Genomic DNA, 72,089 nt, shown 5'->3' on the forward strand with positions numbered 1-72,089 from the left:
CAGAGTAAGGAAGAAAGACAAAACAAACAAACTTTGATAAGAATCTTGAGGTTATCTTGAGATGATTTCGGAGCTTTAGTGTCCCCGCGGCCCGGTCCTCGCTCAGGCCTCCACCCCCAGGAAGCAGCCCGTGACAGCTGACTAACACCCAGGTACCTATTTTACTGCTAGGTAACAGGGGCATAGGGTGAAAGAAACTCTGCCCAATGTTTCTCGCCGGCGCCTGGGATCGAACCCGGGACCACAGGATCACAAATCCAGTGTGCTGTCCGCACGGCCGACCGGCTTCCTTAAAACTTAAATTCTAAGACATTTAAATTCTAAGACACTTAACTAAGAAACTTAAATTCTTCGAACAAATAACGAAAGATAATTTCCAGGAGCAAGCACTAAGCCATTAAGAATAAAAGAGCTTAGAAGGGATACGAGGCTGAGGACTTGGCATAGCATGGTGGAAAGAAATGGCGCTTAACCAATTTGAACGGCTATCCAGGGATTGAACGCCGACCCTGCAGGAAGCTAAGATGCCGCTCTACCGTCCAGTCCAAGAAGATGGTCTTGTAGCGAATAACACAAGACTTCTAAACACTCGTGAGTGGGACCTGCTGCATGGGTAACAGCTTCTCTCCTCCGTATCAACCTACCCTGGAGAGGCCACTCCAGACCAACAACAAGAGCGTAACACCATAGTCGCCTGAGAGTGATGGCTGCCTACTACTACTACTACTACTACTACAGATGTAAACATTTGGTCAACAACTCAGCAGCTGAGCTATATTAATCATTTCATGTCTCATTGATGGACTATTTGAAGTGAGTGTTGTCTAACATTGAACGTCAGAAGCGTGACCATCTTGCCTAACCAAGCCAAGCTGATGCTCATTAGTCCGATGGAGCTTACAAGCTGTGACATTATTACTGCATTAAGCCATTACAATTTGGACCTTAGAGACCATGACATCTAAAATAACGTACATTTAGCTAGAATTAGGCCATTAGTATCTTAGGTGCCTTATCAGCCTCAACTTAATATCAAGTAAAAAAAACTGATGAGCAAATGGATTTGGATTTAGCTGTTTTAAGCGAGATATTTACGACAATTTATTATAGCCTTTCTGGTGCCACAAAAGTATTTATTTAAAATATAACTATCACTATACACACTGGAATCTCAACCACATGATGAATCTATGAGGGAATCTTTGAAGCATAGATATATCGAGTAATGTTGTTTAATATACACTACACTACACACAGAAATCATAATAGCGTGATGCATCAAATGAATAAATCCACAAGAGCCGTGACGAAGGTTCGAACCTACGTCCGAGAGGAACCGTTGGTAAATCAGATTGATTTCCCCGGTTGCAGTTCTTTTTACCATGTCGTGGCTTAGTCGATTAAGGCAGCATCTGGGATCCTCTCAGACGTAGGTTCGAACCCTCGTCACGGCCCTTGTGGATTTGTTCATTGGATTAATATACTTTAGATTTATATAAATTTTGATTTCTGGTACATACTGCACCAGAGAGTATGTGGGATACATGCCAAAATTGGACTGGGAACCGGCTCGATGTGACCAGCTTCTTACAGGATTGTTCCAGGTTGTGTAACTTTAAGTGCTTAATAACACACTAGTTTCTATAGCACCTATCTTGCCACGGTAGGAGAGTATATATATATATATATATATATATATATATATATATATATATATATATATATATATATATATATATATATATTAAATATGACCGAAAAAGTAAGATTAATAATTCTAACACGAATTTTCTCAATCTTTCGTACATTTCTTTTCACTGTTGGTGGTAATTCAAAAATCAGTTCTCCAAAATTCATTTTTATTTCTAGTCTATAAATAAAAATGAATTTTGGAGAATTGATTTTTGAATTACCACCAACAGTGAAAAGAAATGTACGAAAGATTGAGAAAATTCGTGTTAGAATTATTAATCTTACTTTTTCGGTCATATTTAATAATATATGTCTACAGGAAAGACTGCTACCAAAATATACTAATATATATATATATATAAATATATATATATATATATATATATATATATATATATATATATATATATATATTTATATATATATATATAATGAGTATATTTAGTATACTGAGTATATTTAGGGTGGTCCAGAGGCTACTTTACCATAATATTATTTTATTAACCCAATTATATGTAATTAAAAGAAGCTAAAAAAATGTATGGGTGTATGTGTATGTCGAAGTTGGTAAGAATTTTAAATCACCTTTGTAAAAAGCACATTAATCGCCTTGTGTATGAGTACATATCAACCAACACTTTCTGTAGAGCACACACACACAAGTGTATATGTATCTGTGTGTGTGTGTGTGTTGGCCACGTACAAGCACTTCAGATCAGAATCTGTGGTTGATTGCTCAATAAAATCACTGAACTATGTGCTGTATGGCGACAGATCTATATGGCCATGGAGGGACAGAAGGAAACGTTCAAGTGTGGTTTCCATTGCGTATGTTTTACCTTGACCTGAGGACAGGAAGCCGGCGGCTTGTCGAAGGCCCCCCCCCCCTTCCCATTTTTCCAGACTTATGATAACGTATGTGATGGAAAAGGCTAAATACTAATAACTAATCATAATAATCATAAATTTCCTACCTCCCCATCTCTCCAACATCATCCCCAAAAATACACACATACACCAAAACACTAATGAACCAAACGGGTGTTTAAAGATCCTCATACACCATCATGTATGTTCGTGCGGGTGATTGCACTCATGGACGCGTTCATTAGTATGCATGAACGTGCGCGCGTGTGCACGAGCGTGGTCACGTACGTGTGTGTGTGTGTGTGTGTGTGTGTGTGTGTGTGTGTGTGTGTGTGTGAGAGAGCTTGTTCACAATACATGGGCTTCTTCGTGTGAAACGCCTTGTTTGCACGCATCAGCGAATTCGTGTGCACAAGTCTTTTTTTTTGTCAGGAACGTGAACGCGTTCGTGCGAACGCCTTCATGCCTCGCATACACACACACACACATTCGTATCCACGCACGTGTTCGCATGGATACAAACCCATTCGCCTACTCGACCGCCCTATTCGTGAGAGTTCGAACGCTTACCCGAGTTTCTTTCTGGGCCGTTTCGCGTTCGTGAGCATCATCTAAAAAAAAAAAATCGCGATCGACCTCGAAGGTGTTGTTTGACGATCGTGAGCATGCATGATAGTATGAGTTCCCCCCTTCCCCCCTCCCTCCCCCCCCCCCCACAGCAATATGGCGTGCTTGCCGTCGTGAGAAAACGACAATCGGCGTGCGTGCTTGTGCATGTTTGTTGGACCTAAGGAAGTCGTCTGTCCTGTGTTTTATGCGAGCTTGTAAATGCTACCAGCATCGTCCTGTGTGTGTGGCCGCTTGTGGGAGATTTAGCTCCCTTCTCTTGGCGCGTTTGTGGAGGCTTCTTCTGTTTGTGTGCTTGCTAGGGGGAAGGCGTTGAATAATAATGTTTTCTTTAAATGTGTTTTTTTTTAATTCTATATATAAGTATTTAGTGATTGAGTTGTTGTTAGCGAGTGCATGATGCCGCGAGAAAAGCACTCGTTGTAATTGAGTGCTTTCAAGACGGATCATTCTTGAGTGCTTTCAAGACGGATCATTCTTGAGTGCTTTCAAGACGGATCATTCTTGAGTGCTTTCAAGACGGATCATTTTTGAGTGCATGGAAGTGCGTTTGACTGTGCTCGTCCTCACTTGCCTTCTTCAGTCACGCCAGCAGGCAGCGTCTCTTTCCTTTCCGAAAACATTTCAACATTTTCCTACTCTTGTACGACACAGAGGCTTGCCCTCCGTGTCAAAAACTCGACAAGTATACGTTCCTTGGCTTTCTAAAACCCCATTATAGCTTCCAGTTTTTTTTTTTTAACGTGCACTAAAGTTTCCTGTATTCTCTAGGTAAACGTTGAAACGTTCCCTGACTCTTTCAAAGACTATAAAGACGCGAACACATTGCGTATGCAAGTACGCAATGTGTTCACCTAGTTGTGCTTGCGGGGGTTGAGCTCTGCTCTTTCGGCCCGTCTCTCAACTGTCAATCAACTGTCTTTTTTTTCCTTTTTTTCCCCATCCCCCCTCCCACACACACGCGCGCGCACACCAGGAATCAGCCCGTGACAGCTGACTAACTCCCAGGTACCTATTTACTGCTAGGTAACAGCGGCATAGGGTGAAAGAAACTCTGCCCATCGTTTCTCGCCGGCGCCCGGGACCACAGGATCACGTGTCCAGCGTGCTGTCCGCTCGACCACCGGCTCCCGTGTGTGTGTGTGTGTGTGTGTGTGTGTGTGTGTGTGTGTGTGTGTGTGTGTGTATATATATATATATATATATATATAATATATATAATATATATGTATAATATATATATATATATATATATATATATATATATATATATATATATATATATATATATAAAACGACATATAGTGAAGTTAACGACATCATCAAGAGGAGCCTCACCACAGCTGGATGCCCAGCTGAAAGAGCGCCCCGTTACCTAACGCCCCGTAACTCTGATGCTCTTATTGGTCGCCCGGATGGTATCACAGTGAACCCCTGGAAGAATGGCAAGCAGTTGGTATGGGACTACACGTGCGTATCAACCCTGGCTAACACCTACATTAACCTCAGTGTTGCACAACCAGATGGCGCTGCCACCCATAGGGAAGCAGCCAAATCCCGTAAGTATAGAGAACTGGATCACCACTACAATTTTGTCCCCATTGCTTCCGAGACACTCGGCGCCTGGGGTAAAAGTGCTACCAGTTTTTTTAAGGAACTGGGTTCTAGGCTCATTGAAACAACAAGGGACCCTAGAGCTGCCAGCTTTCTTTTCCAGCGCCTCAGCGTGGCGATACAGAGGGGAAATGCGCACTGCATCCAGGGTTCCTGCCCGCCATCTGAGGAGCTGGAGGAACTCGACAACCTATGATAACCATCTTTGTAACCTATATGTAACTCCTTTTTTGTAACAAAGTTCAAATAAAGCAAATATATATGTGTACATACAAAAGAATGGGGGTGGTAGAAGATAATATTAGTGTTCAGTGAGAAACCACAAGGTCTCCTCTGAATACTTTTTATTTTCTTCTCCGAGGCTATGGGTCCCCACATTGGCACCAGAGGTGGTACCCTCACAAATTTTTATATATTATATAATATATATCTAATATATATATATATATAATCACACACATACAGTTTGTCATTTTGGAATACATGCACGTACGCACGCACGCACTCTAACATATATATACACTAGTTGATTGACAGTTGAGAGACGGGACCAAAGAGCCAGAGCTCAACCCCCGCAAACACAACTAGGTGAGTATATATAGAGAGAAACATCTCCAACACATACACGACGATGCTATCCCAAACCTCACGCAAACATGCTTGCTGTATTCAGCTATATATTTCCACCCGCACGTTGCTCGACGACTCGTCTCTGGGCTAATTTGAGTCTCTCGTCTTTGTAGACCATTGCAGTAAACAAGGAATTATGGGCTTCAGAGGCGGTGCTTTCGTCGGTAATTAATGCGTATTACCCGAAACGGCGAGGAACGTCAGCTAATTTATGATCTGCGTTAATTGATAACGCGCCTCGGTTAAGTCCTGAGGCGGAAAGTTAGGTGTTATTGCGTAGGAGACGAGGAAGAAAACACACACACACACACACACACACACACACACACACACACACACACACACATACACACACACACACACACACACACACGACAGAAGAGTTAGGGGGGACATAATCACCACATTCAAGATTCTGAAGGGAATTGATAGGGTAGATAAAGACAGTCTATTTAACACAAGGGGCACACGCACTAGGGGACACAGGTGGAAACTGAGTGCCCAAATGAGCCACAGAGATATTAGAAAGAACTTTTTTAGTGTCAGAGTGGTTGACAAGTGGAATGCATTAGGAAGTGATGTGGTGGAGGCTGACTCCATACACAGTTTCAAGTGTAGATATGATAGAGCCCGATAGGCTCAGGAATCTGTACACTTGTTGATTGACGGTTGAGAGGCGGGACCAAAGAGCCAGAGCTCAACCCCCCGCAAACAGAACTAGGCGAGTACAACTAGGTGAGTACACGATAGTGTTTACAAACGAGACCATGAAGGAGGAAATTCTAGCAAGGAGAAGTCAACCAGTAAATGTGAGAGGATGCAAAAACGTATTCCTCCAGAGGGACATGACGAGAGAAGAGAGCCATGGCAGCAGAGGCAAGGAAGAAGTGCAGGGGGAGAGGAGAGAACCAGGCAACCACAACCCCCAACACAACAGTTCCAGAGGGGAGTGGGGAACTCCCAACCAGCACCCCAGGGTGAAGGGCAACACCCCCACCTTCCTCCCCATAGGAACCCTCCATATCCCTGAACACTCCCTGTCCCTACTCAAATGCTCATTCATCCTTTCCTCTCCCCATCACCCCATTCCCTCCCTATCCCCCTCATACCCACCTCATCCCATCCACTCCGTGTCCCACATACCCTTCCTGTCCCCCATCCCTCACCCAAGAATCCTGAGACCCTGTTAACCATCTCACAAATCTCTACACCTATGGAACAACTTCCTGCATCAGCAAAAAGACCATCAAAAAGAGGAAACGAGAATGGACAGAAGAAACTGAGCTTCAAGGCAATGTACACAAACCTAGATGAGATTACAAATTAAACAAGTAAACTTGGAGAATAGGCACAAGAAGAAAACCCAGACATAATGACACAGAAACAAAGCTAACGAAAACCACAGCAAATGCAGTGTTTCCGCAGGAATGCAATGTAGTGAGGAAAGAGAGAGAAGGAAGAGGGGGAGGTGGAGTAGCTCTGCTGATAAGAAAAACTTGGAGTTTTTAAGAGATGATTATTCAGGGCTGTGATGGTTTCAGTTACTACATAACAGGTACCATAGCAATTGGAGGACAAAAACTTTAGAGTAGAAGTCATAAACAGCCCGTCACCAAATGACAGAAGACCCAGACAGGAATATGATAGAAACAACATGGTTATCATTAATATAACAGAGAGCCTATTCTGTCGCTAGCAGGAACGTATCCAGACTGTTAATCATGGAGAGACTTCAACCATGGGAAGATAGATTAGGAGAACAGAGACCCACATGGAGGACCAGACACATGGAGAGCTAAGCTGCTGGACGTGGCAACAAGAAACTTTCTAAGCCAACAGGTCAAGGGACTGACAAGAATGAGAGATGATGATGAACTACCCATGCTTGATCAGATATTTTCCCTGAATGAATCGGACATTAGGAGAAGTTAAGTTGGAAGCACCCTTGGGAATGAGTGATCACAGTGTACTGATATTTGAGTACCTGGTAGAGCTAGGAGTAATCTCCCCCCCCCCCAAAAAAAAAGCATTAGAAAACAAGGGAAATTGTTTAAATTGTAAACAAAATAAATTGTAAAACATTTTTAAATTTTAAAAACATTTAGCAAAAAAAATAAATATAAATTGTAAAAACAAGGGAAAGGCGTACCGAAAGGGAAATTATGAGGCAATGAGAAAATTCCTAAGAAAAATACCATTGCGCACACAACTCTTAACTGAGTCCGTACAAGACATGATGGACTATTTCATCCAAAAGTGTCGGTCGGCATTAAACAAGTATATCCCAGCCCAAAGGAAAAATATGAGAAGCAAAAGAAGAATCTGTGGTTTAATAGGGCATGTATGGAGCCAAAGAAACTGAACAAATGAGCGTAGAAGAACTTCCGAAATAACAGAACATCAAAAAGCAGAGAGATATCAGAAAGCCATGAATGAGTATGTTAGTGTGAGAAGAGAAGCAGGAACTACCTAACTTGTATCATGTTATCTAATTTGTCTATTGTTATCTTGTTATGATAATTTCTTGGATCAATCATTGTAAATGACATAATGCCAAGAACGAACCAAAACTGCTCCACAGTCAGAGGAAAACAACAGTGAAAGAACAGGTGATGAAACTTAGAACGGGTGAGGACAGGTACACAGAGAATGCCAAAAAAGTGTGTGAATTCAATAAAAGATTCCAGGAGGTCTTCTCAACAGATCGAGGTGAAGTCCCTGAGCTAGGAGAAGTGGTAGTAAACCAGCTGGCCTTGGGAGGGTGCGAAATTACCAGAGATGAGGTTAAGAGGCATCTGTTTGATTTGGACATGAGAATAACTGGTGGTCTGGACAGAATCTCACCATGGGTATTGAAAGAATGTGCAGATACACGGTACCATTTGGGAAATTAAATTCTTCAAGAAACTGACTGGGAAGAAGACCTGGATGGTTGATTCACTATATCTTTCACTACGCCCTGGCGATTCAGGATGGTGTTACCACAACACCATCCTAAAATGCCAAGACATAGTGAAAGATACGACAGTAATCACACGCATCAACGATCGTAAGAAGCTTCGTATGCTTGAGGCTGTGTTTATTCTGGAGCTGACACCAGATATCAACATCCAGATGAATTGAGCATCGCGCATACAACTGTTCGATGGTCCTCCATTGACCCAGAGGGAAGATGTAAGACCTGGTAGACAACTAGAGGCCGGAGTCGGCCAACACTCACTTCACCCTTCCCTACGCCCTACGATTAAGAAAGTTAGGTGAATAGTAAAGTGAGGTGTACCTACACTTATATATGATAACTTCTTGGTAATGAATTCCATCAAGATAATGTTATTAGAACAAGACGACTAAAACCAGTGCACTAAAACAGAAGCGAAAAAGAAACAGGGAACAAGGAGGAAACCCTACCTCCATTTAAAACTTGGACTCAAATATCAGAGTAACAAGGTTATCGCGAATAACTGAACCCAATTACGGGTTCACCATAGCTCGTGCTACATTTCGTTCTGAGTAGCTAAATCTAAAACAACAACAACGTCGTTGATGACCGAAAGGGTAAGATTAATGATTCTAACACGATTTTTCTCTATTTCTAACATGCAATATTTGTAACAGGTCTTGAAGGAAGCCGGCCTCGGGTGAAAGGGGGCTGTGACGATCTCTGTCTGGACCTCTTAGCTGCGAGGCTCGGAAATCCACCTTCAGGGGGTTCGTGTGACCCAAGCTCTGCTTCAGGAGGCTGGGGTAGTCCTTGCCCTTGCTGGGGTGGTGGTTCCCCGACCACGGCGGTCTCCGGGTTTGGAGTCCCTGTGCCTTCTTTTACCAACTTCGAGGTTAACTCCGGAGCTGGCGCCCCCTGGGGCAGTTCGTTGGTGCCTTCAACGTCGACAGTTCCTGCGACGGCGCTGGAACCAGTCTTGTTGGCGTTTGCCCTTCCATTGGAGACTTTCGGCTCCGTGGAGATGAGGGGGGGGGGGGGGGAACTGCTGCATGGGTGACAGTTTCTCCTTCATATCAACCTACCTTGGCTTTGCGCCTTGGAGAGGCCATACTCCAGACCGACAACCAGAGCGCAACTCCATAGTCTCCTATGATTAATGGGATCTACTCCTATGATCTACTACTATTTATAACATGCAGTAACATAACTTTTATAATACATGCAATATTTGCATGCAATAGTCTATTAATATCCATTGTGTTTCATCCACTTCATCTCAATCACGTCCTGTACCACCTCACCCCAAGAGAATAGAAACCTTTGCAAACGCATGGTAAATTTGTCTTTGAAAGTGTAAGGAGTACCTTGCGAAACGCATGTGAAAATGAACTTAGGAGAGTTAATTTTACGTTAAACACGCCACACCCACAAGTGTGGATGTGGAGTTTACAGTTATATATCCAATAACGAGGTTAACTCGTTATATATGATACATATACACGGTATATGTATCATATATTTTAAATAAGAATATCTAATCAATTTCACTACCCACATTTGCATAGCAGTATGAAGTCATAACTGAATATCATGATTTTCAATCCTTGAGCAAAATATTAACGTTCAGTTCCTGGAACTTCGTTATTACGGCATCCGAAATACCGGTATTTTTACCAGGATATCGAAAACATTGGGATTTGTACCAGGATATCGAAAACATTGGGATTTATACCAAGATATTTACGGGCTCACCATAGCCCGTGCTACTTGGAACTTTTTGTTCCAGGTAGCAAATCTTAAGCAACCACCACCACCAAGATATCTGAAACATTGGCATTTATACCAGGATATCGGAAACATGGGGATTCATACAAGGATATCGGAAACATCAGGATTTATACCAGGATATCGGAAACATTGGTATTTATACCATGATATCGGAAACATCAGGATTTATACCAGGATATCGGAAACATCAGGATTTATACCAGGATATCGGAAACATCAGGATTTATACCAGGATATCGGAAACATTGGTATTTATACCATGATGTCGGAAACATCAGGATTTATACCAGGATATCGGAAACATCAGGATTTATACCAGGATATCGGAAACATCAGGATTTATACCAGGATATCGGAAACATCAGGATTTATACCAGGATATCAGGAACATTGGGATTTATACCATGATATCGGAAACAATTGGATTTATACCAGTATATCGGAAACATTGGGATTTATACCAGGATATCCGGAACATTGGGATTTATACCATGATATCGGAAACAATTGGATTTATACCAATATATCGGAAACATCGGGATTGCAGGCGATGAGTCACAATAACGTGGCTGAAGTATGTTGACCAGACCACACACTAGAAATTGAAGGGACGACGTTTCGGTCCGTCCTAGACCATTCTCAAGTCGATTGAGAATGGTCCAGGACGGACCGAAACGTCGTCGTCCCTTCAATTTCTAGTGTGTGGTCTGGTCAACATCGGGATTCATCAGGTTGTTGAGTTGTGACCTGCGAGTGGATTAAGAAATTAAGTTCCGGATTTCCCACGTGTATATATGTTAGTGCTGTACTGAGAGGGAAGCTGGGTGAAGAAGAGCCAGCTGTAGTGAAGCTGGATGAAGAAGAGCCAGCTGTAGTGAAGCTGGATGAAGAAGAGCCAGCTGTAGTGAAGCTGGGTGAAGAAGAGCCAGCTGTAGTGAAGCTGGGTGAAGAAGAGCCAGCTGTGGTGAAGCTGGATGAAGAAGAGCCAGCTGTAGTGAAGCTGGGTGAAGAAGAGCCAGCTGTAGTGAAGCTGGATGAAGAAGAGCCAGCTGTAGTGAAGCTGGGTGAAGAAGAGCCAGCTGTAGTGAAGCTGGGTGAAGAAGAGCCAGCTGTAGTGAAGCTGGGTGAAGAAGAGCCAGCTGTAGTGAAGCTGGGTGAAGAAGAGCCAGCTGTAGTGAAGCTGGGTGAAGAAGAGCCAGCTGTAGTGAAGCTGGGTGAAGAAGAGCCAGCTGTAGTGAAGCTGGGTGAAGAAGAGCCAGCTGTAGTGAAGCTGGGTGAAGAAGAGCCAGCTGTAGTGAAGCTGGGTGAAGAAGAGCCAGCTGTAGGGAAGCTGGGTGAAGAAGAGCCAGCTGTAGTGAAGCTGGATGAAGAAGAGCCAGCTGTAGTGAAGCTGGGTGAAGAAGAGCCAGCTGTAGTGAAGCTGGGTGAAGAAGAGCCAGCTGTAGGGAAGCTGGGTGAAGAAGAGCCAGCTGTAGGGAAGCTGGGTGAAGAAGAGCCAGCTGTAGTGAAGCTGGGTGAAGAAGAGCCAGCTGTAGTGAAGCTGGGTGAAGAAGAGCCAGCTGTAGTGAAGCTGGGTGAAGAAGAGCCAGCTGTAGGGAAGCTGGGTGAAGAAGAGCCAGCTGTAGTGAAGCTGGATGAAGAAGAGCCAGCTGTAGTGAAGCTGGATGAAGAAGAGCCAGCTGTAGTGAAGCTACCTTGAGGCTACCTTGAGGTGCTTCCGGGGCTTAGTGTCCCCGCGGCCCGGTCGTCGACCAGGCCTCCTGGTTGCTGGACTGATCAACCAGGCTGTTAGACGCGGCTGCTCGCAGCCTGACGTATGAGTCACAGCCTGGTTGATCAGGTATCCTTTGGAGGTGCTTATCCAGTTCTCTCTTGAACACTGTGAGGGGTTTGCCAGTTATGCCCCTTATGTGTAGTGGAAGCGTGTTGAACAGTCTCGGGCCTCTGATGTTGATAGAGTTCTCTCTCAGAGTACCTGTTGCACCTCTGCTTTTCAACGGGGGTATTCTGCACATCCTGCCATGTCTTCTGGTCTCATGTGGTGTTATTTCTGTGTGCAGGTTTGGGACCAGCCCCTCAATTATTTTCCACGTGTAAATTATTATGTATCTCTCCCGCCTGCGCTCAAGGGAGTACAGATTTAGGCTCTTTAGTCGGTCCCAGTAATTTAGATGTTTTACTGAGTGGATTCTAGCAGTAAAGGATCTCTGCACGCTCTCTAGGTCAGCAATTTCTCCAGCTTTGAAAGGGGCTGTCATTGTGCAGCAGTACTCCACTCTAGATAGCACAAGCGTTTTGAAAAGTATCATCATCGGTATAGCATCTCTAGTGTGAAAAGTTCTTGTTATCCAACCTGTCATTTTTCTTGCAGTTGTGACGGCTACTTTATTGTGTTCTTTAAAGGTAAGGTCTTCCGACATGAGTACACCCAGGTCCTTTACATTGCCTTTTCGTTCTATGTTATGATTTGCCTGCGTTTTGTACGTGGTTCCTGTTTTTATGTTTTCAATTTTTCCGTAGCGCATGAGCTGAAACTTATCCTCGTTGAATACCATATTATTTTCTGTAGCCCATAGAAAGACCTGATCTACATCTGATTGGAGGTTTGCCGTGTCCTCTATGTTGCCAACTCTCATGAAAATCCTAGTGTCATCTGCAAAGGATGATACAGTGCTATAGGTTGTGTTCTGGTCAATGTCCGATATGAGGATGAGAAAAAGTACTGGAGCAAGCACAGTACCCTGGGGGACTGAGCTCTTCACGGTTGATGGGCTGGATTTTATTTTGTTGACTATTACACATTGGGTTCTGTCAGTCAGGAAATTGTAGATCCATCTGCCTATTTTCCCGGTAATTCCTTTTGAACGCATTTTATGTGCAATAACACCATGGTCACATTTATCAAAAGCTTTTGCGAAATCTGTGTAAATTACATCAGCATTTTGTTTGTCTTCCATAGCATCTAATGCCATATCATAGTGGTCCAGCAACTGCGACAGGCAAGAGCGCCCTGTTCTGAAACCATGTTGTCCGGGGTTATGGAGATGCTGTGATTCCATGTATTTTGTGATCTTACTTCTTAGCACTCTCTCAAAAATTTTTATGATGTGCGATGTTAGTGCTATCGGTCTGTAATTTTTTGCCTCTGCCTTATTTCCTCCTTTATGGAGTGGTGCTATCTCTGCTGTTTTTAGTATGTCAGGGATAACGCCAGTATCTAGGCTTTGTCTCCACAGAATGTGAAGGGCCTGCGATAGTGGTTTTTTACAGTTCTTGATGAATATGGAGTTCCAAGAATCCGGGCCTGGTGCAGAGTGCATAGGCATACTGTTTATGGCTTCTTCAAAATCTAGTGGGGATAGGGCGACGTCTGATATGTGATTTGATGTTGGTATCATATCCATGAAAAATTCATTTGGGTTATCAATCTTTAGTGCATTTAATGGCTCACTGAAAACAGAGTCGTACTGCTTCCTCAGTAACTCGCTCATTTCTTTGTTGTCATCTGTGAAAGTTCCATCTCCCTTTCGCAGGGGCCCGATACTAGATGTGGTTTTTGATCTTGATTTTGCATAGGAGAAAAAATATTTCGGATTTCTCTCTATTTCACTGATGGCCTTTTGCTCTTTTTGCCTCTCCTGGGTTTTGTATAATTCTTGTAGCTTGAGTTCAATTGTTTCTATTTCTCTACCTAACCTTCTTCGCCGTTCTTGAGATAGGGTGCGACTCTCAAGTTGTTCCGCGATTCGTTTTCTTCGCCTATATAAGGAACGACGTTCCCGTTCCAATCTGCATCTCTTTCTCTTTTTTCTTAGCTGGATGAAGAAGACCCAGCTGTAGTGAAGCTGGATGAAGAAGAGCCAACTGTAGTGAAGATGGAAACTGCGGATACCAGGAGCTGGAGCTCGCACTCGTGCGCGCGCGCGCGCGCGCACACACACACACACACACACACACACACACACACACACACACACACACACACACACACACACACACACACACACACACACCAGAGAGAAAGGACAGAGAGAAAGATCTAGGAGTTGATATCACACCAAACCTGTCTCCTGAAGCCCACATAATGAGAATAACGTCTGCGGCATATGCGAGGCTGGCTAACATCAGAACGGCGTTCAGGAACCTGTGTAAGGAATCATTCAGAATCTTGTACACCACATGTGTAAGACCAATTCTGGAGTATGTGGCCCCAGCATGGAGCCCGTACCTTGTCAAGCACAAGACGAAGCTGGAAAAGGTCCGAAGGTATGCTACTAGACTAGTTCCAGAACTAAGAGGCATGAGTTATGAGGAAAGGCTGCGGGAAATGCACCTTACGACACTGGAAGACAGAAGAGTAAGGGGGACATGATTACAACCTACAAATCCTCAGGGGAATCGACCGGGTAAACAAGGATGAACTATTCAACACTGGAGGGACGCGAACAAGGGGACACAGATGGAAACTGAGTACCCACATGAGCCACAGGGACATTAGAAAGAACTTTTTCAGTGTCAGAGTAGTTAGTAAATGGAATGCACTAGGAAGTGATGTGGTGGAGGCTGACTCCATACACAGTTTCAAAAGTAGATATGATAGAGCCCAGTAGGCTTAGGAATCTGTACACCAGTTGATTGACGGTTGAGAGGCGGGACCAAAGAGCCAAAGCTCAACCCCCGCAAGCACAAATAGGTTAGTACAAATAGGCGAGTACAAATAGGTGAGTACACGCGCGCACGCGCACACACGCACGCACGCGCACACACACACACACACACACACGCACGCACACACACACACACACACACACACACACACACACGCACGCACACGCTGTTATGATCTCAGCCTGCAGGAGAAACGAGTCTCCCTTCTTGAGAGTTATTCAGCAAGCCTGACCTAACTAGAAGGTCTAGCAAGTATTGAGGTGATAACGCATATGTAAAATAGTTGGTTGGATATGTTTAACAGTTTGAGATTATGGGCAATGCAGAAGAAAATAGATAAATGACGGGCTAGGAGATGTGGACATTTTGCTGGAGGCGTGAGGCTCGCTTCCGGAGGACCTTGACCTCACTTGAGTGCCAGACATCGCAGGGGGAAGCCGCGCTCCGTTTGAGCTCCCGCCAGAAGGGAACCCCTAGTGATATATCTCGAAGAGAAGAGAAGTGTGCGGACGTACCAGCTGTGGAATCGAGCTGGGAACGTTGTGGTCTCAAGTCCTGGTCGACGAGCAGATATTAAATCGCCCAGAAGCATTATTGTGGGCTGTGTGGAGCGCCCTGACCAGACGCCGTCAGAGGAAAAGCGCCCTCGATCAGTTAATCTGTGGTTTGTTCTTTGGGGAAGAAGTTGCTGAGAACTTCGAAGCCAGCAGAGGAAGTAGCTGATGAGACTCCAAGGTAGTGGAGCAGAGGACCTCGAGCTGTGAGGAGAAGCAGCAGTGAAGAGGAGTGTCACGTGCTTCTGCAGAGGTGGAGAAGTACCACAGTTGCTCGGGGAAACTTCATGGTGTAGCAGCCAAGAGAGCTGTGGAGGAATCTAGCAGAAGGGTGAAGCACCGTAGGTACTCAAGGAAACTTCATGATAGCAGCCTGGAGGAGCTGCAGAGGATCCTGGTAGTGAAGCCCGGAAGAACCTAAGGATATTAGGGTTGTGAACTTCCAGAGGTGGAAGGGGAAGTTCTGGTGGATTACTTATAGGGAGTTGATAGTGTTTGGTTGTCAGTAGCGTGCAAGACGCAGTGAGAGGTGAGTGACTGTTGGCATCCTTATGTCAAGGAGTTTTTTATATTGAAGTATCAATGAACATTTATACTGGTATATGTTATTGCATTCAAATGCTGGTTTTCTATATATATATGTTATCTTGCTGATGGTGCAACAGTGTGTAGGCTTGACCAACTTGAGGAGGTTAATAGTATCAGGTGGTGAACCAGGAGATAGGATACCACTTGATAAGCTGATAATAGAGTTCTGATGGTATTGGAGTGCAACCTGATTGTGATATTATAGAGTATAGGATTCATTATTATTATATGTGTGTATGTATCGTGTATGTGCTTTGTTCAGTAAATGTGTCACAATTTGCTGGTGTTTGCCCTTGTCCTAGTGAGGCTTCCCAGGAGGTAGTAAAGAAGGAGAGAGAGAGAGGAAGAACCATGAACCACTGCTGTGGACAGGGTAGGAGGTAATACTAGTAAGTCATAGGGGGATTGAGGAGATCATATCTCATAAGGAGAGAGTGGGGAGTCACAGCGGCTCGAGTGGGTGTGTGCACGTGACAACGAGGCTAAGTGTTGGAGCCGCATCCCCTGAACGTGTGACGTTGAGCCCCTCTCCAAGAGCCAGAAGCGCCAAGGGTGATCTCCTAGTATAAGCACTCTGCCGAGTTGTGGGTTGGGTTGTCCATAGAGAAGGATCAACGACGACAACACCAACCAACCCACAGTCTATAAAAGAAATTGGGGGCCTGTCCGGGATAGTGAACTGACACACCCACACCCTGTCCAAGAGTGGATTTGTACACCCTTGCTGAAATAAACTGTGTGACCGCAGGTGTATATTCTCTCTCTTGGGAAGACTCACAGGACAAAGATGGATAAGGTGCAAACGTTTGTGGAGTCAGGCAAGCCCGAGGACTTGGAAGGTTGCACGAGGGATCAATTGAAACAGATAGCAGAAAAATGTGGCATTAGGTTGAAAGCATCTAAAGTAGCTGGGATGAAGGATGAGATCCTGAGGCAGTTGAGAGCCAGAAGTGAAGCGGCAGAACAAGGAGCCCAGGAAGGAGCTGAAAGTAGAAAGGAGGATGATGGGCAGGATGACGTGAGATCCCAGGGATCGAGTAGGAGCAGCAAGAGTAGCCGCAGTAGTAGGAGTAGCCGGAATAGGAGCTTGGAGAGATTCCAGTTAGAGCTCCAGATGCAGCGTGAGGACAAGGAGAGACAGTTCCAGCTGGAAAAGATGAAATTAGAACTCCAGATGAAAAATGAAGCCGAGAAGGAAAAAGAGAAAACCAGGCTGGAAGTAGAAAAAGAGAAAACCAGGCTGGAAGTAGAAAAAGAGAAAACCAGGTTGGAAGTAGAAAAAGAGAAAACCAGAGTAAGAGAACTGGAGTTGGAACAGGAGAAAGAAAAAGAGAAAGCAAGACTAGAGGTGGAGAAAGAAAAAGAGAAAACCAGAGTAAGGGAACTGGAGTTGGAACAAGAAAAAGAAAAAGCCCAGGTCGAAAAAGAAAAAGCCCAGGTCGAAAAAGAAAAAGAGAGAACAAAACAAATGCAGATAGAAGCGAATAGAACCTTGGCTGAGCAAAGGATTGAACATGGGTTGCCAGAGAGCACCACCCAGGTATCACACCCACCAGATGTTAGGGTTAGGGAGAAGGACATTCCCTTGTTTGTTCCCGAAGAGGCAGAGAGTTTTTTCGAGCACTTTGAAAAAGTAGCCAGCATCAAGGAGTGGCCACAGGAGGAATGGGCCCAGCTGGTCCAGTTAAGATTGACCGGTGCAGCCAGGGAGGCATACACCCAATTGTCACTGGAAGAGTGCCAGGATTACGCCACAGTAAAGAGCAGCATATTGCGCTCGTTTCAGTTAACCCCAGAAGCTTATAGAAAGCGCTTCAGAGAGATGATCAAAGTTGGAGCATGTACGTTTGCTGAGACAGCAAGAGATCTGGAAAGACGATTCCAGAAGTGGATTGAGGCTGCTGGAGTTGGATCTTATGCTGACCTGAAGCAACTGATGGTCATGGAGAAGTTCTTGGAGATGATGCATCCCGAAACAAAGTTCAAGATCCAAGAAGCAGGGATAAAGGAGGTGAAAGATGCCGCAGATAGGGCGGATATGATTACTGAAGCGTACAAGAGCTTAAGGGAGAACAGAGTGAGAAGCGAGGCGAGACGCAGCAATAGCAGACCCAGTGGAGTCTGGGGAGGAAGAAGCTTTGGGGGGCAGACAAGCAGACCAGCTAGTTTTAAGCCCCAGGAAGGAAAGTTGCCGAGTCCGCCTGCTGGAGGTAAGCAGGAAAATAAAAGTGTGCAGAGGAGACAAGAGTCCAATGAAGCTCCACAGAGTATGAGTAGTACATCTGGCCCGAGGAACTCCAATACGAGTGGGCAGAGTCAGAGCTACTCGGGGGCGTATAGGAGAGATTTCTCCCAAATGAGATGCTACAAGTGCAACAGATCAGGTCACATGATGCGAGATTGTCGGCAGGGCAAGAGAGTCGTGACCCTGACGACATGTGATCCCCGGAAGAAGTACATTGATGTACAACAAGACAAACCACAGAAGGTAGATTTGATGAACGAGCGGTATAGGCCGTTCATTAGTAAAGGTTGGGTCGGCATAGAAGGTCAACCCGAGGTGGAGGTTAGTATCCTCAGGGATACTGGAGCCAATCAGAGCTTGATTCTGAGAGGCCTAATAAGAAATGATCGACTGTTAGCTGGCAGTAGGAGGATAAAGGTTCATGGGTTATTGTCTAAGAGTGACATGCCCGTATGTGCTGTCCAGTTGAAGTCAGATTATTTGTCGGCGGAGGTGATGTTGGGAGTGTGCCCCAACATACCTGTTCCAGGAGTCCAAGTGATCCTGGGGAACGACTTGTGTGGGTCCAAGGTGCTGCCAGAGCTGATAGTAAAAGCTGTGCCGGAGGTGAACCAGAAGGACCGCGGTACAAGTGGAACGCCGGACAAGACAGATCTAGCCAGCATCCTTGAAGATGAGGCAGAGGACAGTCAAGTCATCGTATACCCGGCCTGTGTAGTGACAGAGTCGGACGTAGCCGCCGAGGAAGACATTGGAGATGATATGGCAGTGTCGACTCCACCAAGGGAGGAGGTCAACATGGACATGTCTGGGCTGTTCGACGAAGATCGAGCTCAGAAGAATGAGGATTCGAGGAGACAGGAAGTGAAAATGACCCTACCTGAAAAGTTCAGCGTGAACCGAGCGGACCTGATTAGGGCTCAGAAAGAGGAGTTTATAGATCTAATCAGGGAGGCAAAAGGGGGAAATTCATGTCCGGAGTCCCCCGTGTATTACTACTTGGACGATGATGTACTAATGAGGAAATGGCGACCGGACAAAGCCGGCGCAGATAAGGTATGGTTGGAGAAGCACCAAGTGTTAGTGCCGAAGGAGTTTAGGGCGGCTGTGTTAGAACTAGCCCACTCCGTAGATATGGCAGGGCACTTGGGGGTGAAGAAGACCTTAAATAAGGTGCAGGAGCACTTCTACTGGCCGAACGTATGGAAGGAGGTAAAGAAATATTGTAGGACATGTTTGGCGTGCCAACGTGCAGGTAAGCCGGCTCCGGCTATACCAAAGGCACCCTTAAAGCCCATACCGGCATTTGGCGAGCCTTTTGAGAGAGTCTTGATAGACTGTGTAGGTCCGTTGCCGAGGACCAGAAAAGGCCACGAGTACTTACTGACCATAATGTGCACGGCCACCCGTTTCCCTGAAGCAATCCCTCTGAGAAGAGTGACGTCGAGAGCCGTTCTGGATAGACTACAGAACTACATTGCGTGGGTAGGAATGCCCAAGGTTATCCAGACGGACCAGGGGAGTGTCTTCCAGTCGAAGTTGTTTAGGGAAACTGTGAAAGGATGGAGAGTAGAGCAAGTGCGCTCGTCACCGTATCACCCTCAGTCGCAGGGAGCATTGGAGCATTTCCATGGAACGCTAAAGAGCTTGTTGAGGATATACTGCGCTGAGGAAGGGAGTAGTTGGGACGAGGCATTACCATCCGTGTTGTTCGCCATCAGGGATGCGGTAGTAGAATCACTCGGATTCACCCCATTTCAACTGGTGTACGGACACTCCGTGAGGAGCCCAGTGGGCGCGCTGAAGGAGCAGCTCACCGTGGATAGGCCTAAGGTGGATGTGGGAAAATATGTGAAGACCTTTAGAGAGCGACTCTCTAGGGCCAGAGATTTGGCCAAGGAAAATTTGAGGACATCCCAGGCAGAGATGGTAAGGTACCACGACAGGAAGGCGAAGGGCAGGAAATTTCAAGAAGGAGATCAGGTGTTAGTCTTGCTACCGGTAAAAGGAAGTATATACGAGTCGAGATTTTGTGGACCATATACCATCCAGAAGGCATTAGGGGATGTGAATTATGTAATCCACATGCCAGATCGTCCGAGGAAGTCACAGGTTTGCCACGTGAACATGATAAAGAGGTACTATGACAGAGATAAGCCTCTAGGCGATGAAGAACCGATGGAAACCCCATTGCAGGCGACGGTGCTGTGTGGAGGAGACGGCAAAGGAATAGAAGAGGAGAACTGTAAGTTAGAGAGGGCCGATGGCGCGAAGATATCAAATACAGAAAGCCTGGCCAAGATAGGTGAGCGTCTGGGTCATTTGGAGGATGACCAACGCCAGGAGCTAGTGGAGATCCTACGGAGGAATAAGTCGTTATTCACGGACGTGCCTAGAAGACACCGCGGAACGGTGCACGAAGTGAATGTGGGGAGTGCTGAGCCCATCAAGCAGCACCCTTACAGAGTTAACCCGGAGAAAGCAGCGGCAATGAGAGCAGAAGTAAAGTATCTGCTAGATAACGACTTGGCAGAGGTTAGCGACAGTGACTGGAGTTCGCCGTGCCTCCTCGTGAAGAAGAGTGACGGCACGTACCGGTTCTGTACCGATTATAGGAAAGTGAATGCACTCACGGTCGCTGACTCGTTTCCGATACCGCGCATTGACGATTGCATAGATCGGATTGGGAGTGCACGGTATGTCTCGAAGATAGACCTGTTGAAGGGATACTACCAGATTCCCCTGTCTGAGGAGGCCAAGAGGATCTCAGCGTTCGTGACTCCCGACGGCTTGTACCAATATAAAGTGGTGCCGTTCGGAATGAAGAATAGTGGTAGTTGTTTTCAACGAGTAATGAATCAGGTATTACAAGGCGCGACCGGATGTGCAGTGTACATCGATGATATTGTGGTGTTCGCTGATTCCTGGAAGGATCACGTGGATCGACTTTTAGATTTGTTCGATCGTTTGGAGAAGGCCAACATGACGATCAACTTGGCAAAAAGCGAGTTCGGGAGAGCCCGCCTGGAGTACCTTGGATATATAGTAGGGCAAGGCGAGGTTGCTCCGGTAAGAACAAAGGTGGAGGCCATTGACAACTTCCCGGTGCCCAGGAGTAAGAAAGAATTGTTGAGATACCTCGGTATGATTGGATATTACCGGAAGTTCTGTGAAAATTTCTCCACCATAGCCGCTCCTATGACGAGTTTGCTATCAAAGAGCAAGAAGTGGGAGTGGAATGGAACAGCACAAGAAGCGTTTGAGAAGACCAAAAGACTGTTGACTGGGGCACCTGTACTAGTGTCGCCAGATTTTGAAGCGCCATTTACGTTATTTGTAGATGCCAGTGATATAGGGGCCGGAGCTGTACTGACGCAGCAGAATGATGGAATTTACCGCCCCGTGTCCTTCTTCTCGAAGAAGTTCGTTAAGCACCAGAGGTCGTACAGTACAGTCGAGAAAGAGACTTTGGCCCTGGTGATGGCATTGAAACATTTTGAAGTGTATGTGAGTGGGGGAGGACACCCAGTAACGGTGTATACAGACCATAATCCCCTAGTTTTCCTGAAGAAAATGAAGCATGCAAACCAGAGATTAACCAGATGGTTTTTATCGCTCCAAGAGTATGACCTGGTGATAACGCACATAAGAGGGCGAGACAATGTAGTGGCTGATGCGTTATCTCGAGCCTAGCCACTAGAATAACTCTCAAAAATAAGGGGAGGGGAGTGTTATGATCTCAGCCTGCAGGAGAAACGAGTCTCCCTTCTTGAGAGTTATTCAGCAAGCCTGACCTAACTAGAAGGTCTAGCAAGTATTGAGGTGATAACGCATATGTAAAATAGTTGGTTGGATATGTTTAACAGTTTGAGATTATGGGCAATGCAGAAGAAAATAGATAAATGACGGGCTAGGAGATGTGGACATTTTGCTGGAGGCGTGAGGCTCGCTTCCGGAGGACCTTGACCTCACTTGAGTGCCAGACATCGCAGGGGGAAGCCGCGCTCCGTTTGAGCTCCCGCCAGAAGGGAACCCCTAGTGATATATCTCGAAGAGAAGAGAAGTGTGCGGACGTACCAGCTGTGGAATCGAGCTGGGAACGTTGTGGTCTCAAGTCCTGGTCGACGAGCAGATATTAAATCGCCCAGAAGCATTATTGTGGGCTGTGTGGAGCGCCCTGACCAGACGCCGTCAGAGGAAAAGCGCCCTCGATCAGTTAATCTGTGGTTTGTTCTTTGGGGAAGAAGTTGCTGAGAACTTCGAAGCCAGCAGAGGAAGTAGCTGATGAGACTCCAAGGTAGTGGAGCAGAGGACCTCGAGCTGTGAGGAGAAGCAGCAGTGAAGAGGAGTGTCACGTGCTTCTGCAGAGGTGGAGAAGTACCACAGTTGCTCGGGGAAACTTCATGGTGTAGCAGCCAAGAGAGCTGTGGAGGAATCTAGCAGAAGGGTGAAGCACCGTAGGTACTCAAGGAAACTTCATGATAGCAGCCTGGAGGAGCTGCAGAGGATCCTGGTAGTGAAGCCCGGAAGAACCTAAGGATATTAGGGTTGTGAACTTCCAGAGGTGGAAGGGGAAGTTCTGGTGGATTACTTATAGGGAGTTGATAGTGTTTGGTTGTCAGTAGCGTGCAAGACGCAGTGAGAGGTGAGTGACTGTTGGCATCCTTATGTCAAGGAGTTTTTTATATTGAAGTATCAATGAACATTTATACTGGTATATGTTATTGCATTCAAATGCTGGTTTTCTATATATATATGTTATCTTGCTGATGGTGCAACAGTGTGTAGGCTTGACCAACTTGAGGAGGTTAATAGTATCAGGTGGTGAACCAGGAGATAGGATACCACTTGATAAGCTGATAATAGAGTTCTGATGGTATTGGAATGCAACCTGATTGTGATATTATAGAGTATAGGATTCATTATTATTATATGTGTGTATGTATCGTGTATGTGCTTTGTTCAGTAAATGTGTCACAATTTGCTGGTGTTTGCCCTTGTCCTAGTGAGGCTTCCCAGGAGGTAGTAAAGAAGGAGAGAGAGAGAGGAAGAACCATGAACCACTGCTGTGGACAGGGTAGGAGGTAATACTAGTAAGTCATAGGGGGATTGAGGAGATCATATCTCATAAGGAGAGAGTGGGGAGTCACAGCGGCTCGAGTGGGTGTGTGCACGTGACAACGAGGCTAAGTGTTGGAGCCGCATCCCCTGAACGTGTGACGTTGAGCCCCTCTCCAAGAGCCAGAAGCGCCAAGGGTGATCTAGTATAAGCACTCTGCCGAGTTGTGGGTTGGGTTGTCCATAGAGAAGGATCAACGACGACAACACCAACCAACCCACAGTCTATAAAAACGCACACGCACACACGCACGCGCACACACACACACACCCGTGTGAAGGAAGCACGGTTAGGTAAGGACTCGCTAGACCCGACACACACAAATCCCCGCGCACTAAATTTGCCTTCCTCTGAAGCGTAATTTACCGGGATGAAAAGTTTAGGTTCAGAGGAGGTCCAGATAACACTTTTTATCAGTTGCATCGTTTTTTTGTTTCGTTAGGCGAGCATTGGTGCGTCTGTGTGACGTCCAGGGCGTCTGTGTGACGTCCAGGGCGTCTGTGTGACGTCCAGGGCGTCTGTGTGACGTCCAGGGCGTCTGTGTGACGTCCAGGGCGTCTGTGTGACGTCCAGGGCGTCTGTGTGACGTCCAGGGCGCCTGTGTGACGTCCAGGGCGCCTGTGTGACGTCCAGGGCGCCTGTGTTGACGTCCAGGGCGCCTGTGTTGACGTCCAGGGCGCCTGTGTTGACGTCCAGGGCGCCTGTGTTGACGTCCAGGGCGCCTGTGTTGACGTCCAGGGCGCCTGTGTTGACGTCCAGGGCGCCTGTGTTGACGTCCAGGGCGCCTGTGTTGACGTCCAGGGCGCCTGTGTTGACGTCCAGGGCGCCTGTGTTGACGTCCAGGGCGCCTGTGTTGACGTCCAGGGCGCCTGTGTTGACGTCCAGGGCGCCTGTGTTGACGTCCAGGGCGCCTGTGTTGACGTCCAGGGCGCCTGTGTTGACGTCCAGGGCGCCTGTGTTGACGTCCAGGGCGCCTGTGTTGACGTCCAGGGCGCCTGTGTTGACGTCCAGGGCGCCTGTGTTGACGTCCAGGGCGCCTGTGTTGACGTCCAGGGCGCCTGTGTTGACGTCCAGGGCGCCTGTGTTGACGTCCAGGGCGCCTGTGTTGACGTCCAGGGCGCCTGTGTTGACGTCCAGGGCGCCTGTGTTGACGTCCAGGGCGCCTGTGTGACGTCCAGGGCGCCTGTGTGACGTCCAGGGCGCCTGTGTGACGTCTCTCTCTCTCTCTCTCTCTCTCTCTCTCTCTCTCTCTCTCTCTCTCTCTCTCTCTCTCTCTCTCTCTCTCTCTCTCTCTCTCTCTCTCTTTTCCTGTTTAATCTGGCTATTAGTTTCCTTTGGGACAAGTTGATGGTGACAATTGTATTTAATTTTTGTCAATAAAGATGTTAATAATAATAATAAGGCTGAACTTTGGGTTGAATATTGTATAAGATTCCTTGAAGTCGAGCCATTGGACGTCACACCCGTGAAAGTAACGTTAAGTCGAAATGTTTCTCCTTTACCGTGTGGACACAGCAGACATAGAGCCTTTCACAGCAGACACAGAGCCTTTCACAGCAGACACAGAGCCTGATACAGCAGACACAGAGCCTGACACAACAGACACAGAGCCTGACACAGCAGACACAGAGCCTGACACAGCAGACACAGAGCCTGACACAGCAGACACAGAGCCTTTCACAGCAGACACAGAGCCTTTCACAGCAGACACAGAGCCTGACACAGCAGACACAGAGCCTGACACAGCAGACACAGAGCCTGACACAGCAGACACAGAGCCTGACACAGCAGACACAGAGCCTGACACAGCAGACACAGAGCCTGACACAGCAGACACAGAGCCTGACACAGCAGACACAGAGCCTGACACAGCAGACACAGAGCCTGACACAGCAGACACAGAGCCTGACACAGCAGACACAGAGCCTGACACAGCAGACACAGAGCCTGACACAGCAGACACAGAGCCTGACACAGCAGACACAGAGCCTGACACAGCAGACACAGAGCCTGACACAGCAGACACAGAGCCTGACACAGCAGACACAGAGCCTGACACAGCAGACACAGAGCCTGACACAGCAGACACAGAGCCTGACACAGCAGACACAGAGCCTGACACAGCAGACACAGAGCCTGACACAGCAGACACAGAGCCTGACACAGCAGACACAGAGCCTGACACAGCAGACACAGAGCCTGACACAGCAGACACAGAGCCTGACACAGCAGACACAGAGCCTGACACAGCAGACACAGAGCCTGACACAGCAGACACAGAGCCTGACACAGCAGACACAGAGCCTGACACAGCAGACACAGAGCCTGACACAGCAGACACAGAGCCTGACACAGCAGACACAGAGCCTGACACAGCAGACACAGAGCCTGACACAGCAGACACAGAGCCTGACACAGCAGACACAGAGCCTGACACAGCAGACACAGAGCCTGACACAGCAGACACAGAGCCTGACACAGCAGACACAGAGCCTCACACAGCAGACACAGAGCCTGACACAGCAGACACAGAGCCTGACACAGCAGACACAGAGCCTGACACAGCAGACACAGAGCCTGACAGAGCCTGACACAGAGCCTGACAGAGCCTGACACAGAGCCTGACAGAGCCTGACACAGAGCCTGACAGAGCCTGACACAGAGCCTGACAGAGCCTGACACAGAGCCTGACAGAGCCTGACACAGAGCCTGACAGAGCCTGACACAGAGCCTGACAGAGCCTGACACAGAGCCTGACAGAGCCTGACACAGAGCCTGACAGAGCCTGACACAGAGCCTGACAGAGCCTGACACAGAGCCTGACAGAGCCTGACACTGAGCCTGACACAGCTGACACAGAGCCTGACACAGCTGACACAGAGCCTGACAGCAGACACAGAGCCTGACACAGCTGACACAGCAGACACAGAGCCTGACACAGAGCCTGACACAGAGCCTGACACAGAGCCTGACACAGAGCCTGACACAGAGCCTGACACAGAGCCTGACACAGAGCCTGACACAGAGCCTGACACAGCAGACACAGAGCCTGACACAGAGCCTGACACAGAGCCTGACACAGAGCCTGACACAGAGCCTGACACAGAGCCTGACACAGAGCCTGACACAGAGCCTGGCAGAGCCTGACACAGCAGACACAGAGGCCGCGGGCCTGTGTCTGGTTTGTGGCGCCTTGAAGTTCCCAAAATTAAGATTGTCATTTTAACTGCAATGCAAATTATAACACATTTTTCCCTACTATCGTCCCAGTCTCTCTACTCCTAATGCAAGCAGATGCACTGAACTCATTGTTTAACGAAACTCTCGTTTTTCGAGCTGGAACCGTGTTCAATGAATGTTGCTGAACATCGAGTAGAACGACAGATTCAAGTGTTGTGTATCACCTCTGTTCCTCCTGTAGATCACGGAATGAGACGGATCGTGACTCAAACAGAAAACGGAACAGTACGTCACTTTTGTGAGTCGATTTCATTTCAAATTACGTCCAAATTTTACCATAGCGGCGCATACCAGCGAAAAGGGACGTTATTTTTAAGAGGACGGGTTGGATCAACAGTCTTCCATACTGCGTTTGTTCGTCCTCTGTATCACAGCGAGAAAACACTCCAAATTAGCGAGACATCTGTGATTAATTCATCTTCGCGAATTCGATTCGTGGCTCTTTTCAGACTGGATACAAATTCGAGGAGAACGCACTTGAAACATTTCGTTAAAATTGGTATTTGTCATGGCGGTGTAAATAAACATTGATGATTCGTGCATCAGCTGTAAATTCAGTTCTTCCTGGAATTACATACCAGGTATTTGTAAGGTAAAATATATATATTTTTCAAGTTATTTTCCCAACGCTAACCTCTGCCATTGAAGTTCTGTTGGAATTTTACTTTGTAATTTTTTTTTTGTAATAACAGCTAGCGGCATTGAGCTTCATATTGCAAAACTCTGAACCAGTTTAATTTAAATAAATCAAATTGTTTTGACATGAATTTATAGTCTGTAAAGAGATTTTTTACCAGTGGGGCGATAAGCTTAATAATTTCCTGTGAATATGCAATGCAAGAGCATTAGGTAAACATTTTCCCCATGGCTTGCTGGACCCACGAGTCCTGGGTTACCTCAGTGGACCCACGAGTCTTGGGTTACCTCAGTGGACCCACGAGTCTTGGGTTGCCTCAGTGGACCCATGAGTCTTGGGTTACCTCAGTGGACCCACGAGTCTTGGGTTACCTCTATGGACCCACGAGTCCTGGGTTACCTCTGTGGACCCACGAGTCTTTGGATCTCCTAAGCTCTCAGGGGTCTATTGAATCTCCAACCCACCTGGGATTGATAGGGTATCCTAGGTACCCGGAAGACTCAGGGGTACCCTGTGGGCCCTGGAATCTGGGGGTACACTGGGTACCAGGGAGAGACAAGATACAGGGGGCAACAGAGATTCTGGGGGTGTAACTATATATATAGTTACAACGGTGTTACAACTAATACAATAACTAGCTGTATTACTACTGTTGTTGTTCACCTGCTCAGGATCATTCACACTCTGAGACATGGTCTTAGTGTTTACAAACTCTCGCCATATACCAGAACTAGGAAGCGAAGGTGTGGCCTGCCAGAGTAGCTATAAGACAAGAGAGTTGTGTTAGATAAAAAAAAGCTAAATGTTAGAAAAGCTAAAAGCTAGAAGAGTTATTCCTCACCATACAGATTATATATATATATATATATATATATATATATATATATATATATATATATATATATATATATATATATATATATATATATATATATATATATATAATGTATATGTATGTATGTCGTACCTAGTAGCCAGAACGCACTTCTCGGCCTACTATGCAAGGCCCGATTTGCCTAATAAGCCAAGTTTTCCTGAATTCATATATTTTCTCTAATTTTTTTCTTATGAAATGATAAAGCTACCCATTTCATTATGTATGAGGTCAATTTTTTTTATTGGAGTTAAAATTAACGTAGATATATGACCGAACCTAACCAACCCTACCTAACCTAACCTAACCTATCTTTATAGGTTAGGTTAGGTAGCCGAAAAAGTTAGGTTAGGTAGGTTTGGTAGTCGAAAAACAATTAATTCAGGAAAACTTGGCTTATTAGGCAAATCGGGCCTTGCATAGTAGGCTGAGAAGTGAGTTCTGGCTACTAGGTACGACATATATATATATATATATATATATATATATATATATATATATATATATATATATATATATATATATATATAATATATGTCTTGAGAACTCCTCAGTCTAACCAATTCCAATAACATCAGATTTCTTCAAAAGCGGACCCCCGAATGTTTTTAAAATCAGTCAGATGGAAAACTTTATTCACAATACTTATACATTTACAACCGAGTTTACTCAAAACATCAATACTTTATTACCATGTTTGTTTTATTACGTTAAGTTCAACTGTATTAAATATCCAGCACGTTTGTCAGTTTGCTACTCCGTAAAGTATTCAACTGTTCTGCCTATGAAACGTACGAACCCAAGCAACCCACCGAACCTATTCAGGGCCGATGCATATAAAAAAAGTAAATGTTACGATGCTTTATTTCGTTAATAACACGTCAAATTTTTAAGGAATTGGTAAATTTCGTATAAAAAAATAATAAAGCAATGTATTTAGTGAGAAGTCGCGTTGACTACTCGATTTGTATGGGGGGGGGGGGGGTGTAATATCAGCTCTCTTAATGGAGCTTAATGGAGACAGGGGCCCAGAATTCCTCAATAGGAAGCCCGTGTAGTCCATTAGTGTTTTAAATGGACATGTCAGCACCCTATAATTTCCTGAATGGAAGAATGGATACCCCTTCAATAGCTTCCAAGTGAGAATTTCAACACCCTTCAATCCACTGTCATTGTCGGATCGACACCCTTTTTGATAAAGCAAATAGAATAGCCAACACCCTGCAATCTCACCTATTAAAAAGATCGACACCCTTTTTCAACTCGTCTATAGAAGACTCGGAACCCCCCCCCCCACCTTCGTGACGTAAATAGATTTCTCAAACCTTTTTGACCGGAGGTTCGATGCGGGGAACGTCTCCCCTTCTTCACAATTGCTCATTAAGGATAACGATCCCTGCGGGAGGAAGAGCAAGTGGCCACCTTCTGCCTCTCCTCCGGGGCGTTATTGGACAGCGCGATAAATATATGGCGAGGGGACAATGTAAGGAAGTCGGCTCCCTAATGCTCATTACCAAGCTTTTCTCGGCAAGCCAGCAAGGGGGTCCAGCAATCAATGACCTCTCAATGGACGGGTGGTTGTTCCTGGCGAAGCGTAAATGAGAGTTAGTGTCAGGGGGGAAGCCAAGAGCTGAGAGGGATGATAGTGTGGGGGAGGAATGAGGGGGGGTATATTAATGGGATATGGGGTGGAGATGGGTATGGTGGGATTATAGAAATGGGTCTGGGGATATACTGAGGAGTAGTGGTGTTGATGGTGTGCTTTTAGAAATGGTATTTCTTGGACGGGGCACATCAGAGGGGAAGGGGGGGAATAAAGTTGATGGAACTTGTCAGTGGGGAGGTGGGGATTATGTGAGGCATTGAGCGATAGATATTGGGTGGGGGAAAGAGGGGGTTAGATTGGGGTAGAACCTACCTATAGCTATGTGGTGGGTTAGGAGGATGACACGGATTGAGGCAGTGGTAGGTGATAGAGATGGTTTGTATGGATGGGATGAGAGAGGAAATGTTATATAATTTGCCTGATAACTTAAAAACTTGGTTGATCAAAACACAACCTCTGCGATCTCTCCCAGCATCACATTGAAAAACTTTCGAATTGCGTTCTACAGGTTTCCTAATAAATGGTTGTACAAGGTTGTTCTTTAACTATGCCCTTACACAAGGGAAAGGAGCCTTGTTAAACGTTCAGCAAAAGCTCACCCGGGCTCAAATACGTTCTCCCGCGCTCTAATAGTTACAGGAGTTCTCTCAAGTTCTCACAAACTCAGACATGGAAAGGCAGACAGACTTTCTGGTTGGCAATAAGATGCTTATCTTAACAAACTAAGAAGGTTAGGTTTGATCGGTGTTTTCTATTCAGCATTTCAAGGTAAACTCAGATATTCACAATAAATTAGTATGTCACATATGCACTGATTAATAAGCCAATATGGACTATAAGCAAGTGGGAGAACTTGGTGCGTCGTACGCTCTCAGACTTGGTTATAGGAGAGGTGGTCTATATGACAGCAACGTTCCTCCTGTCACCATATTTTTCTCGTTTTAGAAGTCTCTGTCTATTTCTGCGTCTATCTTTTATTTTCTCTAGCTCCCTTCTGTTTCCCCCCCTTCTCCTACTTCCTTGATCGCATCTCTTCCTGTTTTCTTTTCTCCTCTTCCACTCGCCTTCATTCCCTCTACCATTACTTTTGTCGTTTGTTCCTCCCCAATTCGTATTTCCACTTCGTCCCTTATTCCTATCTCGTTGCTTTAGATTTAGCTACTTGGAACTAAAAGTGGCATGTAGCACTGGCTATGGTGAACCCGGAAACCACCTTCCTATCCCCCTATCCCCTTGTATCTCGGGCCCCCTTCCTCCGACACCCACTCCTCTCTCTCCCTCCCTCTTTTACACACACACTCCCCTCCCCCCAACTCCTTTGGAAATCGGGCTGCACCGTCACAGCATTCCGATTCACTCCTCTATCCACTGGTAATGCCCCAATCCCCACCCCAATCCCCATCCAACATCCAGAAGCTCCTATCCTCTTCTTCCTTACAACTCCCCGGTCCTTCTTTCAACTAGAGCCCTTGAACTTGAACTCTTTCAATTTAACCCTTTCAACTTGAACCCATCACATAAAACCCTTCAATTTGAAACCTTGAGCGTGAAATATTCAAATATATCCCTTTAACCTGAACCCTTCAAATACAATCCTTCAACTTGAACCCCTCAACTAGTGCCCTTCAACTGGAAAATTTGAACTTGAACCCTTGAACTAGATCCCTTCAACCCCAAATCTTAAATTTGAACCCTTCAACCACAGATAGATCCCCTCAACTACAATAGAACCCTTCAATTAGAACTGTTTAATCACAGCTCTTCAATGAGAATCACAGCTCTTCAATGAGACCACCTTATCTAGAGTTATCTAACTAGAACACGCTTCCATTTCGAGAAAGTAGAGAGCACAGTGAAATTATATCGATGTGACTGTGTACACACTTTGTGAGATTATTAATTTAACATTTCAATTCATCATTACTTAGTTCTTTTTAATCACTGCGAAGTGCAGTACATGTTCAATACACATCACAGTAGCCTATAGATATATATTTGGTATTTCTGGAATAATGGATATTATTATGGATATTTGGCGTTCTGATGTTAGGGGCCTGACGGCTGAGTGGACAGTGCTCGGGATTCGTAGTCCTAAAGTTCGGGTTCGATCCCCGGCGGAGGCGGAGTTTTATTTCGCCCTGATGCGTCTGTTCACCTAGCAGTAAATAGGAACCTGGGAGTTAGACAGTTGCTACAGACTGCTTCCTGGGGATGTGTAACAAAAAGGAGGCCTGTTCGAGGACCGGGCCGCGGGGACGCTAAGTCCCGAAATCATCCCTAGATAACCTCAAGATAGGCCATTGGATTCAGGCACATCACCAGTTCACGCCATTGGTCATGAATACTTGTTGAATCGAGACATTTCCCTACGGGCTCACCATAGCCCGTGCTGCTTGGAACTTTTTGTTCCAAGTAGAAAATCTTAAACTACGAGACATTTCCCTCCCAGTTATCACAAACTCCCCCTCCCCTTCCCCCAAGCTGTTCACACCATCAATCCCAACAATCATAGCCCCTTGAACTATGTTTAACACTTCTCTAACCCTGTCCATGGAGGACAGAAGAAAATGTATATATGCTGGTTAGCATTGTAAATGTGTGGCCACGTCTGTGGTAGAAAATAATAATAATAAAAAAAAAAAAAATCGTAGCCGCACTAGCCATTTCCCCACACAACCCCACCCTCCTTGTGCTCACAACCCGACCATTTCCCCACACAACCCCACCCTCCTTGTGCTCACAACCCGACCATTTCCCCACACAACCCCACCCTCCTTGTGCTCACGACCCGACCATTTCCCCACACAACCCCACCCTCCTTGTGCTCACAACCCGACCATTTCCCCACACAACCCCACCCTCCTTGTGCTCACAACCCGACCATTTCCCCACACAACCCCACCCTCCTTGTGCTCACGACCCGACCATTTCCCCACACAACCCCACCCTCCTTGTGCTCACGACCCGACCATTTCCCCACACAACCCCACCCTCCTTGTGCTCACAACCCGACCATTTCCCCACACAACCCCACCCTCCTTGTGCTCACGACCTGACCATCCAGCATCTCTCTCACTTGGAGACTCTTAAATCTTTTCGAGAAACCGCTGCCTTTCCGAGACTTTTGATGCAGAAGACTGAGGAGTTTATTGTCCTTGCTGCGTGCTAATTTTGAGAGGGAGAGTGCGAACGTGAGAGAGGAGGAAAATTGGGGTAAATACTGGAGAAAGGGAAATGCAGGAAAGAAGGTAATGGATTTAAATGATAATAGGTCGAGAAAAAATGTACAGGAAAGGAAAATGAGAGAGAGAGAGAGAGAGAGAGAGAGAGAGAGAGAGAGAGAGAGAGAGAGAGAGAGAGAGAGAGAGAGAGAGAGAGAGAGAGAGAGAGAGAATCATAGAAGGTACACAAATATTATAAAAATATTACATGACTCCCAATTACATCCCCTCCCAACCCTCCCACCTACCTCCCACCACCTCGCTCCAAAGCCCTGTATAACACCCTCGCGTCTAGAATAATGGAAAACACTATTAACCGTGGCGTAATGGACTGAATATATTTTTTTTGCTCTGATGTTATTTTTTTTAAGCTGCCTGGTGCTCTCGCGGTAAAATTTTAACAAATATTACTCTAAACGGCGGTCTCTTGTTTACTTCTGTAATTCTATTATCTCTTGTTGACGACAATCCGTGTATACTCACAGGTCTCTGTAAAAGAATTAACACGGCGACCGTGTGTGTGTGTGTGTGTGTGTATAATCAGCTATTTGTACTCACCTATTTGTGCTTGCGGGGGTTGAGCTTTGGCTCTTTGGTCCCGCTTCTCAACCGTCAATCAACAGGTGTACAGATTCCTGAGCCTACTGGGCTCTATCATATCTACATTTAAAACTGTGTATGGAGTCAGCCTCCACCACATCACTGCCTAATGCATTCCATCCGTTAACTACTCTGACACTGAAAAAGTTCCTTCTAACGTCTCTGTGGCTCATGTGGGTACTCAGATTCCACCTGTGTCCCCTTGATCGCGTCCCACCAGTGTTTAATAGTTCATCCTTGTTTACCCGGTCGATTCCTCTGAGGATTTTGTAGGTTGTGATCATGTCTCCCCTTACTCTTCTGTCTTCCAGTGTCGTAAGGTGCATATCCCGCAGCCTTTCCTCGTAACTCATGCCTCTTAGTTCTGGGACTAGTCTAGTGGCATACCTTTGGACTTTTTCCAGCTTCGTCTTGTGCTTGACAAGGTACGGGCTCCATGCTGGGGCCACATACTCCAGGATTGGTCTTACAAATGTGGTGTACAAGATTCTGAATGATTCCTTACACAGGTTCCTGAACGCTGTTCTGATGTTAGCCAGCCTTGCATATGCCGCAGACGTTATTCTTTTTATGTGGGCTTCAGGAGACAGGTTTGGTGTGATATCAACTCCTAGATCTTTCTCTCTGTTCGTTTCATTAAGTATTTCACCTCCTATTCTGTATCCTGTGTCTGGCCTCCTATTTCCACTGCCTAGTTTCATTACTTTGCATTTACTCGGGTTGAACTTCAACAGCTATTTGTTGGACCATTCACTCTGTCTAGGTCATCTTGTAGCCTCCTACTATCGTCCTCAGTTTCAATCCTCATAATTTTTGCATCATCGGCAAACTTTGAGAGAAACTATTCTATACCCTCTGGGAGGTGTGTGTGTGTGTGTGTGTGTGTGTGTGTGTGTGTGTGTGTGTGTGTACTCACCTAGTTGTACTCACCTAGTTGTGCTTGCGGGGGTTGAGCTCTGGCTCTTTGGTCCCGCCTCTCAACCGTCAATCAACAGATGTACAGGTTCCTGAGCCTATTGAGCTCTATCATATCTACACTTGAAACTGTGTATGGAGTCAGCCTCCACCACATTGCTTCCTAATGCATTCCATTTGTCAACCACTCTCACACTAAAAAAGTTCTTTCTAACATCTCTGTGGCTCATTTGGGCACTCAGTTTCCACCTGTGTCCCCTAGTGCGTGTGCCCCTAGTGTTAAATAGCCTGTCTTTATCAACCCTGTCGATTCCCTTGAGAATCTTGAATGTGGTGATCATGTCCCCCCTAACTCTTCTGTCTTCCAACGAAGTGAGGTTCAATTCCCGTAGTTTCTCCTCGTAGCTCATACCTCTCAGCTCGGGAACTAGTCTGGTGGCAAACCTTTGAACCTTTTCCAGTTTAGTCTTATGCTTGACTTGTTATGGACTCCATGCTGGAGCCGCATACTCCAGGATTGGTCTGACCTGTCCCCCATTATATTATGTGGTATATAATGTTCTGAAAGATTCCTTACACAAGTTTCTAAAGGCCGTTCTTATGTTAGCCAACCTGGCATATGCTGCTGATGTTATCCTCTTGATATGAGCTTCAGGGGACAGGTCTGGCATGATATCAACCCCCAGGTCTTTCTCTCTCTCTGACTCTTGAAGTATTTCATCTCTCAAGTGATACCTTGTATCTGGTCTCCTGCTTCCTACCCCTATCTTCATTACATTACATTTGCTTGGGTTAAACTCTAACATCCATTTGTTCGACCATTCCTGCAGCTTCTCCAGGTCTTCTTGAAGCCTCAAGCTGTCCTCCTCTGTCTTAATCTTTCTCATAATTTTGGCGTCGTCAGCAAACATTGAGAGGAATGAGTCTATACCCTCTGGGAGATCATTTACGTATATCAGAAACAGGATAGGTCCAAGCACAGAGCCCTGTGGGACTCCACTGGTGACTTCACGCCATTCTGAGGTCTCACCCCTCACTATAACTCTCTGCTTTCTATTGCTTCGGTACTCCCTTATCCACTGGAGCAACCTACCAGTTACTCCTGCCTGTTTTTCCAGCTTATGCATCAACCTTGTATGGGGTACTTTGTCAAAGGCTTTCCGACAGTCCAAAAAAATGCAGTCCGCCCATCCTTCTCTTTCTTGCTTAATCTTTGTCACCTGATCATAGAATTCTATCAAGCCTGTAAGGCAAGATTTACCCTCCCTGAACCCATGTTGATGATGGGTTCACGAAGTCTCTTCTCTCCAGATGTGTTACTAGGTTTTTTCTCACAATCTTCTCCATCACCTTGCATGGTATACAAGTTAAGGGCACTGGCCTGTAGTTCAGTGCCTCCTGTCTGTCACCCTTTTTAAATATTGGTACTACATTAGCAGTCTTCCATACTTCTGGTAGGTCTCCCGTTTCCAGTGACCTACTATACACTATGGAGAGTGGCAAGCAAAGTGCTCCTGCACACTCTTTCAATACCCATGGTGAGATTCCATCCGGTCCAACAGCTTTTCTCACATCCAGCTCCAATAGGTGCTTCTTGACCTCATCTCTTGTAATTTCGAACCTTTCCAAGGTCACCTGGTTTGCTGCCACCTCTCCTAGCGCCGTGACTTCCCCCTGTTCTATTGTAAAGACCTCCTGGAACCTTTTGTTGAGTTCTTCACACACCTCTTTGTCATTCTCTGTGTACCTGTCCTCGCCAACCCTAAGTTTCATCACCTGTTCCTTCACTGTTGTCTTCCTCCTGATGTGACTGTGTAGTAGCTTTGGTTCAGTCTTGGCTTTATTAGCTATATCATTTTCATACCTTTTCTCAGCTGCTCTTCTCACATTAACATACTCGTTCCTGGTTCTCTGGTATCTGTGTGTGTGTGTGTGTGTGTGTGTTTACTAGTTGTGTTTTTACGGGGGTTGAGCTCTGCTCTTTCGGCCCGCCTCTCAACTGTTTACTAACAACTATTTATTTATTTATTTATTTTTTTTCCCCACACCACACCCCCCAGGAAGCAGCCCGTGACAGCTGACTAACTCCCAGGTACCTATTTACTGCTAGGTAACAGGGGCATTCAGGGTGAGAGAAACTTTGCCCATTTGTTTCTGCCTCGTGCGGGAATCGAACCCGCGCCACAGAATTACGAATCCTGCGCGCTATCCACCAGGCTACGAGGCCCCACTGTGTGTGTGTGTGTGTGTTTGTGTGTGTAATCACCTATTGGTACTCGCCTATTTGTGCTTGCGGGGGGTTGATCTCTGGCTCTTTGGTCCTGCCTCTGAACTGTCAATCAACTGGTGTACAGGTTCCTGAGCTTATTGGACTCTTGTCATATATATACACTTGAAACTGTGTATGGAGTCAGCCCCCACCTCATCACTGTCTAGTGCATTCCATTTGTCAACCACTCTGACAATTAAAAAAATTCTTTCTAATATCTCTGTGGCTCATTTGGGCACTCAGTTTCCACCTGTGTCCCCTAGTGTGTGTGCCTTTATGTACCCTGTCAATTCCTCTCAGAAGAATTGACAGGTGTGTGTGTGTGTGTGTGTGTGTGTGTGTGTGTGTGTGTGTGTGTGTATATATATATATATATATATATATATATATATATATATATATATATATATATATATATATATATATATATATATATATATATATATATATATATATCTCCTGTCCCCGACAACGGAAATTATTACTGAATTTAAAGACGAATCGAGAATTATTCTTACACGGGTTACCCCCTGTAAAACCGAGCATCGGTACTCCATTTTCTAGCTAGGAAATCGAAACAGAAAACGATTTCCAATGAGAACCTAGAACTCTAGTATATCAGGTTCGGGAGAATAATATATATGTGTTTATATACATATATACTGTGTGTGTACATTATATATATATATATATATATATATATATATATATATATATATATATATATATATATATATATATATATATATATTTATTATATATATATATATATAATATATATATATTTTAACCTTGCATGGAGATAACCCGTAGTCGAACTACCTACCTACCTTAGGACGTAACCCAAGAAACCTATCAGGTGCTAGATTAACTAGGCATTTCTAGTAATATATTAACACCCTATATTATTTGCTGACGATACTACCCTCATCTACTCAGACCCCCAACCCACACACATTAAATAATGTTGTAAATAATGAATTAAAAAAGTTCATTTATGGATGTCAACCAACAAAATCACACTAAACATAGAAAAGACCGAGTACATCTTATTTGGAAACGAATGCAATTCAGCTTCATATAGACAATGTTAATATCAGCTATAAAAATGATGGAAAGTTCCTTGGCCTATACTTAGACAAGAGACTCAACTTCAGCATCCACATACAACACATAACCAAGAAAGTCTAAAAAAAAAAAAAAAAAAAAAAGTTGGTATACTCTTTAAAGTCAGATATTTATAAGTTCCAAACTTTGCTCTCCTCTCATTATACTTGGCGCTAATCTATCCCTGTCTTACATATGGCATATGTACATGGGTACATGTACACTACCACTGTACACTGATCACTGCCTCAAGCCCATCATCACCCAGCCAAAATCTGCTATCAGAACAATAACAAACTCTGCTTTCAGACAACACTCAGCCACCCCCCCCCCCTCATTTTTTAAATCCAAAAACATGCTAAACATAAACTCTCTCCACACATTTTCTTGTGTCTTTTACAAAAAAAATATTTTACCTTTACAAAACCCTGTTCTTAAATGCTAACCCTGTTCAGAAACTCTTTCTGTACAAATATAATAGAACCTATAATCGTCACACCAGAAAGAAAGATATCTGGGGATGTCTTTGATATCACCAGATATCAAAGAGTTGTGGGGTTGCATCCTGGGGAAGGCCAGTTGTTGGTCTTTGTAGCAACCGATTAACGTTTAAGGACTTTGAGGTTATATGTTGCATGTGTAATGTCTAAAAAACTGTTGGCGACTCTCTGAAACACAAAAATCATAATTTCCGAACTTTTAGAAGTCGCTGAGCGTTGCAATTAGAGCCGAATCCTTTTAAAATGGCGATTGGTGCTGATCCAGACCTGCCTGTTACAGTCCCCATCCATCCATGTGTCATCATGAAAAGTTGAGGTACCTTGGACATACATATTCTCCCGTTATAGATATACTGCTGTAGATGCGGTACCCAGCTACGTGCCTGGGTCCCTCTCTTCCCTTCCTCTCCTTCTATCTTCTCTCCCATAATCTGTCCCCTCTCTAACCTCACTGACTTCTCTTCACTTTTTGTTTCTCCCTCCTCCCAACCTCTACTCCTTCCTCATCTCTTCCCCCGTCTCCTCTTTTTGTCCATCTCTTAATCACAGGGGGCTACTATAGAAGCCGATAATATTTTATTTGTGTGGCTACTGGGCTGATCTGGACTGGCCTACAACACTCCCATACCACGTATGTGTCATTTTGAAAATTGTGTGAGCTGACAATAAACATACTCTAATAAATAAATAAATTATATATATATATACATATATATATATATATATATAAATATATATAAATAAATATATATATATATATATATAAATATATATATATATATATATATATATATATATATATATATATATATATATAAATATATATATATATATATATATATATATATATATATATATATATGTCGTACCTAGTAGCCAGAACGCACTTTTTGGCCTACTATGCAAGGCCTGATTTGCCTAATAAGCCAAGTTTTCCTGAATTAATATATTTTCTCTAATTTTTTTCTTATGAAATGATAAAGCTACCCATTTCATTATGTATGAGGTCAATTTTTTTTATTGGAGTTAAAATTAACGTAGATATATGACCAAACCTAACCAACCCTACCTAACCTAACCTAACCTATCTTTATAGGTTAGGTTAGGTTAGGTAGCCGAAAAAGTTAGGTTGGGTTAGGTTAGGTAGGTTAGGTAGACGAAAAACAATTAATTCATGAAAACTTGGCTTATTAGGCAAATCGGGCCTTGCATAGTAGGCTGAGAAGTGCGTTCTGGCTACTAGGTACGACATATATATATATATATATATATATATATATATATATATATATATATATATATATATATATATATATATATATATAATAAAATGCCCATCGTCTGTCATCTTGTGAGAACATCAACTAGCAAATCAGTTTATCATGTAGTCAACAAGTTTTAAGTGAAACTCGAGAAAACCGCCTCATTTCGTAAGCCAAAAACTTTCCTTATTGTAAATTTAAATTCTTTTTATTGAGATTTGTTTTGTGCGAAAGTTTGGAAGAGATGTTTTTCTTTGATGGAGAAGCGCTAATGAAGTAATCTGGTTAGGTTTCTTTTTGGGGTGTTGAGTAGAGGAGCTCGAGATCCCAGAAGAGAGGGCGAGACCGTGTACTCAAGAGTCATGTGCTTGCTGTAGTACTCTGTGGCGAGTGCGTGTTTGGCATTAGTAATGGTTTCAAACGTAGGTTAAACATGTATATAGATGAAACTGTTTATGTAATAATCGAAGATGAGGTCTGATAAAGACCTTTTGTGCCCTCTGTAATGCTTTTTGCGCTACCGCTCACAGGATGGGTATGGGGTGCACAATAAACTAGCCGCCTCCGGCGGCAACAATAAAAAAATGGATGACTGTGGGAGGGGGGGGGGGGGTATTAATAAGCGCTGTCTCACATGTACCAGTGTATAGGTCTCCTGTAGCTGTTTCCTGTAGTCTGGTCTTCTTATATTAATGTTTAAAAGGAAAGTTATGTAGCATTTCGACTGCGATCGGACCTAAGTACATGCATCATAACTGTCATTTAACTACATCTCCGAATATCTTATATTGCGTGATCCTGTCTCCCCTGGTACCTATCGTTCTCCATGTTCTGCGAGGCTGAATTATTCACATTAAGTTGAAGTCCGATGTCTAAATTATGTTTAAATTTACAAAATGGAACGAGGCAACATGAACTAAGACATAATCGACTACTTGAATAAGATCTGTGGCAACTCGCCCGATGCACGCCACTTATCTAGCGAGATCTATCAGTGAACTTCGCAGAGAACTTCTCGCTAGAGACTGTCTCTTGCGGGAAGTTCTCTGCGTTTTGAAAGCGTTCCTGGCCTTTTTATTCTTAATCTATTGAACCAGTTCTCCGAACAGAACGATGCAGAGTTCCTGTTCATTATATCAGCGTCTTGCGGTCTCGCCGGAGTGTCCAGGATGTGACAGAACACCGTTCGAAGCACAGTTCTCGAGAGATGGGGCACAAGAGTTCGAGCTGCCAGCGTTAGTTCACGATGTTTCCAAATGCTCACGTGGTAGTCCTCTTCCATCCGGACTCCTGCGGCGTCATTCTAGTTATACGAGTCGCCCACTCCAGGAGTCCTCCCTCAGTTCATCGATCTACTCCGTTGACTGTGTGGCCAAACAGAATGGAATTGGGTTGAGAGTGGTTTACTGAGACTCCTGTTGCGAAGCACATCATCATCAATAACACAAAGTGGTTTTTGAAGTTTTGATTTGTTCATGTGCATGCAATCCTTGAACGCATAACAATCGTGCAGCATACGATTATAACTAACCATTTACCTATGCTGCATACAGTTTAAATGAATTTATTTGTGTGGATCCACTGTAGGAGCTAAACCATCACACATGCAGGCGAATAAAACCGGCCTCATGTTCACGTTGTGTTCTTCACGTAGGCACAAGGCTTCTGTGAAAAGTTCTAATTTGTTCTCTAAATTTGATTGAATAATTACGATTTCATAATTATTTTTAATACCTCGAGAATTTAAGCATATGTTGTATTGAGCTCAACATTTCCCACTGATAACAGAGCTCACGTGCTTACGGCAAGAGACTTGTGGCTGGGGAAAATATTTTGATGGGTGGGATGTGGAAGTACTCGCGCTCGCTCGTTACAGGTGCTGCCCTCTTTTAGTACAGGAACTCTCGCAAGAGGCGGGCAGGGTCGAGAACTGGGTTGTGGCTCCATTGTGACAAAACATGTGACTGACTCAGGTGTGCAGTGATCCAATTAAGGTGGGGGTTCCATTTGGTGACACACTGTCTCCTTCAGGCAGCTCTTGCAAGCGGTGCGTATTGCTTTGAATTAGACGCGGGTTCCACTCAGGTGCAGCATACTCTCGTACCGGTCTTCCCAGAGGAAGGCGTTCAGTGCCCCGAATGATTATATATAAGATGTGTGTTTTAATATTTGCTAGGCTAGCATATGCCAAGCTTCCGTGATAGACAGTGTGGGTGTATGTTATCCCCTCCAAGATCCTTTTCCCATTCCATTCACTCTCAAAGTGTGCTAGTCGCTTGCTCTTTCCCACTACTATCCTTATTTCCTTGTAGTTATCGAGGCTGAATTACTGCAGGTATGTATTAAACCAATAATCAAACTTTCTATGTTCCTTCTCCAGCCGTTTGAAATCACCCTTAAGTGATTAGATGAAGTTGGTAATTTATGTAAGTTATGGACGGTGTCACATCGAACCTCGGTGTTTTGTTTTCAATCTGTTAGATATTCCCTCACGAAGATATTCTTCTGTTCAGGTCATTTCCAGCTGCCTTTTTCTGTTGGAATATTATATCCCAGAAGGAGACAGTGTCAAAGGCTTCCTGATACACTTGTAGTATGAAGTTACCTCCGTCATCATTCTCCTGTTTGATCTTAGTCATTCTGTCATACAACTCTAGTATATTAGTTAGAGACATTTGCCATCCCTGAACCCGCTCCGGTTCTTCGCTACCAAGTGCTTGCAAGTACCTTGTGATAAGGTAAACAAATTGTAATTTAGTGGTAATGAGTTTACAGTTTGTTAATCTTTGCCTCATTATAAGTTTTATTGTTTATCCAGCAACTTACTCACACCAACTTATTCAACCCCTCCTCCACAAAGTTCATTCCCGTCCCTAACCATCCACTCCAGTCCCCAGCCATCCACTCCAGTCCCCAACCAGCCACTCCATCACCAACCTCATCATACCCTCCACCCTCCCCACCTCTTCCCCCACCCCACACACACTCCGCTGTCGACACACTGGACACCACGACTCGTGAAGCCTTGAAAGATCTAGTTAATTAAGTCTAGCTGGATTGGTATAGTCTGTCATTGTTCTCTCGTGTCCAGACTCCACCAACTGGTGTCCCCACACACCTTCACATGTACCTTTCTCGCGCACAGGTGCATTATCCACCTGGCCTGCAAGCTGTCATATCCACCTGGCCTGCAAGCTGTCATATCCACCTGGCCTGCAAGCTGTCATATCCACCTGGCCTGCAAGCTGTCATATCCACCTGGCCTGCAAGCTGTCATATCCACCTGGCCTGCAAGCTGCCATATCCACCTGGCCTGCAAGCCGTCATATCCACCTCCTTCACCGACCTATATCCTAACGCCGCTAACATTTGTGTTCCGTGGTACACATCCAGGTCATCACCACCACCAATATCCACATTATCACCAGCAATATCCACATTATCACCACCAATATCCACATTATCACCAGCAATATCCACATTATCACCACCAATATCCACATAATCACCACCAATATCCACATAATCACCACCAATATCCACATAATCACCACCAATATCCACATTATCACCACCAATATCCACATTATCACCACCAATATCCACATTATCACCACCAATATCCACATTATCACCAGCAATATCCACATTATCACCACCAATATCCACATTATCACCACCAATATCCACATTATCACCACCAATATCCACATTATCACCACCAATATCCACATTATCACCACCAATATCCACATAAACACAACCCATGCCTGGAACCCATAGGTCATAGGAACATAGGTCAACTTGGTCACTCAAATGTCACCAAAACTTATAATGAGCACATTTTATTTTTGTCCTTTTCACCAAATCGAGTGCTGGAATTGTCTAGTTTATTTACCCCACAGCTGGATAAACCGCGATTAACCAAGAAATCCAATGATATTTTCCTCGTGGTTAAACAAACAGTTTATTGAGAGAATGTTTATTTCCCTTAAAGATCGTATACAAAAACCTGTTTCGTGTCAATGGCGATTAATAGAAAGCTAGTTTTAAGGATGACAAGGATAAGGACAAGGTTAATCATGGACGAGTGGAGAAGGTAGGAGTGAAAAGGCACAGTCAACAAGCTTACAAGAAAAGACACAGATATATTCCTCAAGGTCTTTCATGTTCTCAGTCAGAGAAACCTTGTAACTGGTTTCCACCAGCGCTGATTGTTATTACTGTGTCGAGAACGGCCGATGAGTGCGGCTCCCCAGAGTGCACCTGGTGGTGGGTGGCTCCACAGAGTGCACCTGGTGGTGGGTGGCCTCCACAGAGTGCACCTGGTGGTGGGTGGCTCCACAGAGTGCACCTGGTGGTGGGTGGCTCCACAGAGTGCACCTGGTGGTGGGTGGCCTCCACAGAGTGCACCTGGTGGTGGGTGGCCTCCACAGAGTGCACCTGGTGGTGGGTGCCCCCCCCCCGAGTGCATCTAATGGTGGGTGGCTCCCCCATAGTGCACCAGATGCAGTGCCTCGCAGAGTACACCTATCGGAGTGGGAGCCACTCCGTCTCCGGCGGAGATAATGTAACAATATTGCAGCTGGCCAATAAGCCACGTCCATTGTCAACAGCTGACGACTTCATCAGAGGTCTCCAGCTGATCTCTGACAATAATTATCAATCTGGCTGGCAGCCTCCCACAGTCTTCTCCACTCTCCTCTTGATCCCGTGATGGAGATGCTGATAACCGTATTTTTTTTGTTCAAACTCAGGCTTAAGAGTCTGTTTAAGTGGCCAGGGTTACCATTTATTTCAATGAATTAAACTCTAAACTTTAGATCTAATAGGCGTTAGAGTCTAAAACCTATTAGGTGTTGTGAACGCTGCGTTGTGAAATATGCTGACAAGCGATCTTTGAGATTGATTGAACTGAAGGACCAATACACGAATGAAGACATTTCTTTCTAATGTGTTTACAGCGCTTCAGTTTGTCTCGTGTTGGTGTATGGCCTGACTGTATGTGTGTAGGGGTGTAGGTGCTGTGTGTGTGTAGGGGTGTAGGTGCTGTGTGTGGGGGGGGGCGTAGGTGCTGTACTCACCTAGTTGTGTTTGCGGGGGTTGATCTCTGGCTCTTTGGTCCCGCCTCCCACAGTATCATCAGTGGGTGATACTGTGATGATACACTGTGATGATATACAGTATCCCACTGATGATACTGTGTCCAACGTTGGGGGGGGGGGGAACAAACGTGTGCCGGGCACCGGGGAGGAGGGGAAATAATGTGTTGACCGTAGGAGGACGAGCCGTGTCGAACCGATGTAGAGGAAACGCCCGAGTCCTTGTGTCAAAGGAAGGGGCAACGGGCTGTATCAGCCATGGAGGTAACGAGCTAAGTGACACTAGCTGCACTAACGCTATAATCAGGGGTCCGTGGGTCGTTTCTTTGAGTGGACCATACGCGATACATCTGTCGCTGAAGGGAACTATTCACTGTGTGGTGGTCGGTTACTCCTGCATTATTATGGTATCGTTCAGGGGACCAGTGATGATACTGTTGGTCGAGTCTCATCTGCCAGCTCTTCCCAGGAGATAAATGGGTCGATAGTTACTTGCCTGGTATTTGTTTTCTGGGGGATTTTGAAATGTGGATCATCTTTTCAGCTCAACAGAAGTCAAGTATGTACCCTCACGCCAGGTTCCACTGATCATGTATACTTGCACCCCGTTCTCGCAAATTTAATAAGTCAGTATTGACTTATTAACTACGTGCATAGGTGATATACTAAACATAATAGATACCCTTAAAAAGATTCATAGAAAACACCGACCTTACCTAACCTTGTTAGTATCTTAAGATAAGCATCTTATTGCTTCGTAATTACAATTATTACCTAACCTATAATAGGTATAGGTTAAGTAATAATTGTAATTACGAAGCAATAAGATGCTTATCTTAAGATACAAACAAGGTTAGGTTAGGTCGGTGTTTTCTATGAATCTCTTTAGGGGTATCTATTATGTTTAGTATATCACCTATGCACGTAGTTAATAAGTCAATACTGACTTTACGAATTTGCGAGAACGGGTTGTATACTTAGGGGAGAGAGATTGTAATTCTCTGGTTGAAGATGAACTTGCTTGGTGAGAATACCTGAGGGTCCAGGCGGCCATATTTTTAGCACCCCGTGACATTTCTAGACGGGATATATTGGTCTCGTTATCGAGTGGTCCTCAGCGAGGTTTGCTGGATCAAAGGTCGAGGACTTTGTGGGAGCGAATAGTTATTGGCTCTCCACTAGTCGACCAGCTCGTCCTCCTAAGGTTTCATAACGTCAAGAAAACGGTCAATTGAAAGTGTTCTCGCCTAATCTATCTGAGGACCTAAAACAGAAAACGGGACGGTACGTCACTCTCACGAGCCGCCTCCATTTTCTAGTACGACAATTTTGAGCCTTAGTAACGCATACGAGCGAAAAGCGACGTTCTTTGTAAGAGGACAGGTTGGGCCGAGACCGTCAGACTCTTCAATGCTACGTAATTCGATGCTTTCAGTATCGTTTGGAAAACTGTGTTCATGAGGTCTGTCCGCTGCTGTGGGTCTACGTTAATAAACTGTTCTTATGGGTCCTCTATGTCAACAGACTGTTCATGGGGATACTCTGTTCTTCACAGTCTACATGAGTGACCGTATGCACAAGGGGGGAGGGGAAGAGGGGGCTCTGCTGAGTCCTGGTGTTCCATGTTCCTCCAGAAGGCCCCTGGGGCTCCCTTCTGTGGGCCCCTGGGGCTCCCTTCTGTGATGGTTTGCTTAAACATTCTTCTCCCTCATCAGCGGCCGTCAGCTGGCAGATGGTCAACATAATTACCGATCTTGCCTCGCAGCGCGATGGGGGAGTGAGGTAAGAGAGAGAAATGAGATGAGAGAGAAAGGGGGAGGCGAGGAAGATATTGGGTTGCGAGTAAGAAATACAGAGGGATCTTTCCTGGCATCTATGTGACTTATTTGCGTGCGTATGTGTGCGTTCGTGCGTGCATGCATACACATTACTTCCTACTAAGTGTATTTTCAGTCATAAAAGGCAGAGGAACCACAATGTAAGTTTTACCCTTGAAGGAAAATTACCTCTCCGTACTCGAGCTCTGCCTTGGTGTTTAATGCCACTTGTTCACATATTAAAATTATACATAATAACGTTTGTATTTCATACTCCCTCTCGTGTTGCTTCTGTCTCAAAGCAGAGGAAGACACTCGAGTAGTCTTGGTCTTCGCGAGGTTTCTGTCCTTCCTCAGAGATGGTCTTGAGACGCCTATGATATCAAATAACAGATACACCGACTCAGTCAATCTCCCCACTGGATAAGGTCCTCGGATACAAGTCAAGATTGCAAAATGTTCAGATAAGATTTTGAGACTTCATTGGTGGTAAAATTTTACATATCGCTGCATCTCTATTTGTTGTTGTTTAAGATTTGCTACTTGGAACAAAAAGTTCCAAATAGCACGGGCTATGGTGAGCCCGTCTTACATCTTCTCTAGCTGGCCTGAGCTGAAGTGTGTTCGTAAATAGTAAAGATTTTATGACATAAACGTACCAGAACATAACACAACATTTGCCTGAGGACATTTGTATAACTAAATATGAAATAAATTGTAGTAATTTGATATTCTGGTTAACCTTAGTACAGGTTTTAAAGAGGCCGAGAAACCCAGGAACTGAAACACACTTTTGTCATGCTGAAGAAAGCAAATACCAGTAGATAAACACACACCTTTTTCCACCACCAACACAACCCCTCGCTCAAAACACTAACACCCCTCAGACCCTTGGCACTCCCCTCTGATACACACACTCTTGTTTGACACACTCTCCCCTCTGATACACACAGTCCCCTCTGCTTGTGATGTAGTGCCAATAGTCTATCAACCTCCATGATCTCAACCGTTTTTTTGACCATACGGTTCCATAACACTCGCCTGTTTTCATTAACCCCGCCTCTGCTCTTTGGGAAGGGACCGGGATTTCTGTCTGTGTCGACAGTGTTCATTTATGTGAATGTGTGAATTGTTATATGTATCTGTTTGCATGTATGCTAGTATATGTAATTTCGTAAATGTGTTTGTGGGAAATGTGCTCCAGCTTCAACCACTATTTGACCCAGGTGGAATAAAAACACATTAGGGGCATGTTTATTTCATAACCCTTTCCTGATATGCCTATGTGCATTCTAATCTTAGGACTATAACAGGGGTTTTCATCTATTGCGCTTTTCAGCAGTTTGCCCAACCCATCTACGCGTCAACTTTAAAAATGTACTCTTGACTGTATTCATTCTAAATCTAAAGGTAAAGAATTTACCTATTGTTGAGTATGAGTTTGATCCTATATTTACAAACAAAATATCCAGTTAATTGCTCTTTTGTGCTACCAGCTAGCAACAGGGAGGAATTGCAGGGAAAATCCAAAGACAGAAATGCTCTCATTAACTTCATGATAAAACAAGCAACATGATGAATGTGATGTTACATATTCAGATGGAACTCAACTGAATTCACTCCACTCTACACTTAAGTAAGAGTGGGAATACCAATACCACAGGCCAGAGTGAGGTCAGGTCGACGGTAAAACCCAGGTTGGGTTCTGGTTTTGGGCCTCCAGCAACCCTCGGTGAATTCAGTAGAGTTCCGGGCTGGTCGTCTTTTGTACCATCGTGGCCAAGTCGGATAGGGCAGGTGTCTGAGACTCGGCAGAACGCGAGTTCGAGTGAGTTCATTGGCTCAAAATGATTTTCATTGATGTATGACGCCAGTGTAATTTCTTTGTGATTTTATATATATATATATATAATAAATATATATATATATATATATATATATATATATATATATATATATATATATATATATATATATATATATATAATATTATTGGTAGCAGTCTTTGTAATGGCAGAGTATGGAGAATTTGTCTTTGAAGATGCAAGGAGTGCCTTGCGAAACGCTTCTCTAGGCGTCAGACCATATATATAGTGTGAAAATGAACTTTGGAGAGCTAATTTTTCAACTTCTCTCGACAGTGAAGAAAAACAAGAAATATTGAGAAAGATTCGAGTTACAATAATTAATCTTACCCTCTCGGTCATTTTCAACAATATCAATATATATATATATATATATATATATATATATATATATATATATATATAATATATATATATATATATATATATATATATATATATATATATATATATATATATATAATAAATTTGTGAGGGTACCACCTCTGGTGCCAATGTGGGGACCCATAGCCTCGGAGAAGAAAATAAAAAGTATTCAGAGGAGACCTTGTGGTTTCTCACTGAACACTAATATTTTCTTCTCCTACCACCCCCATTCTTTTGTATGTACACATATATATTTGCTTTATTTGAACTTTGTTACAAAAAAGGAGTTACATATAGGTTACAAAGATGGTTTATATATTATATATATATATATATATATATATATATATATATATATATATATATATATATATATATATATATATATAATATATATATAATATAATATAAATAAAAGGACAGAGCCCCGAAGCACGAACCCACAAACACACACTGAGACTGCAACACTCCCAACTCTAACACAAACTCGATTTCTGGAAATATAATTCACTCAGGGGAAGAGGTTCCCAATACGTCAGCCACACCGCCCGCCCTCTTATCCCTCGCATGTTGCTCTCAATACAACTTCACTTTCCGAGGTTTACTTCTGGTATTTCTCCAGGATGATTGATCTGGGCCATGTTACTTTGAAGTTGGAGTCACTCTACAGTTTGAGCAACCTCTTGACTTCTTTCAAGCCTCGAGCCTCTCAAATACACACACACACGCTTTGTTTTCGATAGTTTATTGTGTTCAGTCTTTGTTTATATTTTCCCATTTCAGTATCTGCTTGATTTTTAGGGAAATGCTTATACGTGTGCAGGCGATGAGTCACAATAACGTGGCTGAAGTATGTTGACCAGACCACACACTAGAAGTTGAAGGGACGATATATGCTGAAGGGACGTATTTGGTTATAAGTAAAAGTGAAAGTTGCAAATATAGTTGTTGAGAGTCGGTGAAGCGAGTGTGTAGGCCAACTTGAGCTTGGCCAACGAGTCACACATGTGTACTCGGTACTTCTCTTGAGGTTATCTTGAGATGATTTCGGGGCTTTTTAGTGTCCCCGCGGCCCGGTCCTCGACCAGGCCTCCACCCCCAGGAAGCAGCCCGTGACAGCTGGCTAACACCCAGGTACCTATTTTACTGCTAGGTAACAGGGGCATAGGGTGAAAGAATCTCTGCCCATTGTTTCTCGCCGGCGCCTGGGATTGAACCCAGGACCACAGGAGCACAAGTCCAGTGTGCTGTCCGCTCGGCCGACCGGCTCCCGGTCGGCCGAGCTATATATTACTACTTAGTTACTACTACAAAACTTACTACTACAAAACTTACTACTACAAAACTACTTAGTTTTGATGGGGGGGGGAGACAACCCGTCCTGTTATAAATACCGTCGCCTTTCGCTCGTAGTTATAACGACTGAAGGGTTTTGCGGTTTCCTCTTCGTCGTCTAACTTCCACTTTCGTCTGCCCGCTGTGTAGCCGTGATGACCGAGTGCGTTCTGCTGATAGTTTGTTTTTCGTCTCCTTTTGCCAGTCTAACGTGTGATGATTAAGGTTCAATTAGAACATATGAGGTACATCATGGCAAGTACACTGGGCTTTATATGGTGAGAAAGATATTGACCTCATGTAAGCTTTATATATATATATATATTGGCAAGAATGTATACCCTCTCAGGACTGTGTGTGTGTGTGTGTGTGTATGTGTATATATATATATATATATATATATATATATATATATATATATATATATATATATATATATATATATATATAAATGCCAACCCTGGAGCAATCTCATCTTCTCTATTTCCTCTTTGTATAACTCTTATTGCTTCTCACCCTATTCTTCCCCCGTCTCCTTGCCTCAGTTCTTCTCCTTCCCTCTCCTGCCTTACTCTTCCCCTGTTCCCTCCGCCCTCTCATTTTTCATAAAATATTATTAAGGGTCATAAATCTTGTGAGGTTGTCCAATACGTCAAAAAATGTCTTCCAATAACAACAGCAGTTTGTGCCCTCAGTTTATGGCCAATAACTGTATCTTGGACGGCTTGTGGTGGGTGTGTTGAGGGAGGGGGGTAAGGAGGGAGGGGGAGGGTAGGGAGGGAGGTAAGGAGGGGGGGGGGAATTGAAGAAGGGAGGAATTGAAGAAGGGAGGGAGGGAGGAATTGAAGGGAGTGAGGGTTGGATGAAGGGAGGGTGATAGGTGGTAGGAAGGGCTTGAATAATAGGCTCTGAGGGAGATTGGAGGGGAAGGAGAGGGTATGTGTAGTCGGGAGGAAGGAACGAAGGTAGGTTCTGAAAGAAGGGGGGAGAGAGGGGAAGAGAGAGAGAGAGAGAGAGAGAGAGAGAGAGAGAGAGAGAGAGAGAGAGAGAGAGAGAGAGAGAGAGAGAGAGAGGAGAGAGAGAGAGAGAGAGAGAGAGAGAGAGAGAGAGAGAGAGAGAGAGAGAGAGATTGAAGGAGAGGGAGGAGTAGAGAGGGGCATTGTAAGATTGGGAGGCAGTGAGGTGCGTGAGAAGAACTTTACCAGCTGGATTTTGGGGCCTGAGTTCGAGGCTCTGGACCCCTCCTCCATGGATGTTGGTTATCTGGTGCTTGATTCTCAGCCCTCTTGCGCCTCCTCGTCCCTACCTCAGGTGTCGGTGTGTAGCGTCTGTAACCAGTTACAGGGAGGAGTTCAGAGAAAAGTCTGTTTACAGTGCCACTCGCGCCTTTGTAATATGTCGTTTGTCCACCTTTTCTCCTCTGTCTTCTAAATCTTACACATACCTCGTGTTTTTGTGTACATTTTGTTTAGTTTCTTCCGTTCTGTTCACTTTTTCGAGGTGTTCTTCCTTATGACTTTCAGATACTAAGTATCGAACGATTTACGTGTGTTTAGGTTTTAACAACTGAAGCTGTTTTAAAATAAGTAATTGTATGGGAGGCAGTGGGATACGCCTTTGTACAAAAGTTAGTCAAGTTGTAGTTTGACCTGACCCAAGCACAAGGTCATCTCTCCTGAGATTAGCGGTTAAAATACAAAATGGCCGCCACCTTTGTCCTAAAGCAACGTATAATGATTTATTTTACAGAATTCAGTAATTTAGAGAAATTCAAGTCTTCATTCAAATTGTATTCAATAGTAGTCCTGTTTAAAGTATCAAGAGTATCCTCAATTGTCGGAATACTTTAGTAAGTCACCATCAGTGACGTCACTAGCCGGGACTAGCCTCGGTCGCGGAGCGATTTGCGCCACCCTAGGTCATCGGGGTCACCAAAGCCTTCCATATTTTAGTAATTCTCAAAGGTCAAATAGCCATTTTGTAATCGGAGATAGCTCTTCCCTAAGATGCCTGTGCAATTACCTTCAGTTTAGAAAGAGTTCAACCATCTGGGTCGTTCAATGCAACAGAGATTAGTTGTTCAACTTAAACCCTGTTAGGAAACTTAGTGAACCTGACGTAGGAATACCCCCCTCCCTCCAACCTTGTGGTGAGGAGAGGGAGGAGAATTCAGTGTGGTTGTGGTCAGCAACTGGAGAAGGTCGTCCACCTGCCTCGCCCAAGAAATCAGCCTCCATCAGTTGGTCGTGTAAAGAGGTATAGTTGCTATAGTTTGGTATAGGAAATTAGTTCATCTCATGCCTTAAGTCAGGGAGTGTTAATTATAGGGAGTGCTTTGATTTAGATTTTGTTTTAGATTTCAAATAAATTATTTAGTTAGTAGTTTGCATTTTTATTATTTCCATTTCATGTTTTCATATTGTTCATTGTCCTTGGCACGTGGTCCCCACGAGTCTGAGTCTAGTTGAGCCTCCAGCCCAACAACGATTAAGAGTTCAGCTATCCCTTGTGTTTGTTATAATTTACCACATTTAAACGTAGATTCTTCCCTCCTATTCCAAATAATTGGGGATCAAGCCCCAAGGTTCTTTGAGGGCATAATCGATCCAGACCTCGGTTATTGCTCCCAGTGTTAATGGTCTGGTGGTGGCGGCGTAAGGAGATTCTAGAGTTTGCTAGGGGTCTAGTTCCACGTTGTGAGGCTGTAGAATCTTAGCCGGTCAAACGGCTTAAGACCACGTGGCGTGGGATTCAGCTTAGAGTAGTAGCTTTGGGGTCCCTTGGATTGAAGAGAAATCAGAATATGGGTAGAGGTAAGGGGTAAAGGACAGAGTAGAGGATAGAGGACCGGTACTGACACCCCCCCCCCCCTGTGTTACAAGGTCAACCCGTTCTCGCAAATTTAATAAGTCAATATTGACTTATTAAATATGTGCATAGGTGACATACTTAACATAATAGTTTCCCTTGAAAAGCTTCATAGAAAACACCGACCTTACCTAACCTACTTAGTATGTTAAGATAAGCATGAAAGGGTGAAAGAAACTCTGCCCATTGTTTCTCGCCGGCGCCCGGGATCGAACCCGGGACCACAGGATTACAAGTCCAGTGTGCTGTCCGCTCGGCTCCCATGACCGGCTCCTATAATAGGTTAAGTAACAATTGTAATTACGAAGCTATAAGATGCTTATTTTAACATACTAAGTAGGTTAGGTAAGGTCAGTGTTTTCTATGAAGCTTTTCAAGGTAAACTATTATGTTAAGTATGTCACCTATGCAAGCAACTAATAAGTCAATATTGACTTATTAAATTTGCGAGAACGGGTTGACAAGGTATGATACTTTGCTTCTTGGAAGTGGAGTAAAGTAAAGGTGGATGTGTTGCTTTGTTATAAAAAGCGTTAGTATTTTCCATGGGAGTTCTCTGACTTTCAGGCACTCTTCCTCTGCAGTACGTTATTCTTCTTCATCCCATTTTCTTCCTGTCTTTTCATAGTTTCATTAGTTATAAGTTATTAAAAAATTCCCAGTGGTTGCCGGTTTTCCAAAGAATCTCACGTTCAATGTTGACCTCATTTATTGTAAATTCTAGGCTAGTTATGTTATTTGGGAGGCCATAACTTCTCCTTCTTTCCTCTATAGCTCGTCATATCAGGATAGGAGTATTATGTTGTCTTTACAAGGTTGGTTGATCATTTATACTACACTCATAGTGGTAGTGGTAGTAGTAGGCATCCTACAGTCTCGGGAGACTGGAGTTGCACTCTGGTTGTCAAGGCTGAAGTGTTCTGTCTAGGGCGCAAATCCTGGATAGACTTACACTAACTGTAAGTCTACAGCTTCCTAGTCTATTTTCCAATTGTTGAAAACCTCCGCGGGGCGACTGGCCTGACCGCCACTAGCTTTGTTTGCCAATGAAAATTTGATGATGCTTGTTGGAGAAAGCCTATGTTGGCTCTGAGCTATTTCGCTCCTGATTGGATTTAGTGTTGTTTTCTGATGGGACGAATATCACTTCAACCACTGCACTCTCGCCTCCCTCTGTTATGATTGCCGTGAAATAAACTAAATATCTGTTTGCGTCTCTCAAAATAATCTAAACATTCATATTTCCATCCCAGTATTCCTAACACTCTTCCACACCTCTTTGTTCTCTCTCTCTCCCAATCTTTTAATCCCATGGTACATAATATGGCATTTGTAATCGTCAAATGCTAGTATACTATTAATGCTGATATTATATCACTATGCATATTTCCAGTTCATTTTTTAAATTCACGTGCCTTATTTGTCACTCCATCCACATTTGTGCCAGATTCTTAGTCTCGTTTTCAGTCTGTTTTCTATCAGGGTGACTCATTAAGTGTGAGTGATATTGATGGGGAAAAGTAGTTTGGATTAAACACACAACTTTGAGATACGAGAGAAATGAGTTGACAGAGAATATTTGAAAATGTAGTTGCTGAGACACAGGTTTCAATTCTCATGAGAAAGTGGTAGTGTTTGGAATTAGGTGGGGTGGGAGAGATGAATGGTCCCCTCAGGTGTGTGCGCACACACAAGTGCGTGCATGTGTGTGCTACGAGAAAATATTTTTTATTTGCTGAACTGAACACTCCCTATCGAGGCAGAAGTGAATTATTTCCCTATACAAAAACGTAGCAACTATACCTTGTCTCTGAAACCAGCTGATGGAATGCTGATTTCAGAAGAGGTGAGAGTGGAACGCCTCCCCAGTTGCTGACTGAGCCCACACTGTGACCTGCCTAGCTTTCCTCACAGCTAGTGAGAGCTAGAGGGTATTCCTCCACCAGGTTTACCAAGATTACTAAGCGGGGTTAAAATTGAACAACTAATCTCTGTTGTACTGAACAACCCAGATGGTTGAACTCTTATAAACTGATGGTAATTGTACAGGCTTCATAGGGAAGGCTATTTCCAATTATAGTATTATCTAGTGATCTGAATTTGAACGTTGTGAATTACTAAATATGGAGATTGTGGTCACGTCAACCGCGTGACCCCCTTGCCTCAGATATGTCACCAGCGGCCCACCGACCTAGTACCTCCTACTCATGACGTCACTTCATAATGACGGTGTATGCACCCTGATCTCAAGCTGTACCTTCATGTTGACCTAGCCTACATAATCCAATTAGTTGTTACTGTAATTACTGTGATTGTTGAAAAATTCATTATATGTTGCTTTAAAACAATGGCCATCTTGTATTCTAACGTGTTAATCCCAGGAGAGATGACCCATGTTCCCAAGTCAGGTCAACTACCTTCTGACTCCATATTTTGTACAAGGGCGTATGCCACTGCCTCTCATACAGTTACTTATTTTGAAACAGCTTCAGTTGTTACAAGAGGCTGCCCTCTCAATTATATGTTTAACTGCCATGTTGTTTCTGTCATACTCTTGCCTGGGTCTTCTGTCGTTTGGTGGAGGGTTATATATCACTGCTACTACTACTCTTGGTCCTCCCATCGTCATGGTGCCTGTTATGTAGTCTCTAAATCCCTCGCAGCCTGGAATAACCATCTCCTTGAAACTCCATACCTTTCTCATATGTAGGGCCACTCGTGTGTGTGTGTGTGTGTGTGTGTGTGTGTGTGTGTGTGTGTGTGTGTGTGTGTGTATGTATTCACCTAGTTGTGCTTGCGGGGGTTGAGCTCTGTTCTTTCGTTCCGCCTCTCAACTGTCAATTAATCAACTGTTACTATTTTTTACACACACACACACACACACACACACACACTCACACTCACACTCACACTCACTCACACTCACACTCACACTCACACTCTCACACACACACTCTCACACACACACTCTCACACACACACTCTCACACACACTCTCACACACACACTCACACTCTCACACACACACTCTCACACACACACTCACACACTCACACTCTCACACACTCACTCACACTCTCACACACACACTCACTCTCACACACACACACTCACACTCTCACACACACACTCTCACACACACACTCTCACACACACACTCTCACACACACACTCTCACACACACACTCACACTCTCACACACACACTCACACTCTCACACACACACTCACACTCTCACACACACACTCACATTCTCACACACACACACAGGAAGCAGCCTGTAAAAGCTGTCTAACTCCAAGGTGCCTATTTACTGTTAGGTAACAGGTTCATCAGGGTGAAAGAAACTGCAAGCGCCGGTAATCGAACCCGTGCCACAAGATTACGAGTCCCGCGCGCTGTCCACTCAGCTACCAGACCCCCAGATCTGGTAGCGTGTGGGTGCGCGAGAGGCTGAAAATAAGATGGCAGCAGGCAAAGACGGTGACCACATTACCAGATCAAAGCCCCTGGACTAACACTTGGAGCCACACATTATAGACACGTTAAGTGCATCTTCACAGATTACGGAGAGCGCCTTACGGATTCGCACTCAACCTCGATTTGGAAGAGAAAAACTGGAGCCTCTCCAGGGGGTAATACTGGTAATTGATCCATCGCCTAAGATGATAAGCGGAGAACGACAAGGGTTTGGAAGGGAAGGAGGTACGATAGGTGAGGATGGGGGAGGCCGTGGGGGATGGAGGGAGCAAAGGGATGGATGGAAGTAGGGAGGGAGTCAGGGCTGGCGTCTAAGGTATGAATAAGTAGCAGCTGGAAATGTAATCCCTGGAAACACAAACCGTAACTGTCTCTTTTTTCCGCTTGTTACAACTTGTAATAAAGTTGCTACATCTTGGCTTAACGTGTTTATGACGTATTAGAACGTTGTTACAACTTGCTATATTGGTTGTTATAACTGATTAGCAGGTGTTAAAAGTTGTTCGAACGTTGTACCAACGTCATAGTTTCGGTGTGTGTTTGGCGGTAACAATTCGCCCGTGGGTTTGTTTGGGTGTCTTGAAGTCTTTTCATCTCTTATTCTCTTGCTTCCTATATTCCGCTTCTCTCCAATCCTCCTGACCGATTTTCTTTATCTTTCCTTCTCATCCCTTTTCACACATTCCTTTTCCATAATTTTTTCTTCCTCTTTATTTTTCATTAAGTTTATCTTCCCTCCATTTTTCTTCCTTTATATTCCTTTTTTCATTTCGGTATCAAATGCTTTCCTCTCTACATATTCATATTTTTCCCCATTTTCATTTTTTTCTTCCTACCCATTTCTGTCTTTGCATAAGGTTAATTTGCTTCCCACTCTAATTCTCGCTTTCCTTCGTAAAATCTTGGACATTTCCTTTCGTTAATGTAGTTCCGAGGATCAGCGCTCTCACGATCTCTAACTAGGCTTTTCGGTTGGCAGTCTGGTCAACCAGACTGTTAGATGTCGGCTGCTGATACAGTCAGGTGTATGAATGATTGATGGATTAGATTAGGAAGTTGAACACCTCCAGGTGTTCAGCTTGTTGTATGGGTTTGGACCCTCTTTACAACGTGTTTCAACACCCTCTAAATATGTTTAGAGGGAGGGTATTGAAAAGTCTTGGGCCCTTAAATGTATATAAATATGTTTCGGCGTGCCCTTTATACGTAGTAAAAGGTGCAAAGGCTTTTTGGCCATTTGTAAGGAAATATTTCCGTTTGGAACCACTCCCTCTAATATTTTGTAAGATTAAATTAGTATATATATCTTTTTTACCTCCGTTCCAAAGAGTACAATTTGAGAGATTTCGATGGTCGAAATAATTTAGATGTTTTCTTGAATGGATTTGGACAGTAAAACTTCTTTGCCCAATCTCCAAGGCTATCAAGGTTCATCAAGGATTAATGTCTTCCTACGAAACCTGTGCATCTTTCCTGTCATGGCGGCTTTGTTTACGTTTATTAAATAGTTGACGATCGAGCTCATAAATTTCACAACCCGAGGTTATGATTGTTTTAAACAACCTCTTAGTTCTTCGAAGCATATCAGCTGTTTAATAAATGCAAACAAAGTCGCCGTCATTGGGTAAAGATGCAAATGTTTCGTTAAAGGTTCCGTTAAATACTTGATGAATCATGGCCCCGCTCAGCAACCCTCTCAGTTTTGAATGGAGAGAGTTTCAGCGAGCAACAACAATTCTCTCTCTCTAAAGAGTGAACTTTTCCTATGAAGCATCATCATAGGTTCAGTCTTTCATGTCTGAAAGGTCCATATATTTCTGTCATATTTTTGCAGGTGTGACAATCGATACAGTCTCCCTATTTTATAATATATGATCTGGTTTTTTGTCCGCTTAGCAGCTATTTTGAACATAATCTGTTAGCTTATCAAACAAACTCGGTATTTTGTCTTGTTATTGAAGTGTGGTTTGTGTGGTATGCCAGTCGCCGCCGCTGGAGATATATAAAATAGTCAGCAGTTGGCTGTCAAGAGTTAGTCACCACAGACAGGAGGGGCGTGTCGGCAGCAGCCGGTCAGCGTTAAGTCAATAGCAAAGGAGCGGTGAGACTTGGCATTACAGCTTTGTCGAGGAATGGTGTCGTCCCACAGCTTTTGGTGCACGCCGGGGGAGCAGGCCGACGCTGAGGACAGGGGCCCACCAGGACTAGGGTCGTCACTTGTGTGGGAGAGGACAGGGAGGCCCAGCAAGACGAGGGACGTCACTTGTGTGGGGAGAGGACAGGGGCCCAACTGGTAGAGGGACGTCACTTGTGTGGGGAGAGGACAGGGGCCCACCAGGACGAGGGACGTCACTTGTGTGGGAGAAGGCGGGGGGCCCCTGTCCTCTCCAACACAAGAGCGTAATTGTGAGAGTCGCTTACATAGAGCATGAGCCAAGAGCTCCTGGCTCATGCTCTTTGTAAGGTTCAATTTTTTTGTTAATACAGTATACAAGATCACGAGGGAACCTGTTCCACGGGTTAACATGTGATGGGGTTCAAACTTAAACAGTTCAGCCTTGAACTTTTTACGCAGTCGGGACTGTAAGTGATCCTTGTGGAACGTCAAGAAAGTGTGACAAACTCTCGATGAATGCCGTTGATTCATGTAAACTGTGAGGGGGGAATTCTATCGTATATAAATACTGTACTTAAGATATTTATACTTAAATACGACAAGGAGAATTTAAATGCGTAGAATGGCATTGGTGATATATATTTAGCTGTTATATATTTCTGGCTGTAATACACGATGAGGAGTGCTTAGACAGTAGATAATAATGAGCGAAATATATATATTTTTTATTACTTCGTTTGTTATGCACCCATACTGTTATACTCAACCTGTGGGAGGTAGTGGAAAAGGCTGCACAGAGGCATACAAAAGGCTCAGGAACTGACCAAAATTCCATTCGCTATGGAAATTACAGATAGTTAGCAAGTATTGTCACTCTGTCAGAAACTCTGATAAGTAAAGCTATCTCCAGTCTCTCTGGCTTCAACTTTAGGAAATAATTTGAGAGGACGTGACTCCAGGTTGTGACTAAAGGTTCTTACTCCAGGTTGTGACTAAAGGTTGTGACTAAAGGTTGTGACTAAAGGTTGTTACTCCAGGTTGTGACTAAAGGTTGTGACTCCAGGTTGTGACTAAAGGTTGTTACTCTAGGTTGTGACTAAAGGTTGTTACTCTAGGTTGTGACTAAAGGTAGTTACTCTAGGTTGTGACTAAAGGTTGTTACTCCAGGTTGTTACTCCAGGTTGTGACTCCAGGTTGTGACTAAAGGTTGTTACTCCAGGTTGTGACTAAAGGTTGTGACTCCAGGTTGTGACTAAAGGTTGTGACTAAAGGTTGTGACTAAAGGTTGTTACTCCAGGTTGTGACTAAAGGTTGTGACTAAAGGTTGTGACTAAAGGTTGTGACTCCAGGTTGTGACTAAAGGTTGTTACTCCAGGTTGTGACTAAAGGTTGTGACTCCAGGTTGTGACTAAAGGTTGTTACTCCAGGTTGTGACTAAAGGTTGTTACTCCAGGTTGTGACTAAAGGTTGTTACTCCAGGTTGTGACTAAAGGTTGTGACTCCTGGTTGTGACTAAAGGTTGTTACTCCAGGTTGTGACTAAAGGTTGTTACTCCAGGTTGTGACTAAAGGTTGTGACTCCAGGTTGTGACTAAAGGTTGTTACTCCAGGTTGTGACTAAAGGTTGTTACTCCAGGTTGTGACTCCAGGTTGTGACTCCAGGTTGTGACTAAAGGTTGTGACTCCAGGTTGTGACTAAAGGTTGTGACTAAAGGTTGTTACTCCAGGTTGTGACTAAAGGTTGTTACTCCAGGTTGTGACTAAAGGTTGTGACTCCAGGTTGTGACTAAAGGTTGTGACTAAAGGTTGTGACTAAAGGTTGTTACTCCAGGTTGTGACTAAAGGTTGTGACTAAAGGTTGTGACTAAAGGTTGTTACTCCAGGTTGTGACTAAAGGTTGTTACTCCAGGTTGTGACTAAAGGTTGTGACTCCAGGTTGTGACTAAAGGTTGTGACTCCAGGTTGTGACTAAAGGTTGTGACTCCAGGTTGTGACTAAAGGTTGTGACTAAAGGTTGTTACTCCAGGTTGTGACTAAAGGTTGTTACTCCAGGTTGTGACTAAAGGTTGTTACTCCAGGTTGTGACTAAAGGTTGTGACTCCAGGTTGTGACTAAAGGTTGTTACTCCAGGTTGTGACTAAAGGTTGTGACTAAAGGTTGTTACTCCAGGTTGTGACTAAAGGTTGTTACTCCAGGTTGTGACTAAAGGTTGTTACTCTAGGTTGTGACTAAAGGTTGTTACTCCAGGTTGTGACTCCAGGTTATGACTCCAGGTTGTGACTAAAGGTTGTTACTCCAGGTTGTGACTAAAGGTTGTTACTCCAGGTTGTGACTAAAGGTTGTTACTCCAGGTTGTGACTAAAGGTTGTTACTCCAGGTTGTGACTAAAGGTTGTTACTCCAGGTTGTGACTAAAGGTTGTTACTCCAGGTTGTGACTACAAGTTGTGAGAAGGTCCGTCCCCCCCCCCCAAAAAAAAAAATAAAATAAAAATTTCTGGGACGTCATAATTTGGTGGTTTGGCTTTGGTGGTTGTTGAAGTTGTGGTTAAGATAAGGTAAGATAAATATCAGGAGAAAACGCAAAGCCTTAACGACTTTAAAGCACTTGCAAGGGGGGATAGGGAGGACAAGGATCTGGGAGAGGACGGAGGTACTAGGAAAAGATGCCCCAAAACCTGGACTGTTGGGGATCGAGTGACAATCCGCAGGAAGCGAGACTCGCATCATTGTGCCGACCAGTCCTAATAGCAGAAATAGTTAAGTATAATCTCCACCTGGTTGCAGAATATTACTCTATCAGGGGAAATCCACTGTTGTCGATCATTTCGTGAATCGATTTGCCTGTAGACTGACCTCCTTAACTTGTGTGGACATGGCGGCGGGAAGATGACTCCGAGGGAGGACAGGATTAGTCGCAGTTGTTTGTGGCTTAATTGAGGTGGGCGCTGATTACTCGCTTCCGGTGGTGCAGTTTATTTATTTTTTTTTTTTAGGGGGGGGGGGGAGGGGGTGGACAGAAGGGTATAAATGCCCATGGATTATTTTCGAATATTAGGAGTGAAACGAGCTCCAGTATAAGTGTTAATAAATAACATACAGTATATATATTTTTATATGTTATAACCTTTTATTATTATTATTTGTATTATTATTATTGAGAAAATCAATAGAAGCCATGCTGAGGATTCGAACCTGAACAATAGGTACTCCCAAGCATATGCCCTAAACCGCTCGGCCACGACATGCTCAAAATGAGCACTGTAACCTAGTATTCAACCGAACCCCTCTAGGGGTCCTGAGGCTTCCACTGAAGCCCAATCAGAGTTCCACGCCTTGCCTAGACTACCCAGTGTGCAGGTTCGAATCCTCGCCATTGCTTCTAATGATTTTCTCAATAATACATAACCTTAATGTGGTGTCTTTGTGAATTAGTATTATTATTCTGCCATGAAATCACAAAGGCGTGATAAATCAGTGAAAATCCTTTTGAGGCAATGGAGCGACTTGAACCCGCGTTCTGCAGGCGACTCTCTGACCCCTGCCCCAACCCACTCGGCCACCATGGTATAGACGACGACCAATCTGGAACTCTCTCGAGTTCTTTGGGACGTTCTGGAGGGGCCCAAATTGTCACATACACATCACACACACACAATATATACAACAAACACACAACACAGACACACAACATACATGCAACACACACACAACTTACACAAAATACACACACACACACACACACACACACACACACACACACACACACACACACACACACACAGGAAATACATGAACATGTGAACAAGCTCTCAGCTGCACGGCATTATTTTGTTTGTCCCCAGCGCTGGGTGCATTGTAAAGTCTAGTTTGTTTGTCGACACGCGCTGCATATTCAGCCACCCAGCGCGGGTGAAATGCATTTGTAAAAAGTTCTCTTCATGGCGCGAGATATTCCGGCAAAGATTGTTTTGCTGTTTTTGTGTCACTGCTATATGGAGAACGGCGTAGGGAGGAGAATGTAAACACAAATGGCCATATGTAACAGCTGTAGACACCTTGATAACACTAGGACATTCATCTGCAGTAGCAGCTTAAATCTACGGCAGCGGCTGACCCATCTGAGGATTGATGGCACGGCCCATGTAGAGACTGGGTTCTGCTAGACCCAAAATGGGCTCATAAGACGACAACTATTGTTATCCGGATGGTGGTTGGCTCCGGAAAACTGATGGTTAGTTGTGTAAACGGTGTTGTGTTATGGTAGACGCCGGTGACGTTCTCCAGACCACTCCTGACGTCTCCAGGAAGCACGTGGTCTCCAGTGAGCCCTTTGTTTTGAAAGTGCAATATGCGGGTTTTCAAGTCTTGCAAGGTGGATCGAAGCAGCGAGCGAGGAAAGCTATGGACGCTACCCTCCAGCCTGTCATAGACCCTCCAGCCTGTCATAGACCCTCCAGCCTGTCATAGGCCCTCCAGCCTGTCATAGGCCCTCCAGCCTGTCATAGGCCCTCCAGCCTGTCATAGGCCCTCCAGCCTGTCATAGGCCCTCCAGCCTGTCATAGGCCCTCCAGCCTGTCATAGAACCCTCCAGCCTGTCATAGAACCCTCCAGCCTGTCATAGGCCCTCCAGCCTGTCATAGGCCCTCCAGCCTGTCATAGAACCCTCCAGCCTGTCATAGAACCCTCCAGCCTGTCATAGACCCTCCAGCCTGTCATAGGCCCTCCAGCCTGCCATTACACCCTCCAGCCTGCCATTACACCCTCCAAGCCTGCCATGTACACCTAACCCATTCCCTTCTCGGATATGCGGAAGCCTATACTGAAACTTGGATATTCCAAAATGACTTTGTCTCTTAGGGCCAGTTTGTTACTGAAAATTGCAAGCATATTAGATCTAAAATGCCCTTTGGGCATTCTCCTGTAGTGAAAGAGGAGCCACGAAGATCTCTCTACCAGACAATGAACTGGGCACGTGGTCCTCATTCTCTTAAAGGGCCCCCAGCTACCCTTTGTCCCTTGAGGGCTGCCCCTATCACCCTGCCTCTCGGGGCCGTGCTCTGGGGGGAGGCCCCGGCTCCGGGGGTGTCTCCTTCCAGACTTATTGAATGAGGGGTTACCTTATCTTACCTTATATTGACATCAAGGGGTTTAACTCATTAACTTAATGACATCAAACTTTTACATCTCCAGTAATCTCCAATTCTTACCAGAATTTTCAGTCATAATTTATTCCCTGCACTCTGTCGTATCTAACGAGCTCCTGAGAGCAGATAACCTTTCAAACGGCAATCGAGGTGTGAAGACACCTTCTGAGCTCCACAGACAGCGATTGAGCTCTCCAGACAGCTGATAAGCTCCCTAGACACTATCATCTAAGCATTCAATCTCTCCAGATAATCAAATCAGAATCCTTCTGTTGGTTCAGTTCTCCCCTAAGGACACAAACTGGCGCCCGTCGGTCCCCTGGGGCCCGTCGGTCCCCTGGGGCCCGTCGGTCCCCTGGCGCCCGTCGGTCCCCTGGGACCCGTCGGTCCCCTGGGGCCCGTCGGTCCCCTGGGGCCCGTCGGTCCCCTGGCGCCCGTCGGTCCCCTGGGACCCGTCGGTCCCCTGGGGCCCGTCGGTCCCCTGGGGCCCGTCGGTCCCCTGGGGCTCGTCGGTCCCCTGGGGCCCGTCGGTCCCCTGGGGCTCGTCGGTCCCCTGGGGCTCGTCGGTCCCCTGGGGCCCGTCGGTCCCCTGGGGCCCGTCGGTCCCCTGGCCCCAGAGAGTTAGCCTGAGAAACTCTTCAACTCAAGGACGTGTGAAACGAAAGTACATATTGTAGAAATATAAGGAATCTCTGTACGCACAAGATAAAACGACGAAGCACTTGTCAAAAGTTTCGTAGTGAATCACAAATGTAAAACATTCAAAATTGTTTACTTCGTGTTTAAACTTGTTAATTATATCAAAATAAGGTGTTTAAAAGTTGCTGTTTTCTAAGCCAGCGAATGGCATCAGAGGCCATCTTGAGGCGCAGTGGTCTGCGTAATCGGTTCTAAGCCAAAGGGTTCTATGGGTTCGACTCCCGCAGCAGGAAGACGGAGACGTTTGTGCACGTGAACCCTCTAGTCACCCACCAGTAAATAGGTACCTGGGAGTTAAGCAACTGCATCGAGGGGTTGTGGGGTTGCATCGCGGGGAAAGTCAGTCGTTGACCTAATTCGACCTGGATAAGGTTAAGGAATTTCACCTCCCCAGCAATGTGAAATCAAACAGGAGCTTCCTTACCCTGGCCAAGGGGAGCTATCTCTCACGGGTTAATAGAAGCTGCTTTACAAGGGCCAATAGGAGCTGTCTCACACAGGCCAATACAGTAACAACAGAACTAGAATTAGTTGTGAGTTTTTTGAGTTAGCCAGAATCTTCCACTAAGATATACTTACCGAATGAACTATTATCAACGCGCATGTAATTTGTAGCAAGTTAATTTGATCCCATTTAGTTCCGCGAGTGTTTTGTTAACTTGAGATTTAGCGTAATAAAACTTCAACTTTACACATTAACCTTTTGTGTTGGTAGTGTTTTGGGGGAGCCATGAGCCGCCCGCGGCCGAAAACTTTACTCAGGATTTATTTTTGAGTGTGTGTGTGTGTGTGTGTGTGTGTGTGTGTGTGTGTGTGTGTGTGTGTGTGTGTGTGTGTGTGTGTGTGTGTGTGTGTGCGCGCGTGTGTGTGTGTGTGTGTGTGTGTGTGTGTGTGTGTGTGTGTGTGTGTGTGTGTGTACTCGCCAAGTTGTGCTTGCGGGGGCTGAGTTTCGGCTGTTTGGTCCCACCTCTCAACTGTCAGTCAACTGGTGTACAGATTGCTGAGCCTATTGGGCTCTATCATATCTACAATTGAGACTGTGTATGGAGTCTGCCTCCACTACATCACTTCATGATGTATACCATTTGTTGGCTACTCTGACACTGTAAAAATAATTTCTAATGTCTAAGTGGCTCATGTATGTACTAATTTTCTACCCGTGTCCCCTTGCTCGCGCACCACCCATGTCAAATATTCTGTCCTTATCTTCCCTATCAAATTTGTAGGTGGTAATCATGTCTCTCCTAATTCGTCTCTTTTCCAGTGACGTGAGGCTTAATTCCAGTTGTCTTTCCTCGTAATTGGAACTAGTCTGGTGGCAACCGTCTGAAGTTTCTGTAATTTGTGCTTGTGTTTATCTAGGTGCATTGGAGCTTCGTACTTGAGGATTAGCCTGACACATGTGGTATTCAAGGTTCTCACTATAATTCCTTACACACGTTTTTTCGCAAAATTCTTATGTTGACTATGCGAGGAAACGCCGAGGATGATTCCATTTAATGTGAACTTCAGGAGACAGTTTGTGTGATGTCAACTAGATGCTTCTCACTACCTGAATTTTTAAGGATTTCATCTCCCATTTGGTATCTTGTCTTGCCTCCTGCTCCCTGCACTTAGTTCCGCATACTCCAGGATTGGTCTTACGTACGTGGTGTACAAGGTTCTGAATGATTCCTTACACAGGTTCCTGAAGGCTGATCTGATTTTAGCCAACATCGCATATGCCGCTGATGTAATTCTTTTTTATGTGGGTTTCAGGAGACAGGTTTGGTGTGATATCAACTCCTAGATCTTTCCGTTTCATGAAGTACTTATTAACTGTTAATAAATATTATTTATTATTATTAATATTATTATAAATATTAATATTAACTGTTAAGCAACATTCTAGTAGGTTCCCGTTTCCAGTGACTTATTATACACCATAGTATAATGTGTGTTCTCACACATTATACACACACACACACACACACACACACACACACACACACACACACACACACACACACACACACACACACACACACACACACACACGTGTGTGTGTGTGTGTTCTCATCTACAGCTGTTGAAAAAGCGAGCTTCAACTCCTTGGCTTCGCATGTCAAGCACCGATTACTCGACTTTCTTGCTGATCATTCTGTTTCTTGAAAATGTAAATGTAGTTGTAAATGATCAAAATGTCTTTGATCTTATTCCAGTTGCTCACTATTACACTGAAGAAGCTTTTTCTTGCATCCCTATGGCCCATTTATTCCGTTGCAATCTCGTCCTACCAGTGTGGATGCCAACCAATTTTTGTTTCTGTCAATGTCTCTTTGAATCTGTTGTAATCGTGTTACTTCTTCCACCTCGCTTTTCCAGTATCGTGAAAGTCACGTCCTTTCTTAGCTTAGTATTCTAAGTTCATGGGTCAGTCTCTTTAGGTAGTCTCTGGACGTGCTCGTATATATATGTTGTCTTCTCCCAAAGTATTCTTCGTACTGGCTTCAGCACTTGCCTTGAAATAATCTTACACTATAAAGCCTCCTTAACCCCCCTTTTAAAATTATCATCACATTGCATTTGCTTGAATTAAAGTCAAGCAGCTATTTTTCTGATCTGACCATCTCTCATAGTTATCAAGATCCACCCCGGAGCATTCTACGTTTCAATTGCGACTCTTCTCATCGGGTTCCAACACCATCGGCAAACACTGACATTGAGGATCAGACTGAGTCAGTTCTGCTGCTGACATGCACTAGAAAGTCTGCGTCAGTTCTGCTGCTGACATGCACTAGAAAGTCTGCGTCAGTTCTGCTGCTGACATGCACTAGAAAGTCTGCGTCAGTTCTGCTGCTGACATGCACTAGAAATAGTCTGCGTCGTTCTACTTATATATGTGATACTTGACTCAATTCTGTTGTCTCCAATCTCACTGCTTCCGGCTGTATAGGTATTTTCTCTTGCAGTTCAATACTCTTTCGATAACTTTAGCTTGTTATTAAAGTTTGTGTAGACGCCTCCTGTTTGGAGCACCGTCGAAGGCATTCTATCAGCCCAGAAGATGCTGTTAGCTAATTGTTTATCTTTCCTGTGTGATCATTGACATCTTGTCCTAAAACTTAAGCTGTGGTTAGATGGACTCGACTTCCCTTCGGTGATACCATGTTTGGAGCTGTCACAAAACAATTCGTTTTGAGTGTTCCATAGTAGATGCAAATCAATGATTCAGGTCTGTAATTTATTGCCGTCGATCTATGTACCTATGTAAATATTTAGAATCTTCCAGTTATCTGGCAGTTCTCACCTCTTTAATGAAGCATTGTATGTTAATGAGTTTCAGAGTTTCCTCTGCATTCTCAGGTAAACATATGGACGTCTTTGATGCTACAACTTTCAACCAATCTAGATTCTCCAGCTACTGGCTCCTATCTTGAGGTTATCTTGAGATGATTTCGGGGCTTTAGTGTCCCCGCGGCCCGGTCCTCGACCAGGCCTCCACCCCCAGGAAGCAGCCCGTGACAGCTGACTAACTCCCAGGTACCTATTTACTGCTAGGTAACAGGGGCATTCAGGGTGAAAGAAACTTTGCCCATTGGTTTCTGCCTCGTGCGGGAATCGAACCCGCGCCACAGAATTACGAGTCCTGCACGCTATCCACCAGGCTACCAGGCCCCCTATGTCTGTTCTAATTATCTTTCCCGGAGCATTCTATGTTTCTGGATAGTTTCTCATTCAGGGGTATTTTGTCTACCTCTGGCGGGGTTCTGGAACTAGCCTCAACACTTTCGGGAAGTTATCTTGTTAAATGCCTCACATATTCTCCTGTAATTTTTAGTTCGGCTCCACCTTCGATCTAGTAAAAAAAAAAAAAAAAAAAAAATCTTGTTCATACGTATCCTTTTGATGAGGCTGTGAAGTAGTTGTTCTTCAACCCTTGTTACATCATACTCGTTTGGCTTCTCTGTTTCTCTTCTTCTTCTTATATATTTGCTTCTTTCCTTTGCCCTGCTCTACCGGCGTGTCTTCCCAGGTCTGCTGTTCATTCTTAACATCACTCTTAATTCATGAAATGATAGTTTGCTTTGATCTCTCTTCCTTGTGTCATCAAATGAATACATCTTCAGCTAGTGAACATTCATGAGCCGTACCATCCATTATGATTTACACATTTATTTATTTATTTATATACAAGAAGGTACATTGGGTTTGTGAGAATACATAGCATAGTATTTAATCTTGTAAAGCCACTAGTACGCGCAGCGTTTCGGGCAGCTTCTTTCTTCTTCTGAGCTTAAGTTGTAAGCTTAAGTTCTTCTGAGCTTAAATGAGCTTCTGAACTCTGTTGTAAATGTACATAATTACTACAGAACTTAAACACCTAACCCATCCTCTCCTAGGTCAAACTTTTCACAAAATCAAAATACAGAATAATATTAAATAGCATGCGAGAAAATACAGTTTTTGGTTACAAAGGAACATTCACATTGGTGAAATTGTCTTTGGTGTCGGCCGTAGCTTGGACGAGCATAGCCTGACAAGGGTACAAGGGTAACTGTACAATGTGCTTTCATTCATAAGCAGTGCTGTTCAATCTGCCTACCTATAACGCTTGATACGCACACATTCAATATATAATATATATATATATATATATATATATATATATATATATATATATATATATATATAAATAAATAAACTGAACAATCACTGTTTGCCTCTTTAACATAGACGTTGTCTCCTAAAACCACAAACAACGGTAATTAAAATAGCTCACCTTGTCTCACACCTGACACGAGGACGAGCAACACTCTCCCCTGTACCCTGTTGAGGCAAGGCACTAATTCCCGTAGCAGGCTGCCCCCCGCCTCTGGGAGCAGTGTTGACATTCCGCCGCCGGCGTGTACACACAGTTCTGGGATATTTACACGTATCCGGGCCCCACTACATGTGCGGGAATGAGAGCAATTGACTCCGGAAATGTATCAGCGGTGTGTGTGTTTGAGGTTGTGAAGAGGGAGGGAGGTAGAGGGGAGAGAGGAGGGAGAGGGGAGGGAGGGAGAGGGGAGGGAGGGAGAGGGGAGGGAGGGAGAGGAGAGGGAGGGAGAGGAGAGGGAGGGAGAGGGGAGGGAGGGAGAGGGGAGGGAGAGGGGAGGGAGGGAGAAACATCAGACAGACAGTTTGAATGCGTATGTGTGTATTCACCTAGTTGGGCTTCGAGGAGAGGGTGGTGGCGCTCTGGCTCTTTATGTCTGCCTCTCAACTGTCAATCAACTGGTTTGTTCCCCACCCCCACACACACGCACACAGAGGAAGCAGCCCGTGGCAGCTAACTCCCAGGTATCTATTTACTGCTAAGTGAACAGTTGCATCAAGGTGCAAAAAACTGTGCCCATTTGTTTCCGCCTCCGCCGGGGATCTATCCCCTACCCTAGGACTACGAATCCCGAGCTCTGTCTACCCAGCGGTCAGGAGCCCCATGTGCGTGCGCCATATCCATTCCCCCCCCCCCCCCCCTCCCCCTTGTGTGCTCGTGTGTGTGTGTGTGCGTGTGTTTGGGTGTGGGCGTCTATACGTACAGTGTGTGTGTGTGTGTGTGTGTGTGTGTGTGTGTGTGTGTGTGTGTGTAAGGGATGGGGAGGACGGAGACCCCACAGAGTAATGGACTCTCCTCAACCTCCATTGCACTTTGCGGTAGTTCGGGCAGGCGTAAACATTTTGAAGAGCTAGTTAATCGTCCATCAAAATGTTGGGATCGACGGTTATAATTGAGACGAGAGAGAAGAGTTAGAAAGATGGAGGGAAAGGGATTGAGAAAGGCAGTTGGAAAGGGTGGAGTCACAATGAGAGGAAATGTAAGAGGTGTGGGAAAAAGAGAGCTGGAAGATACGAGAAGAAATATCTTGTATGTTCCACTTATATGAAATATTAAATAGATATTATATAATATCTATAAATATTCTGTGAATGTTTTCTTGATTAGTGTGAGTCCCCTTCCCCCCATTTGCTACATTTACGTTAATGATGTGTCCTGCGTTCCTCTCCACATCAAAGAGACTTCCTCCCTCTCTCTCTCTGAGGCTTCCTTCCGGGTGTGTGCTCACACTGTTAGCGAATATTGATGACATTCCTCGTATAGAATTGGGTGCACATCTCTCGCGCCCACCCTGGGGTGAAGACTACAATGTCTAACTCGAAAATGTTTGAAACTACTTCAGCGAATCCCACGGGACGAGAACTCTCTCGTCTTTCACTCGCACTCATAAAATCATTGTCTTTTATATCACAGTCAGTCGTGGAAACGAATCGAATCCAAGACCCCTAGGGCAGGTAAGCAGGGGATGGAAGACTGGAGCGAGGAAGCAGAAAGCTTCAGCAGGGAACAGAGTGCAAGTCGGAAGAGGAGGAGGGGGATACAGTTCGGTGGCCCAACCACCGTGGGTTTGACTTGGCAGTGGTGCTGTTCGGCGTTCTCGTTGTCCATTTGTATCCCTGAACGTCGCATTGGGGCTCGATTCCTAGGCAGCTGGCAGTTGGTGTTAGTTGCTGGTGTTACTTCAATCCTAGGTCTTCATTCGTTGGTCTTCTGACTTCAGAGTTCTAATTACTTCTTCCTTCCGGCATTTTTTGTCAAACTTGGGTCGTTGGTTTTCTTGGGCTTCGAGGTAGACTTACTTCTTATTGACATTGCAATGTTGTCGTTCAAGGTGGTAGGTGTGGTGTCCAGAAGGAAATTTTCAAGTCAGTAGATGGACTTCCAATGAGGAGGGAATAGTGCTCCAAATGAGACATCTTCCTCTGACAAATCGTTTGAGTCAAAAGCAGAGGCGGTGGTCCATGGAGGTTGAGTAGTAGCAGGTCCTGCAGCCAGAGTAGAAGATTAGAGTGGGCGTATACAGGGTCCGTAATGCGATGGTAGTAGATGGTTCTGAAAGAGGCACAGCAGCAGAATGTGCAGCGGCAGGGATGGTGGGTTGAGCTGCAGCAGATGTCGTCGAATGTGAAGCAAGTAATTATCAAAAGAAGGCACCAAACTGGGAAGGCTATGTAGCACCATCAAATGTACGGAATAATCAGAGGGCGCTAAATATCTCCAAGGATACCAATACGAGAACAGAAACGCATAAGGCGAACGATATCAAAAGTATTCGATTCACCAAGAATTCTATCGAAGGACAAGCGACCGCGAGGGACGGTCGGAAAGCAAGACACATGCTCGTCCTGGAAGTCAGGACATTCAACAAGGAAATGCATGACCGTAAGAGGGACAATGCAAGTTGGACAGTAACTAGCAGGGCGGCGCTCCATTAAGTGACCGTGAGTTGAGCATTTATGGCCAATATGCAACCTCGCTAGAGCCGTTTCCCATCATCGGCTACGGTGGTCGGAAGAAGGCCATGAGGACACACTACTAAGAGTACGCAGTTTGTTACTAGTAACAGAAAACCAACAATCCTGTCAACGGGTAAGGATGGAGGAATGAATAACTCGGCAAAAGTCGGAATAAGGAATAACTTTATGGGAGACAAGACAAGAGCAGACAGCTTTCCTAGCTGGAGCATCCCCACGCTCATTTAAAGAGAGATCAATATGGCTGGAAACCCAGCAAAATTAAACTGATTTAAATTTACTGGAAATAAAAAACAGCTAATGTTGAATCTCGACGACCACTGGATGGACCGGATTAACGGACCTAAGAGCCATGAGGGCACTACGAGAATCAACGACAACCACAAAGGAAGATTGAC

General features: G+C 44.6%; 3 protein-coding genes across 3 annotated transcripts; 2 read left to right on the top strand and 1 right to left on the bottom strand.

Annotated features, from left to right (window-relative positions):
• Positions 1-524: 524 nt before the first annotated feature.
• LOC123759915 (glutamine-rich protein 2-like) lies at positions 525-11,858 on the top strand. The gene is made up of 3 exons (XM_069325546.1): positions 525-591; positions 9,046-9,349; positions 10,961-11,858. The coding sequence occupies exons 1-3, from the start codon at positions 525-527 to the stop codon at positions 11,856-11,858; spliced, it is 1,269 nt and encodes a 422-aa protein (XP_069181647.1).
• An 11,913-nt stretch (positions 11,859-23,771) lies between these two features.
• On the bottom strand, positions 23,772-24,784 carry LOC138365269 (protein 4.1 homolog). The gene is made up of 2 exons (XM_069325547.1): positions 24,738-24,784; positions 23,772-24,516 (listed from the first exon to the last, which is right to left on the bottom strand). The coding sequence occupies exons 1-2, from the start codon at positions 24,782-24,784 to the stop codon at positions 23,772-23,774; spliced, it is 792 nt and encodes a 263-aa protein (XP_069181648.1).
• Positions 24,785-24,820: 36 nt separating this feature from the next.
• LOC138365270 (serine-aspartate repeat-containing protein F-like) lies at positions 24,821-26,480 on the top strand. Its single transcript, XM_069325548.1, has 2 exons — positions 24,821-25,918; positions 26,184-26,480. The coding sequence occupies exons 1-2, from the start codon at positions 24,821-24,823 to the stop codon at positions 26,478-26,480; spliced, it is 1,395 nt and encodes a 464-aa protein (XP_069181649.1).
• The last annotated feature ends 45,609 nt before the right edge of the window (positions 26,481-72,089 follow it).

Source organism: Procambarus clarkii, chromosome 16 (genome assembly GCF_040958095.1).
Source record: "Procambarus clarkii isolate CNS0578487 chromosome 16, FALCON_Pclarkii_2.0, whole genome shotgun sequence".
In the NCBI taxonomy this organism is placed as follows: domain Eukaryota; kingdom Metazoa; phylum Arthropoda; class Malacostraca; order Decapoda; family Cambaridae; genus Procambarus; species Procambarus clarkii.

What these genes read in the sequence shown, in the direction of transcription:
- LOC138365269 (XM_069325547.1), bottom strand. Translation starts at nt 24,784, where the DNA reads ATGGCTCGACTTCAAGGAATCTTATACAATATTCAACCCAAAGTTCA. An exon ending in AATATTCAACCCAAAGTTCA is followed by an intron (nt 24,517 to 24,737) that starts GCCTTATTATTA and finishes GACGTCACACAG; the next exon opens with GCGCCCTGGACGTCACACAG.
- LOC123759915 (XM_069325546.1), top strand. Translation starts at nt 525, where the DNA reads ATGCCGCTCTACCGTCCAGTCCAAGAAGATGGTCTTGTAGCGAATAAC. An exon ending in CACAAGACTTCTAAACACTC is followed by an intron (nt 592 to 9,045) that starts GTGAGTGGGACC and finishes TATTTGTAACAG; the next exon opens with GTCTTGAAGGAAGCCGGCCT. An exon ending in ACGGCGCTGGAACCAGTCTT is followed by an intron (nt 9,350 to 10,960) that starts GTTGGCGTTTGC and finishes TATATATGTTAG; the next exon opens with TGCTGTACTGAGAGGGAAGC.
- LOC138365270 (XM_069325548.1), top strand. Translation starts at nt 24,821, where the DNA reads ATGTTTCTCCTTTACCGTGTGGACACAGCAGACATAGAGCCTTTCACA. An exon ending in CAGACACAGAGCCTGACAGA is followed by an intron (nt 25,919 to 26,183) that starts GCCTGACACAGA and finishes AGCCTGACACAG; the next exon opens with CTGACACAGAGCCTGACACA.